Source organism: Ambystoma mexicanum, chromosome 9 (assembly GCF_040938575.1).
Source record: "Ambystoma mexicanum isolate Mex_15411 chromosome 9, UKY_AmexF1_1, whole genome shotgun sequence".
NCBI classification, from domain to species: Eukaryota; Metazoa; Chordata; class Amphibia; order Caudata; family Ambystomatidae; genus Ambystoma; species Ambystoma mexicanum.
The window spans coordinates 709,276,881-709,348,969 of NC_090931.1; the positions used below are offsets into that span (position 1 = coordinate 709,276,881).

The 72,089-nt window shown below is 45.7% G+C and overlaps 2 protein-coding genes across 3 annotated transcripts; one reads left to right on the forward strand and one right to left on the reverse strand.

The window, feature by feature from the left end:
• Nucleotides 1-16,964: 16,964 nt before the first annotated feature.
• On the reverse strand, nt 16,965-26,015 carry LOC138489729 (gamma-crystallin-3-like). 2 transcript variants are annotated; one of them, XM_069617374.1, is made up of 3 exons: nt 26,007-26,015; nt 20,233-20,475; nt 16,965-17,240 (listed from the first exon to the last, which is right to left on the reverse strand). In XM_069617374.1, the coding sequence occupies exons 1-3, from the start codon at nt 26,013-26,015 to the stop codon at nt 16,965-16,967; spliced, it is 528 nt and encodes a 175-aa protein (XP_069473475.1). The 2 variants fall into 2 exon arrangements, with proteins under 2 accessions (XP_069473475.1, XP_069473474.1); XM_069617373.1 differs by lacking the exon at nt 26,007-26,015 and adding an exon at nt 23,400-23,408.
• Nucleotides 26,016-35,675: 9,660 nt separating this feature from the next.
• LOC138489730 (gamma-crystallin M2-like) lies at nt 35,676-41,754 on the forward strand. The gene is made up of 3 exons (XM_069617375.1): nt 35,676-35,727; nt 40,485-40,727; nt 41,312-41,754. The coding sequence occupies exons 1-3, from the start codon at nt 35,719-35,721 to the stop codon at nt 41,585-41,587; spliced, it is 528 nt and encodes a 175-aa protein (XP_069473476.1). The 5' UTR covers nt 35,676-35,718; the 3' UTR covers nt 41,588-41,754.
• Nucleotides 41,755-72,089: the final 30,335 nt, after the last annotated feature.

Sequence of the window (72,089 nt, forward strand, 5' to 3'; positions counted from 1 at the left end):
TCAACCCAATGAGCAAATCCCACAAATGGAACTAAAATATGAAAATGTATTATGTACATAAATAAATGAAATGAAAGCATACCAAAATATCAAACATGAAATGAAAAGCATGTGAAAAAGATGAAAGAATGAAAATGATAAGCAATGCAAACGAATTTGAAAGAAAAACAGTCCAAACTCTCGCTCCACCAACGCAAATCCAAAGAAAGGTAAAAAGAAGATATCCATTGTTTCATGTTCATAATGATAAATAAAAATGCGAAATCAATCCATAGTCCAACTATTTAGAATACATTGTCCTGAAAAAAAAACCCATTACTCCATGTCCATAATGAAAAAAAAAAATCCAAATGAATCCATGATGCAACTATATACAATCCATTGTCCAAAATATAAATCCATTAATCCATGTGCAAAAATCCCAAAAATAAATCAATCCATTTTCCAACGATGTAAAGGGTCCATGAGCCCAACTAAACAAATTAAACCTACCTAAGAAACTACCTAAAAATATAACTATATAAAAATGTGTGTGGCATTGTCCATTGACCACAAATAAAAGGAAAACGAAAAGGAAACCTAACTCTAAAAACTATTTACAATGGCAGCGGGCTAGTCCGACGGCTGACTTTTGGATATCCCGGGCCAGGGCATCATCAAACTCCTGCTTGGAGGCGGTCCTCTTCCATGGCCCAGAGGGTTCGCAGGGACGATGACATGTTCTGCTCCAACTCCCTGCGAATTGCCACGAGGCACTCGGCCCGCCTCAGGGCCCTCTGCATGGAGTTCTCCGCCCTGACCATCGTGAGCCGTGCCTTTTCTGCCCACTGCCGCTCCGCATCTATAGCATGGCCTAACCGCTGCCACACGGAAGACACTTCCAGTCCTAGGTCTTCCTGCCCTCTGGCCGATGCCCGCCCCTCCGATGACAAAGGCCCTGAGCCATCATGGCTCCCACCTTGTTGCTGCTGCTGCTGTGCCTCTGCCTGTGCCCTGGCTCTTGCTGCCTGCACATCGTCCTCCGGCTGGGGTGCATTTGTTGATGTGGCCACCCCTGCTGGACGTCCGACTCCCAACTGTGGCAGGAGAGGTAACTTTCGCATCTGGCGGAGACCTTTTTTTTCCGTTACGTGACCTGCATCGGAGCAGTCTGCTGCGGATTCAACTTAAGTGCGACACACAAGGGCACCCGGACGAGGGGCGAGCATGCTCGTAAAAACGTGATTCCCAACCCGATGCGGTGCGGGACATTTTGCTGGTTAAAACACGAGACAGAAAGCTCATTGCTAATCTAAAGGAATTCTTTTCCTACTCAATTATTCGAAACGTGTGATTGAGTTGATGCTCCATTTGAGTAAAACATGCTCCCGTATTTTTAACTGAGCACATGCCGAAGTTGGACGCAGACAGTTGGAGGCAACCATTCAAAAGATGTACTTTGGTCCACAATGGAATGTTAATCTCCCTGAGTCTTTTTAGAAACACAGACCTGTCGCTCTGGATAAGAGTCTGTTTGAAGTCCTCGCCTTGGATTTTCTATGGAACAATACAAATTTGAAAATCCACAATACGAAGTATTTAAACTTTGATGGGAATACCATTAATTGTGGCAACACAAGACTTCAGTCACTGCTATGATGCAATGATTCCACTTTTTCTGCCCCTGATGAATTTCTGTGGAATTACCCGTTAAAAGGAAAGAAACATGTTTGGCTTGCTTTTATGATTGTTGAAATGTATTGTTTGTGTATGAATGAATAATGATTCATGAATGAGTATGTATGGTACGAATTATGATGAGTGGGAGAGTAAGTAAATTAATTTTATCATGCATTATCACTGCGTATAAGCCACTTAACCATCTAGGTCCCCACTTTTGGGACTTAATTGTGGAAATGTGTTGCAACGGTAGTGTACTTTAATGTTATGTGTTTTATCGACAATTGCTGATTTATATCATGATATTGAATGACTATAGTTTATGAGAAATTATCTACATCAATTTTTGTATTTATCACATCTATTGTATCTGTATGAATACTAATTAAAATATGCAATTTTTATATGTCTTGACCGTCTTTGTCTTCCATCAGTGATGACAATGGTGTCTATTGAGGACATGCACTAATATTCTCTGTTTATACAAGAAAGTGGTTAGTTTTGAGCCACAAGCTCTTTTGTTGTTCTCAAGGGTTCTACCCTTAATGTGAGGGTGCACTTGTGAATCTAAGTTTCTCCCTTAACCTCCTAGTGTTTTGTTGAGGAATGTGTCCCCCACCAGCCTGGCCGCAGGGTCAGAGGCAGCTCCACAGGGTACCCAGGTGATACATGGGTGGGAAGATGGCACGGAGTACGACTGGCGCATATGGGGTTCAGTTGAGGAGGGGGTCAGAACAAGGTCCAGCAAACGGAGGAATCCGGCCCTGGTGAGCTGTCCCAGTAGGTCAACGCGGTCAATGAGCCATTCGAGATGACGTGCAGTCTCATGAAAAGACTGCAGGTCACCTTGCATGGCCTGTTGATGCAACGCCACCCCACCCAGGACAGGCTCAACCCGGTTCCGGATAGCCATGTCCGCAGGGAGAAGAAGGCCAGTTGTTGTAAGCGGATCCCCTCCCTGAAAACGGGTCTGGACGTAGGCATCCCTGCTGGTGCGGGATGATGCAGTCACAGGATCGGGGACAGGACTACACACAGGCACCTCCGCGGTGGCCTGTGCTGCCTCCTGTCCCTGCCCCGGCACTGCACCACTAGCACCAGTGGAATCCCCACCTCCAGACCCCGTGTCTGTCCCTTGCACGGCCTCCGTCTCCACCAAACCCCCTGCCAACCTGGATGACTCCGTGTCATCTTCCTTCGTCGGACCCTGTGGGGTCTCAGCTGCCCCTTCTGCTGCCGAGGAGTCCAACTCCGACCTCTGCCTCTTGGACCTTCCCTCGGCAGCTGCAGCCTGGGATGCGGCACCGGACTCCTCACTCCCGGCAAGATGACAACCTGGGAGGGGAGCCAGGCCTTGTGTCTCCGGCTGGCGGGATGATCCCTGCCGCTGTGCTCCACAGCACTCTCTCTGCCCTCTTCTTCAGTTGACGCTGCAGACAGGGAGAGATAAAACAGAGGCATCAGGGCACTGTACAATGGACTGATACACACATGACTGTTGCACATGAGTGACATTGTTTAACTACAGACACGGCATCACACTCCATGACACACATGTCATTTTAACTCACACACATGAACATTTCAACAGCAATATTGCACCAGGCAGCACCATCCATACACATACAACAGCATGAACAGCCAAAGGTGAGCCTGATATCACATGGAACACAAGGAGTGCACTAGACATGCACACACGGCACCACACTTACATGCATGTCTACATCTCCTCCAACTGTTGCAGTGATGAGATCGACATACATGTCACATCTGCCATTCATCTTTCTACATATCAGTGTCACGTGCATCCATGTTGCATCACAGTTGCACACTTGTCAGATACACATACATGCACATGTACACAGTGCAGATACATCCATTATGAACCACCATCCATGCCACAACCATGTCAATGTACATTCACAGAAATTCAAACATGTTTGCTCCCACACCTGCATTTGCCCAGCATGCTTACCAACACATACACCATCAATGTGTCTCACAACTGAGAGGACTCACATGTGGCAGCCTCACGCCCATGTTCATACACATCCCTACATGGCCCTACATAAACACATGTGCAACCTGCACACTACTGGCACACCACGACACGCACAGCGTACTATCAACATGCATGTACACTTACCGCTCGACTCCAGGCGGGTCTGCCTCTCAAGGATCTGGATGTAGAACACTGGGCATATGCATTCCAGGACCCTCATTTGATGGTTCGACAGCTGGCCCCGGCGCCCCTTGGCATCCGCTGCCTTAGCGAGGCGCCGGGCCTTGTTGAGGGTCCTGGACCTGAAGTCCTCCGAGCGCTTCTTGACATGATGTAAGTCGCGGACTGCCACCCCCTCCGCATTGATGGCAGTCACGATGCGCATCCAGATCCTGGTCCGTCCTTCATTGTCGGCGTGCGAACTTCCAAAGAGGGCATCATACTGCCTCAGGACTTGCTCCACCAGGACACCAACTTCGGTGGCAGTGAAGCTGGTGGCCCTCTGCTTCTCTGGCTGGGGGTTTCCAGTGCTGCCAGATGGTGTTGTGTTGGACATGGCAACCCCAGAGGCAGGAGTGGGTGGGCAACTGGGTCCTGGGGCTGGGCTGTGGAGCGATGGAACCCCAGTCGGGAGTCTTCGGTTCCAGCAGGGGTGGTCACAGCAACTACACCCCTGGCTGACGTGCAGGCAGCAAATGGCAGGGCACGTGGGCAGCAGGCAGTCAGGCAGCAGCAGACGGCAGGTGGGAGTGTGCTCGGGGCTCTGGGGAGCAGTAATTCGGCCTTCTGGGCAGGAGCGTGGTCTTCTGTGTGTTTTCGCGTGGCCAGCTTGATACAGAGTGATTTGGCACGTGAAAAAATTGCACGTCAGCGTGTAATTCGAGGAAAGGGCCTTAGCGTGTAAGCGTGTCAGCACACGCATGCAATTTCATTGGACCAAAGGTCCTTGGCGTGTAAACGCGTAAGTTACATTACGCGCGTGGGCATTTCCCTCATAGCACATGATGACAGAACACACGTGGAAAAACTGCACATCCGAGTGTCATCACATGTAATTGGAGCAAAGGGCCTGCGTACACGCTTATCTGACATGTACGTGTGGGCCGGTTTAAAAGCTACGTGTAGGACGCCATTTCCTTGTACGTGCTTTTCGTGGAGAGCGAGTGGGTGAAATCTGTACTTCTTGTCGGTTCACACGCGATTACTTCACAGCGTTTCTAGTTCGTACTCCCTGTTACCTCTGACAGCTCTTTTCTGATTTTTTGTTGGGCCTGTTTCTTCAGAGTTCACTTCTCCTTTTGTCCTGTCTCCTCAAACAGCATACAATTCTTCTTTTGGTGGGGTTGTTGCCAACCCGCACATGTGCGTATTTTTCACGTTCTTTTTTCAGGCAGACGGTGAGTTCCACACGTACTGAGCAACTGTGCTTGCCCCGTGTGTCGCGTTCCCCTTCAGAGGTCATTGTAGGCTGCGTGTATTATGCAAGAGCTTATTTTTGTTTTTCTGGGTGCCACAGCGTAGTGCGGGTTAATTTTTTCATGCACGTGGTCTACGAGGGGTTGCGTGCACGTTTATTTTTGCTTTTGAGCTGCCTGTGCATTGCGTGACCCGTCATCTTCCCCCAGGGGTCACAGACAGCCTTGTTAAAGCACTAGGGTACGAATTCCATCTAGTATCCTACCCCTTTGACCCCCAATTGCCCAGGACAATAGTTTACTGCAACTCCCATACGCACAACAACATCAGTGCCATGGTTTGGAGGCGATCAAGCGGTAAGGGAGGCAACGGTGGCCGACCTTCAAAAGCTGGGCGTGGTGGGCGTGTTAGGGGACGTGGCCGGGATTTGCAGGGTGCCCCTATACCCCCATGTGTGGAGGAACAATCAGGGACACCCGTGGCCCTCCCCCCCATGGTTGAGGGAAACGTGGCTGACACCATCCCAGCTCAGCCCCTGTTGGACCAGCCCATTGTGGCACCTGACCTGGCACAGGATGACTCCCAGGATGACTACCAGGCTGACTTCCAGGTCAGCAAGTCTAGGCCACATGTGGCGGTGCAAGTTGTTGTCACCAAGCCACGTGGATCTGGGGCAGCTATGTCATCTGCTGCCCCAAGTATGCAGGGTGGGGAGGCTGCAGGGGCAGCTGCAGCTCCATCCGCCCCAGCTCTGACTCTCCCAGCCAGGACAGTGTCAGTCCAGGTTCATCAAACTGACGTTCCCCCTGCCAACAATTCCCTGCAACCAATGCCTGCATCAAGACCTATGGTCATTGTGCATTCCCACAATCCTACTACCCAGTCCACCAGTGATTCTGCCCCTACTGATCAGAGCAGCGTAAGCCACTCTGGCTCTGCTCCACTTGATGCTGTTGAGGTTGAGGAGATTGTGCAGACCCAGGAGCAATCTCAGGCACGACCGGGCACCAGTGGGGGACGTGGTGTGGTGGTAGGTGAGAACCCAATCTTGCTGCAGACCATTCTGTCCAGGGGTGTCTCTGGGTGCACGTTCCCAGACCTCTATTCAGGTGCTGATTCGGATGACGAGACCTATGTGCCGTCGCAGGTAAGTGTTTCTGGCAGGGATTCTGTTCTGTCCAACCCACCTGCACCAGGGGTAGAACCCTCTATGGGGATGTCAGTGTTGGTAAATCCGCCTTTTGACGACTACGGATGCAGGGTCACACTCCACAACATCTGATCCTGTTCCTGGGCCAGCAGATCAGAGGGGGAATGCGGTCCTGCAGCCTCAGGCAGTGCCGGCACAGCAAGGTGCAGATCGCCTTGCCCAAAACAGGTGTGGTGCCCGCCGACGCGGTTGCTGTACGCCACCAGGCAATACCGTATGGGAACAATCCATGTACGGTATGGCAAGCCAACAGGCAGCATCAGTTGAGATGATGGCTCAAGCAATGGAGAGGGTGGCCACTTCGATTGTCCCCCCTGAAAGGCAGATGGAGCAACTACAGCAGACAGTCTCCATTTGCCAATCACACAGGGATGACATGTTGGCGTCCAACAGGGACAGACGGGCAGCACTGGAGACTACGCCAATCGATATCAATAGAGTCCCAGGGCCACAGGGAAGCCCTGAGAGTAGAACTCCATCACCTCAGGGAGACTCTTGTTGACCTTGAGGCTTCCACTAACTTGAGGACAGAACAGCAGCTGGAGCGGCTCACACGTTCGCTCTCAGCTGAGATGCAGGCAACTCGGGAGGAGATCCGGGCATCACGTCAGGTGCTGCATGGGGATCTCCGCACTATAATCCTCCAGAACGAGACCTTCTACACCCACATGCTTGCTGCCATGGAGGACCATACCAGGGCTTTGCGTGGGCTGCCTCCCATAGCACCACCACCTCCTGTGGCAGCAGCAGAGGGTGATGAGAGCGACAGCAGCAGTTCTCCCACATTGGCATAGCCGTGCAGGCCATGAGCCCATGGAGGTGTTTTTTTTCCCAACATCCACACAGGTGGCTGTTGGTACGCACCCTGTCCTCGGACCCCCTGGGTGCCCTCCCCCCCCCCGTCCCCACATGTCCATTTTTTATTTTTGATTTTTGATTTTTGATTTTTTTTTACAGTGTGTTGCCTTGTGTGGCTCCCGTGGGCATCCACTGTATTCCGGCTGGGCACATGCAGGCTTGTCCTGAGTTTGGGTTAGATGCTTGGGTTCATGAGACACACACCCCTCCTGCTTCCTGTTTCCATGGGCTTGCAAAGGGTGTGCCCAAGTGACAGTGACTTGCACAGTGACGTTGGACTCCCATGAGCTGTGTGGGCAGTCTGTAGTCAATACTATGTATACATTCCTAGTGGATATTGTTGTTGTATTGTACACTGCATGGTGTATTGATATGTGCTTGTGCATCCATGTCTTCCTCCTAATTTGCAGGTTCATTCCTCATGTCTTCACAAGGCCATCTACTTTGGAGATGGAGTTCATGTTGTAAGCAGTGCACTTACACATATGCGTGGCAGCAACACTGTACAGTTGGAAGGGGTCGATGTGCTGGCATAATCAGGTTGTAAGACTACCACTACTTTAACTTACTACTGTCATGTTTTTGCTATGTTTGAGGTTGTGTAGCTGCATTGTATTGTTGGTATTTGGTCATGTGAGTTGTTAGTTCTACATTATTGGGAGCATATTGTGTGTGGCCAGTTTCCATTAGGGCACTGTATTTTGTGACACTTGTGTCAGGTTTTGGGGATTGCTTTGTTTGCTCTCACATAGCATGACATGCCATTGTGTGTTGGGTGGCGGTGCTGGGGAGGGGTTGGGTGACATGGCACTGTTGTCATGTTGTATTTTGCAAGGGGGTTAATGAATTTAGCAGCATGCAAGTGTGTCTTTTGATGACACTTCATTCGTGGTGTTTGTGTAGGTAGGGATGAACACAATGTAACACTACCAGGTGACCAATCTCAGGCTGGTATGGTTGTGACAGTTGACTGTCCCTTATGTCATCATCATTGATTGTCAGATGGTATGTGCCAGTGCTGTGTGCACTCCACAGGGGTGTGATTTTAGCTGAAGTAATTAGCCACCAGCTGCGTACGGGCTGCCTCACCCCGTGCCCTTTCCCCTCCCATGCGCAGCGGGCGTGCATGTGGTTGGGGATGTGGCTGCACCACCATGTCCACGGGCAGGCCCCGGCGTGTTGCAACATTGTGCAGGACACATGCTGCCACTATGATCCTGCACACTACTGGGGGAGCATATAACAGCTGCCCGCCAGAACGGTCAAGGTAGCAAAAGCGTGACTTGAGTACTCTGAATGTGCGCTCCACTGTGCCCCGGGTTGCAATGTGGGCTGTGCTGTATCTTACCTCGGGTGGCATGGTGGGGTTCCGAATTGGCATCATCATGTGGGTGCTCAGAGGGTAGGCACTGTCCCCTGGGGGGGTGGTGATGGGTATCATTAGTGGGGTTGTGACATTACTCAGTATCTGACATACATGCATGTGCTGTGGCATTTATACTCACCGAGCAGCCATGTATTGCCATGCCGCCCATCTTCTAGGTCCCGGTTTAGGATTGACATTCTGTAAATGAAACTGTCTTGGGTGGACCCTGGATAGTTGGCATATACTGAGGTGATGATTCCCTTGGCATCACATACTACCTGGATGTTGATGGAATGCCAGTGCTTGCGGTTTCTATAGATGTGCTCTGATGCCCTGGGGGCACGTAGAGCCACATGGGTGCAATCAATGGCACCTAGGACTTTGGGGAATTGTGCCACCCCGTAGAAATCCTGGACGGCAGCCTGCCTTTCTGCAGGTGTTCTGGGCAGGTATATGTGCCAGCGGACTGATGGGCGTGCAGTCATGATGGCCAAGACCTGGTGTAGGCAGCGTGACTGCGTGGCCTGTGACACCCCCCCACTATAGCACTTGTCTGCTGAAATGATCCAGTGGCCAAGAAGTGCAGTACATTGAGGACCTTCTCCAGGGGGCTGAGTGCTTGGGAGCACAGGGTGGGTGATGTGAGGTCATCCTCCCACTCACTCACCAGGTCGAGTATTATGTGAGGTGGAAACCTGTATCTCCCATACACCTGGTCATCAGGCATCCCAAAAAGGATGGTTCTGGGTGTGAAAATTCTGGGCCTGACTATCCTCCTCCTCCTCCTGCGGTATCCCACGGCCACTGCTGCTAGGAACGGTATATTCATCCTGGCGTCTGAGCTTGTTTGTTGTTTGCGCGCACTTTCATACTGCGCGGGTCCATGTACGCCTGCTTTCTGCTGGCGTACGTGTTTCCAGATTAGCACGTCTTTTTTGGTGCACGCGTTAGCCCCGTTCGAATCCATGAATACGTGTTTTGAACGTGCGTGTGGGTGTTCCGCGCATTTGCCTCCTGTACTTCCCTCGTGACGCCCACATTTCCATGCGTTGTTCCCCATTCCGCGTGTCACACCTTCTGTTCCTCCTAATTTTGTTGTGTGCGCCGCGCTATGTGCGATTTCGCTGTGCGCGTAGCGCACGCTGTTTGGAGACGTGTGCGTCAGCGTGTGCCATGCAGAATTTTGGCACACATCCTGGGATTTACACGCGCACGGACTTCCATGAATCGCTGTGCATGGGTTTCACTGCGATTTTCGCACTGGCACTGCGATTCGCATGCTTTTGCACGCTTTTGCACGCTTGCGCTGAAAATTTCAGCGCACATTAATTCCATGAATCAGCCTAAATATGTTTGTTTATTCTGAGGTTTCTAATTACTTGCCAGCTTTTTGAAGTCCTTCCTACATTGCAAATCCTAATTATCCATTCTGCTTCTTTTTTATAGTAAATCTGTCTATACTGTGCTTTTCCCTTACCGGGATAGGTTGTTAGTGTTTAAATGGTTGCTGTGTGCAGTAGAGAGTGCTATTTTCATATACAGTCTTGCATGGACATTCCTTTTAGTTAGTACTTACTGTACTGTGATTGTTTGGCTGCTTCCTCAGCTGGCCCACATCTGGAGAGTACAGCCTGACCTTGGCCGTTTCCCTGTGATGCGAGGAAGGAGTATTATCAGCTTTTTTCTATTTACCATCTATGATTGGAACATCTCTGAGCCAGGTTGTGGTGCATGTTTGGGCATCATACATTGAATAGTTTGCCCCCTTCCCTCCTTGAACCGCTGGACATCACAAATGTCATCACCATGGTCTAATTGTCAAATGTGTCTTGCAATCTGTTAAAAGAAAGAGACAAATTATCTCGGCAAAATTGTAAACCCTGAAAGTAGTGATTTTGTGCAGCCCAAAAGAAAAGGTTGAAACTTTTGTAGGAACACATTTCAGAAGTGACCACTCCAATGATATTCTGTACTCACGAGGTAATGAAGTGGGATGAACTGCCACTTTGTTCTGTGGCCATTGCATCTTCTATTGGGGTGTGTCAAGATCGTCTTTCATCAATCAGCTACACTTGATCTGAAATAGATTTAACTACTGAGAGTGTTTGCTCTCACCAAGATGATTTGAAGAATCTGAGCAATCCTAAGGTCTGGCAGAGACCAACACAGGCGTTGATTAATCTCTGTCAATAGCTCCATCTGGGTGTTGTTGTGGTTCGGGTGAAGAACATTATTCTTCTACCAGAAATACAGCTTCCTCATGGATTGTGTGTGCCACCTGCAGGAAATGGCTTTCTGGCCAACAATATACCTGCATATTTATCGACCCTCTGTCCAGTGCTAGTGCACGAAGGGGAGTGAAGCATGTGCTTTTGTCAATAGTAGAAGGTGGCAATTAATTACCTGTATTTTCCATAGAGTGGTGGATGGGAGTTATCACCTGGTTTTTATGATGTGTACTAGTGGAAACTATTTTGCATTGTGAGTGTAGAATCCTAATGGAATGCTAATTTGTTTTTATAATCTTGAGTGCACCCTTAAAAGTAATAGTGTGTTGTTCATTTTTGCAATGCTGTCACAAGATTTAGGTTCTCATGGCCCACAAATTGATGACAAGAGGAATGTAGGGCGCCTCTTTTTCATTGAGATTCTCATTGATTGTTTTAGGGTGGATTTCTATTTTCTGAGATCTGCTTATTTTCCTCTAGTCATGCTGATTGAAAGAAGTTTCCAGAGCAGGACTCCCTCCACCCCGACTCGAGCTCTAGGACAACGTGCACCTTCTGCAATCGTGTTCATGTTGCACAAGTGCTTGAGCCCAGGTCTTTGGAATGTCTGAAGTGCAGTGTTTGGAATCTGTTGGGCACAGCCCCTCCAGTCAAAACAAAATAAATTATTTGCAAGCAGAATTGAGGGGTATAAGCACAGGGGGTCATACCTCCTATAGCCATTCCCACTAAGCCATGTGCCGGAAAAAAAAAACAAAGGGAGGTGACAGCTAAACCCAATCACTTTGGAGGTAGGATAAGTACTGTGCAGGGCTTGGTCATTTGACAGCTTTATACTAAGAAAACCAAGGCCCAAACGTGAAATGAACTGTATCAACAAGAGCAACTTGTTAACTTGAACCAAGGTATGGCTTCAATGCATAACAGCTGCAGCCACTCTGCCCAGAAAGATTTTGAGCACCGATAAAAGAACTGACCGTTGAAACCTGCAGCATTTGTAAGGCAGATCTGAACTGTGAGAATTTTTAGCATTTTACAAGGTTGTCCTCAATGGTCATCATTTGCAGCTCAGTGTGTAAAATGAAAATTGAATGTCCTCAGCCTGACTCATCAATGAGTCTTGTTAGGTTATCATGTTCCGTCTTAGTCTCAGGAGTGAACGTGGCTGACCACTGGAAAACCTTGCATAAAGGTCACAACCTCTCCCCACATCAAGGTTTTTGAAAATGGTATCTTCTATCAGAACTTGCGTTGCTGCCGGAGCACACCTAGTTTGGCACAGAAGTTGCCCCTTGTCAACCTTTGTCACACCTCCAGAACATCAAGGAGTAGCAGGGCAAGTCCTCCAGATCAGAAACATGGAACAATGGTGCCATCTTGAGTCCTTTATACACAGGTTAATATTGACCGAGTAGTAGCCTGCCCTTTCTCCCTAAGTGATAAACATTGTTGGGGTAAGCATATCAACTGTGTGGGGAACTAGGTCCAAGCTGCCCAGTCAACACAGAGAGGAGAGTAGCTGATGCAGTCTTGCAATCTTCTAGCATTAGCAACTATTATTTGCAAGCTTTTGCTGACAGAGTGCAGTCAAGATCCAAAGAAAACAGATTTTATGCAACCCATCATCTGTTGCCCACTAGATTATTAAATAAAATAGAATGGGCGGAAATGTAATAAGTAATGTGAAACATGAAAAAAAGGTTCTGTCTAGAACTCTCCACCCTGGTATTAAAAAAAGAAAATCAGGATATAATGTGCTAATGATGTATACATTGTATTTATTTTATTTACTTGCATTTATAAAGCGCACAAACAGCCCGCAGGCATCAGGGAACTGTTCCATGGAATCAGCTTAATTACAGGTAGGTGTACATACTTGGGTACACAAGGTGTTCCATGGGTAGCGATATAGTTACACATGGAGTTCCATAGTGTAGAGAATATCGCGGCATAGCATCTTACATATAGCTGTTATTGCACGTGTGCACATCAAGACATGGAATGGGGATACTACAGGTATAGCTGGAGAAATTAGGAGAGTAGCCATGTTTTGATAGCTTTGCAGAACATGAGGTGTCAATGTTCGGATCTAAGGGCGAGCAGGAGGGAGTTCCATTGCCTGGCAGCAATGAAGGGGAAGCTTACACCATCCCCTCTGGCACGTTTGACTATGGGTACAGACACGTTCACGGTTGGTCAGCCAGTGGACTTGTCGTCTGGCTGAGGAGATGTGTTCCCTTTTAGGGATGCCTATGGTGGCGCGAAGGGCGTTTGAAGTTTGTCAAGGTTTCCTGCTGAAGTGTCCATGAAGAGGACGTTACAGTAATCGAATCTAGAACCGATTATGGCTCTAGCAATAGTTAGGCAATTAAGCGGTGGTGAGGTGAGGAATGGCCTGGCTGCATTTAGAAGTTTGGTGTGGTAGTCTGCAGAGGAAGAAATGGCGCTGACTTGTCTACACATAGATAGGTTGACGTCTAGGTAGACCACAAGAGGTTTTATATACTGGGATACTAAGATAGTAGAGTTGTCGATGTTGGATGATGAGTATCGAGTGTCAAGTTTTTCAGAGTATCAGTGGGTCCTAGTTGTAGTAGTTCTGTCTTTTCACTGTTGAGGCATAGCCGTTTTCAGCCATCCAGGTGTGGATGGTGACGTAGGTAGCATTGAGGGTCTTGACATCAGACTCATAGTCGCCGGACAGAGGGAGGAGGGCTTGAGTAACATCGGCACATTTAGTGTACAAGCTGCCAAGTGAGTCAAATATGTTAAAAAGTGGTCTGGTGAATACATTGTAGAGTGTAGGGGATATGCAAGAACCCGGTGGTACTCCACATTTGATGATGGCTGGTTTTGCAGATGCTTTGTCAGAGAATACTTGCATGGCTCTGTCTTGGAGGAATGAGAAAATCAAGGCGATGACGTTAGCAGAGAAGTGTGCTGAGGAGGGGGGTGTTGACAGAGATACTTGTGGTTGACCAGGTCAAATACGGCCACGATGTCTAAGAGGAGGAGTAGAGCAGGTTTGCCTGTGTTTCTTATGTCATCCATCTGTTTTTTTAGGTCAAACAGGGCAGATTCAGTTCTGTGGCCAAGGGGGACACTTGTCGGGTGCCAAGGATGTTGTTTGATTCCAGGAAGTTTTGGACTTGTAGGTAGGCTGCTTTGTCCAGGATTGCTAATAGGAAGGCGACTTTGGTTATGGGTTTGTAGTTGTTGGGGGTGTTATGGTCGAGTGATTTTCTTTTTAGGAGTCGGCATACCCACGCTTCCTTAAGGCTAGATGGGATGGAACCTGAGGCAAAGGAGACATTAATGAGCATAGTGAGGAATGGTGTGAACGTGTCTGCACACTCTTTAATGACGGGGGCGGGACAGATATTCCCTTTGCACATGGAAGGTTTAATGTTCTTCATGAGGGTGATGACTTCTGTTTTGTTGACATCCCTAAATGAGAATAGTGGAGTGTCAGAGGCCCTGTGCTTGGAGACGGGCGTGTATGAGTGTGTAGGGGGATTAGGTGGGTGTTGGTTGGCTAGTATTCTGCTGTGGAGAGAATCCAACTTGTTAAGCATGGCTGATTGTATGTTTGAAAACTAGGCTTCATCTCTGGTTATGGCCTGGGGAGGGAGGGGTGGGAGTTTCCAGTTCCCCGAAGATGGCGAAAATGTCTTTGGAGTCAGAATTGGCATTGGCTTGAAGGAAGTGGCTTTGGCATGGATGATAGCTTTTTATATTCCTTTGAGAGTCTATTAAACTGAAGTTTGCTGAGTCCAGGTGATTGGATTGCCAGGTAGACAGAGCTGTGCATTTCTCAGAGCCTAGATCTAGAAGCTCAGTGGGAGAACCAAGCGTTGGAGTGTTTAGTAGGTTTGTCTTTCCGTGTTGCTAGTGGGGCAATGGCTTTGACTGCATCAGTTAAGGTGGTTATGAAATTCTGAGCCAATGTGTTTGGGTCATTAGGGAATGGGGCCTCAGGGATGGGACTAGTAGATGTGGTACCAGTCGCTCTTTGGTGAGTAGGCATGAGCTTCTGGCAGCGGATGGGGGAAGGGGCACAGCAGGCGGTTTCTGGTGTTTGGGGGGGAGAGAGTGAACTGGATAAAGTGGTGGTCAGTCCAAGGGAGGGGAGTGTTAGCACAGATGGCTGGTGGGCAGTTGTGGTGTGCTAGCCAGTTTAAGGAACGATCTTTGATGTGTGTGGGATCCGAAATGGAATGTTTGAAGCCTAAGGTTTCCAGAGCTTTTGCAAGGGATTTAGCTTCAGTGTCTTTAGGATTGTTAAGCCCTAAATGCAGTTCACCTGCCAGGATGACCTTAGTGGAAGTCTTCAGGTTGTCAGAGAGGAGGTGTGTGAGGGTTGCATGGAAGACAGCTAGGGGACCAGGTGGTGGTACACAATGTGGAGTATGATAGTGCAGTTATGGGAAGTGTTACATTTGAGGACTAGGTAGTCGCAGTTATTTAAGACTGACTTTTCAATATTTCTGATGGAGATGGACTCCTTGGCTATGAGGGTGATCCTGACATCTTTAGATTGCAGGTGGTCTTGTCAGAAGATAGTGTAGCCGGTGGGCAGTGAAATTGCTATGGCTGGTCCAGAAGCTTCATGGAGCCATGTCTCTGTGATAGCAAGGAGGTCGAGGGGGTGGGCTGTGATCAGGTCAAGTATGTCTAACGAGTGAGCTGAGAGGGAACATGCGTTGATGAAGGCACAGCTAAGTGTGGTGTGCTGGGGGTGGGAAGGATTTTTGAGGTGAGTGAGTACCTATAGGATGGGTTAAGGAGGGGTGGTGCAATGGAATGTGTATGTGCTGTTGAGGTTGGGCAAATAGTGTGTGGAAGCCAGTGTGGCATGAGGCGTGGAGGTTTAAGGCATGGGCAGAGTAACAGTGTTAGGCGACATGGAGGCTTTGGGGCCAGCAACTTTGGTTACAAGATTGCAGGAAGACATAGCAACTGTGGTAGCACGGTCAGACATAGGCATGGTGGCAGAGACACAGATTGCATTACTTCCTGTCATAGATTATTTCCAGCTGGCCAATGGAGGACACGTCATTGTTAGAGTTAATTGTGGATGAGATCATTATGATGGCTCGTCCTCCTTGTTTTGGTTCTCTTGAAGGGTATCAGGACTACTTCTGATTTACACATAGGGGCCAGATCTGAGCAATCACTAATCTATGGACAGACATGAAAGGGGTTGTATTTCCAATGATCTGGATTATGCATTTCCTCATCCTTTTGTATTAGATGTATGCTGCTAATTAACACTGCATGGTGAGTACAATTACAAAAAGGGAAAAGATCAATGCTGTTTTTTTTGGGTTAAAAGTCATGTTTTCCTGCCTGCATGCCCATTTGGTCGGAAATGTGTACCTCTATACAAAATGCTACAGAAAAAAAGATTGAGCCCTACAGTTTCCAATTCAGACAGCATTTGGTAATTGTAGAAATATTTGTCTTGGCCCGGCTTACTGTGATAAAACTAATGTAGACATTTGCAGCGGTCAAACATTTAAGGAGGTGGTGAATTAGGGATAGTAGTAAATTAGAGGGCAGCTCATGCAAAAGAAAGGTGATAATCTTTGAACTTTGGAGACGTTCGAGACGGAAACTCGGGTCTATGTGAAATACCTAGCGGAATAAGAAGGGGATATTTCAAAAATAACAATTCACGTAATGTACGCCCACAGCAAAGGAAAGATAGACATGTATCTGGTAAAAAGCATGCGTCTTCTACTGCCTGATGTAAGAAGGAATTACACAGGAGGATTTACTGGAGAAAGAAAGAGTATCATAAGTGATGCATCAAATGTCTGCAGTAAGTGATAACACCTGCACAGCATCAGGACTTAGGGTCAAGCTGCTCATTCGATTACAGCAGGAAGGGCGCTGGTGCGGTCTTCCAATATACCAGTATTGACAACCATTATTTGCAAGCTCTTGTTTTAGCAAACACTCAAGGTCCAAAGGTAACTGAGTTTATATACTCCATCATCATTTGTTGGCAAATATAGTTTTAAACAAATATAGAATGGATGGCAATGTGAAAATTTAAAAAAAACACAGTTATCAGTAAAGGATAAAATGAATGCACCAGCAATTATCATTTCAGTTTACAAACGTAGGGCATTCTGGTATTAATGAGCAGGAAAAACAACCAATTTTTTTTATTCATTTATTATGCTGCAGATATATGTTAGACTCCACAGGATGGATAATTTAATAGTGATCCCTGACTCTTCGGAAGGAACCAACCCTTGCACTGGAGGCACCCCAGTCGCTGTACCTCCTGTACTCGCCGGGTCTCAAGTAATACTGACGTCCCCTGTAGTTCGGCTCTTCATAGAAAACCCAGTGTCCATCCTGCACGTTGCAGGAGTAGATGTCATTGTATCGGAACTGTTCGTGAACATTTGGGCAATCTTCAGAGAAGTCCATCATCTGGCCACCAAAGTTCTCCCGCTCATAAACCCTTATTCTGTAGGATCCACCGTGCTATGACGATAAAGGGGACAAGAAGAGGAGGCAAGCTGGCATTAGGACGCTTCTTGAACAAAAACAAGTTACAGGACAAAGCACACTTAAGCCTTTGCCTAGCACTACCTTTATTAGTGCGATGTCCATAGCAACCTCTGCTTGTCAAAAGTGATCTGCAGGCCTAATTATGAAATATTTGCACTGAAGAAGAGGGTCAGGAGCATTTGCACCTGCTACCTTATACCTGATTCTCACGGATGAAACATATTAGCAAGCCTGAAGTTGCCTGGATCCTCTCTGAGATGCCCTTGAGTTAATTGTCTGAATAGCATTTGCCTGTGAGCATCTCAAAGATGTTCCATGCACATCCAGATGTGTTCCACTTGTAGTAATTGAGAATCGGATAGCAGGTGCAAATCATAAAATCATAGCTCGATGATCAGTGCCGGCTCCTCCATGGCGCCGGATGCTAGCTCAGGGACAATGCGCTTTCCTTGGAAGCAAGACGGTGTAGACCAACACAGGTTCGATCCCTGGGTCCGCACTGAGGAACTTCTGGGTATTAAGTGTGTTATAAATAACCAATTATTATAAATTACAATCTTCTAATTTTCCCGACTGCAAACCTTTACAAAGTCTCTTGTTATTAGGGTTCAACAATATGCAACCTAATTACCCATTAACATGTAAAATAATGTTATGCCTTATGATGGTGTTTCAATAGATTATTCAAGCATGAACATGTTTCACCCAAAACCCCATAACAATACCAAGTAAATGTTCCCAAGAAACCTTCAATGCTGGGACACTGGCATCACGTGTTGGCCGTGCCAATTGTAGTATTACAAATCAAGCAGATTGGTTGATATCCTTGGACTACCGCTTATTATTGCATTAGCAATTTTTCTAGCAATGCATCATTATAGATGCCTCATTATAGACGCAAACACAATACCAGCAACATTTGCTACACTCTATCCCTTCATCGCATAGATAATGCAGTGTTTAATAGAATCAGATGCATGAATTAAGATCCGGCCCTGGAGAAGCAATAGAATACTCATAATTACAATCGACAGACTAGTGAGAACTATTGTACTTTATTGTTTATTCCCCTAACAGTGAAATGCGATACAATCGAATGTGAAACAATGTAGTCTGTGTCGCAAATGTTTATTTTACATGGTTCCTATTTGGGCATTTAGAACAAGACATTCCACTTGTGAACATTTAAAGCAGTAGGTCTGATTTATAAAGCATTTTCCGATGGGATTGCACCATTGTAAAACGCTTTTGAAAATCAGGTCCAATGTGACATAAATTGTGCCAGTGCCATATCATTTTTCTCCAGTGCATGGCAATTGTACACCTGGTTTTCACCAACCAGCAAGTGCTAAATAATGTTTTGACAATGGTCGGTTGGTGCAAAAGTCCATTCAAAATTGCATTGCTCCGTGCAGATAGTCAAAAACAATGGCCTTCCATTTAAACCTATGTCTTCGTTACATTTTGCTTTGGTGGACCTACTCTTTTGAGTCATATAACCCTTCTGATAATTTAGATTGATTGAGATAATAGTGATCTACTGTGCCATTTTGGTTAAATCTGACCCTTACTTTTGTTGGACCCAGATGCGGAACCATGTCATTTTCATGAAATTGACCAAAAATGTCAAATAACTCTCTCATAGGCAAGCAATCAAGGTAATCTCTGTTTGCTTTCCTTCCAAATTACATAAGGCAAATGAAAATGAAAAGAGAGGTTATTCATGGAGGCTGGACTGAAATCCTGACCACAGCACTACAATGAAGTTACTGAACAATACTTGGGTAGGAGAGTCATTGCATTCCCTTTCTAGGCCTTTGGAAGTAGGACTTGATTTTAGGCAATGTTCAGCCGACACCGGTCTTGCATGTAAAGGCTCCTAGTTTCTGCAGACTATTTGCACTAGAGCTTTCCTCCCTCACTGACCTGAATGGGAGAACCCCCCTCTGCTGAGTAACTGACCATCACCAACTTGAGTGCACGCATCTGGTTGTTCACCTCTGAAACACCAAAGAAATATGGCAACATCTGATCACATAATAATGAGGAATAATCAATAATAGGTTTAAACTTGACCTCTTCTGCCTGGGAGACACATGCTTGGGTGTGCCCACCAGGTGGCTTGTACTTTTCAAAACATCAAAGGAAAAGGAACTTGACTTTCAACAGGTCTAAGATTTTCCTAGGTGCATACCAAAATTATTCACCAGCCACAGAAATTGATATGCACTGAGCCTTCAACTTTGCCTTTAGTCTATGGCCCACATAATTTGAATCTATCTAGTCAATAAGTAACTTAGGTTATGGTTTTAGATTGTGTTTCAACTGAGCCTCTGAATATGTATCCCAAGGATTGATAAGATTTTAGATAACATCCACATATCTGTACTGGTTTAACCATATTCCCCCTTGCACGCAATACACCCTCTATAACATGTTATGGCATCTGATGTAAATAATGTGGTATAGTCTTCATAATAAATATACAATATTCTTGTAAGCGTGCATGCCTGTTGCACATTTGCACATCTCAAACGCTTGTAATCTGAGATCATTTGGATGGCCTTTTAGAAGTTTGCAAAATTGTGCTACATTCCATTGTACAGCTACTTTCCCAAAAGCAAGGTAGGTGGAGTCAAAGAGGAATGTTTTGGCCGTGCATTCGGCCACCAGTCAGAATTTAATTTCAGCTTGGCTTTAGTTAAGCTCGCTAGCCATACTGATCTAGAAAAAGTCAGGCTATGCAAGAGCATAGGGATTTTCTACACTGAGATAGAAGCAATGCATGGTGTGACCAATTTCCATTTTTCCCAAGTTTCCTGTTATAGGTCTGAGTTAATACTAGTGGCAGGCAATGTGACCATTCATGTTTGATAATAACCTAATTCTCAGAATCCCTCTCACTCTTATTTTTATCCGTCCATTTGTCATCCTTGGAAACCAAATGAAATGGGGCAAAACTTACCTGTGGGGTCAAGCGACATGACCTAATTGAGTCATTGTAACCCATCCACTGCTGGAAGTCAGGGTACTCTCCCCTTCGCAGGAAGTACTGATGACCCCTGAAATTGTCGTGTTCATAGAGAATCCAGTTACCACTTTCCACCCGGATGGAGTTGCAGCGGCTGAAGGAAGAACTCAGATTGGGGCACTCAGAGTTGCACTCGTAAGAGCGCCCCTGGAAGTTCCTGTCCTCGTAGAAGATGATCTGTTAGAAGTAAATAGTCCACATTACATTTGTGATATGGTTTCTGAATTTGGTTGTCAATATAGGAGATGCTGGTGACCTTGGTTCAATGCAAATCTGGGAGTTGTCAAACTGCTGTGAAGCATGCCCCATACTACTGATGTTGTCCTGTTTCTCAGCTGAAGACGACAATTATCTATTGGACTAGAAGGTAAAATACCCTATCATCCATAAAGCTTAATAACAACAGACCTCTGGAAAATGAAGCCCCACATTTTCCAAAGACAGGAGCAGTACATTTAAAACCAGAGCACTGTGTCTTGCACCATTCTATTAAGGCCGAACTAGATTGTGTTCTTGACTGTTGTTGTGCTATACAATTTCACTTCAAATGCCCACACTTATCAACAAAGAAATCTACAGATTTTTTTATTTTATTTAAGGATGCTTGTATTTCAAACATAGCCCCTCTTTCCTCACCGCTACCCCACCACAAAGTAAGGGTGAGGGCATAGTAATGACTGAAGAGTCCTGGATGAACTTGAAAATTGTCAATCATCCCCCACGTTAGTCGTTACCAAGAAATATTCAATAAGCTCCCTCTTGAATTTCTGAACCTCACAGCGCAAGGCTGATCTCCAGGAAATCTACCATTTGTAGATCTGATTCCCATTACCATCAATCATTGCCAAAATGTTAGCCCTTCACTACACATCCTTGGATCTGACATATCAGGAAGCGGTAGGTCCAGAACAAGGTCTTCATCTGGATCAAATAGACCCTCTGCTGGACCAGTACCCAGTTTGATATTTAGGACCCCACCAGCAACAATCCATCCTTGTCCATAGACCGGTTGACAAGATCTTATATTTCCTGCTTTATTGCAGCAATACAATCCACCTATCTATTTGTATTGGGACTGTTAAAAAATATAAACACATATATAGGATTCCCAAATGTCGGCATTGCCCTAAGTGCTTGCATTGGGACTTCAAAATTGCTTCCTACGTCGATTGCCTTACAGCCAAGGGAGCATTTGAACAAGGTGTCTAGAGCTCCATAATATATTCCACGTTTCCTTTTTTAGCTTTGACTTGAAAAACTGTGTAACCATCAAGTACGATATCCCCTTCCTCCCAGGTTTCTTGCAGGAGGATAATCCCATATTCAAAGAGTACCAACATCGCCTGATGATCAGATAACTTATCTTTTACGCCCGCAATTATCCAAGTAAGGAACAAGATAGTACCCTAACACCACTGGGGTCATCAACAGGGGTTTTATTAGGATCCAAAGGAACACCAAGAGTGACCCCTCTTCTTCCATCACTCAGGTGATCTCGTGGACACTTAGGCAATTTGAAGTCCTTATGATGGGATCAGTCAATTTTTTCTAATGAAGTTAACAGGTCAAAACGGTTCTTCAAAATCAATGAACTTTCACTTGACAGCTTATTAGATTCATTCAATACCACTTTTCCCTCAGTTGCCAATACATTTTTAGAATTTATGGGGTAGTTACTGCCTGGAAGTTTTTTTGCTCGAGGTTTGCTCAATTGTTCCTCCCCTTATCTCACATACACTCCATGTATAAAAAAGGGATAAAGAAACCAATTTAGTCAAAGCATGTTGATGAGGGTATCTTAAAGTGGAACCAAGTACATAAACTGCCACATGACAGGATGCAAACGACAAAACTAGACAATCTCCTTTTTCCATTGTTTTAGTAACTCACACCCGCTCTACTCTACTGGCCATAGCGTTGGAGTTAAGATTAAGGCAGTGCCCATTCAAATTAGTATTTATCCAATGGGATGCTTTGTTAATTAAAGAAACCGTAGATTCAAAAGAACCTTTGGGTAGAGGGTGTACTCTGACTATAATCCCTACCAATGGGGCAGCTGGTGTTGGAAGGCTCAAGGTGATTGTAACCTCTGCTAATGGGGCCATAATTATGCCTGGTTTACACACCGATTCAGTGGTGTTATGTGGGCCCTCATATGACCCTGTAATTGGTTTAAAAATTGGAAAAATAGGTTTGGGGTTCCCCCGAATACAATGGTCAGAAACAGTTATATTCTGATCTATACCAGGTTGTGCATGAGGTAGGTTGTCTTTGAGATTGTCACTGCCCAATGGTTCAACTGACAGTTTAGTAATTCTACTAGTCATGCTACTTTTTACACAGCTGGCTTCATTTTTAGTTTATCTGACCACATCGTCCATGCCATTTAAAAATGTGAAAAGTATTGTTTTACTTTCTTTTAGAAAATCCCAAATTGGTTGCAATGACTCTTTTACAATGTTTCCAATACTTTCCTTAAAATGCTCCATTAATGATTGTACAAATTCTAGGTCAGTTTCCTTACCTAAATTGTTCCCAACAGATTCATCCAATTCCTCCCCGACCCTCCCATCACCACTATTTAAGTTTGGAATCAGTACAAGTTCCCTTAGCCGGTGTTTTACCTACACCTCCTATGCCATATGCTTCAACACAAAGATGTTTGGCACAACAAATGGCATCGTCAGACAATTGGGGCTGTCCCTGGTAATTGAGTCAGTGCCAAGCCCAATTGCCTCTGCCCGGACTGCCCCAATGCTGTCATTCCCATCATTCCCATCATGCCCATCAATAAATCGCTGTGGCAGAACCAGTGGGATTGCCTCCAGGTCGTCATGGACAGCAAGGCATTGTCTGGTAACCAACAGTTCCTTTTCTAAGTACATAATTGTTGCCTCCAATTTGCCTGATATCTCGGGCAAATAGGATTCCAATAAAGATAATGGGCCTCATTACGACTTTGGAGGCAGCCATGGCGCTATTGGCGCCATGGCTGCCTCCAAAATCGGTTCTGGGTCCGGGTTCCCTGATTGGGAAATTACCAGGCCATTCCGAGTTCGGAGGGCCCGGTAATTCCTCCTGCAGGGAACCCAGGCCCGGACCTTCCCCATTCCCATTGAGCCCCCATAGGGCTCAATGGGAATGGGTGCAGGAGCTAACAACGGGCTGATTACGACCGGCCTGTTGTTAGCTCCCTGGTCCCTTCACGGGACCCGCTATGGACATCTGGTGACACCAGACGTCCAGATCGGGTCCTGCAAGGGGGACTCGTAATATTGCGGAATGGGTTTAACGGCGCTGCCACCATTAGCGGCGCCCGTTAACCCATTCCGCAATAGTTATAATGAGGCACAACGTCTGCTAATGTTGGCTCCCTTTCAACAGTACTATATTCCTTTTGGCCTTTTTGTCTCTGGCCTCCTCCAGTTTAGACTTAGCCTTTCTTTTTTCCATCTTGACCTCCAAATATACTGGCTAAGTAGACTAATGCAGCACAGTACACAACTTAGGGGCATACAAAGCACAACAGGAATAAAACTGGAGTATTATAACAGATGGATTATACCATTATGTTGCTTTCAAACCCAGAAAACTGGCATTGCCTTTGGCACTTAGAGATACCATAATAATAATGAGAAATACAATAATAATAATCAGGTTCAAACAAGTTTATTCGGATGTATAAAAACAACCATTAAACAACAAATAAACACATTATTGCACAAATCCAAATTACAAATTCATAAAATTACATTTCCATAAAAATAGAATTGATAAACATTTCCAAAAGCAGCATACAAATACAATTAGCTGTCAAATGGTTACCTCATCAAAGGCTACATTAAAAATAGTAGAGTGAGGGATCATACAAAAAGCAGTACACAAACCTTTGTCCCATTACGGATGCTATTATGCTTTATTACAGACCTTCACCACCTTGCAGTTTCAGAATACTATTTCTGAAATACATCGCTCTTTTCAAGAACGTCAAAAGAGCCCATGCTGTATAAACTGTTTCAGCACTCATAAGGAACACAAGAGCAGCACTATGTGTGCAGATCGCCGTCTTCTTAAGGGCAGGAATCAGGGTCGATTTACGTATACCAACATACCCTGTACAGAGGAACAGCAAGTAAGAGAGATCCTATCTACAGTGTCCACAAACCGGGCAGCCCGCTGTGTCAGGAAAACCCTTCCACTTATGAGTGTTACCTTGCAGCCGAAGGCAATCAAACCGTGCCCTCGTGATCAACCACCTGTCCTTTTTCGACATACCCCAAAGCATGTAAGGTTGAATTCCAGTTATGCAGTTAATGCTGGTGTGAAATTCGCCATTTCTATGGCCATACTCTAGCAAAAATCTTTTTCTTACTTTGATTTCACCCAACATAGCTTTGTAAACGGTCCCCTCTCTCTTAGATATGAGTGTATCAGGTGAGGAAAGGGAACCTAAGTTGGCTTCATCCAGAGTTGAAGAGACATACGCTAGCCAGGGGATTTTTTCCAGCCACATTTGCCCAGCACAGTGCGTATAATGGTATGACACAGGGAAGCATGCTCATTAGCCCACAGCCTGACCCAGAATAAAAGAGGGGCCAGCGCCCACTGATCTTCCCGAAACTCCACACCCAACTCCCTGTGGACGGCTATTCCAGATGCACTGGGCGGGAGCCCGAACAGATTTTTAAAAAATGTGCTCTCCTTACTCTGGATTTCCACCACATTCTGGAAGCCCCATATAGCTGCACCGTACAGAGTGGAAGCCACAGTTTGGGTGCCATAAATCTTAAGAATCACATCCAGAGGCTGGCCCCTACACTTCGACATAAACCGAAAGATACCACCTATCTGTTGACTCATCTTGACAGATTGTTTGGCCACATGGTCTTTGCCATTTAAGGCCTCCGAAAAACGAATTCCAAGATAGTCAAAGGTCTTATCTCTGGGGATGATTTCTCCTGCACAAAGCATGGATTTCATGGGCACAGGACGTTTTCTACCAACGCACGCCATTACTGCAGATTTCTTAGTATTTATTTTTAGGCCCAAATTGTCCATAAATAATAATAATAATAAAGTTAGTCGATCTATCAAGTGAAAGAAAACTAGGTAATCTTACAGAGTAAATATGTGGAGTTTAAAAGTAAAGAAAAGGAAGGAAACATATGCAGATACGCACAAAGCACTTGTGGGATGCCTTAGTCCGTCCGTCCCCCACTACGTGCAATAAAATGCCATGGCAAAATAACTAAAAAGCACTCTACATGGTCTTCACAAACATAGAATGACTGACTCTATATTTGGCAGGATCACCTCTCATTGATGTTTACAATAGCATCTTTATCTTCTCTACACAACACTGCTGACACCCTGTGTTTCAGCCCTCCTCTCTGAGCAGAAGGCATGCAACTGCTCCAACACACCGACACCAACAACCTCCATCAGTCCTACCAATTTAGCTTCAGATGCAGCACCGCAATGGCTAACATCACAGTGATTGACAGTGAACTCAGCATCCTCGCTGAGGGCCATCTTTACCTCCTGGTTCCCTTCTCCTTCTCAGCAGCACTAGATACAGTAGACCACCAGACGATCGCAGACATTCTACATCACTGCATGGGGATCAACAAGACTGTCCTCAGCTGGTTCAAATCGAACCTTTCTAACCACCTCCATTTCATCCAAATGCATACCTCCAGAACACCAACCCTACCCATCACCTGTGGAGTCATCCAACCTCTCTCCCTTGATCTTCAAACTGTACATGGAACTGCTCGCACCCATCTTGGCTCCACACAACATCCGTAGCCACAAAATGCAGACGACACACAGCTCTACCTCAATATATGCTCCATCGAAAACATCCACAGGCTCAAGGCCTGCCTAACATTGAGCAAGTCCTGGATGCCCAGTGCTTACCTGAGGCTCAGCATCTCCAAAACTGTAATCATACTGTTGACCAACAAGACCAAACACCCTGAAATCCAGATCTGGCTCTCTGCATTGAACCTTGAGGGGTTCACACATAAACTCCTCCAGCAATAAGTTCTTTGAGTTCTACACTGACAGACACCTCTCCTTCAAGGAGAACATAGTAAGTAAGACACAAACAACTTGGTACCAGCTTTCTCCCCTGTGGAAAAGTAAGCCCTTCATCCCAGCAAACAACTTCATATCTGCTGTCCAAGCTTTGGCACTCTGCCACCTGGATAGTAGCAATGCCTTTCTGGAAGGACTTCTGATGACCGCACTGGCACCCCTGGGATGTGTTCTACATGCTGCAGCATGACTCATCAAAGGACTCTGCAAATTCGACCAAATCAACCACCCTCGTGGAACTGCATTGGCTCCCACTGCAAGCACATATCACCTTCAAATCTCGCTGCATTATCTAAAAGACTATTACTGTCAAGTCCCTGCGATAACTTGCTAACTACCTCATCTCTGGAGGCCAACAATCTTCCAGACCTAAGGACATGTGTAGACTTGAACTACACTGATGTAAGGAAGAAGGAAAGAACCTGAACACATGCCTTCTCTGTCTACGACCCCAGAATCTGGAACCTCCTCCCCGTTAAAATGAGACTTGCCCCTTTGCTTCAGTTCAGAGTGGAGCTCAAGACCCTTCTTTCCAAGGAATGGCTCCTCCCTAACAACTAGTTCCAGGTTCACTGCCCACCTAACCTGAGGCTTGGTGAGCTGCTCCCCTCGGTTTTCTCTCTTAGTTGCTTGTAGATCCATTGAGGACTAACTGCACACCTGCCCCCTCCTCTGTTGTTATCCCCCTTCCCTTGTATGTCTGCTTCTCTCCCTGTTCTCTTCCCCCTATGACTTGTAAAGCACTCTGGTGTATCCCCAAGCTAGGCCCACTCTCAATAAATACCTGAGTAATAATAATCATCATAATAATAGTAATAATAAAAGGCTCTTGGTTGGCATGGACAAATGACAAACCAAGCTTTGCCGTCAGAACTTTAAACCTCAAGGTTTCTTCTTATACACCAGAGTTAAAAAACAGAATAATCTATAAATGAGAGGTTTTATGGAAAATATAATCTACTTGTATACATGGATTTGTGTATGTCTGATTCTCAGTCGTCATTTCTGGTGATGCCTGAACAAATAAAACAGCACTGGTGGGAAAGAGAAATGAATTTCGGGGGAGCTCTGTGTGTGCAGTGCCACTCTGGGGGGTTTTCTCATTTCAAAATCTTGTGTGTGTGTATGTCAACATGTATTCAGATAACCTAGCTGAGAAGAAATGGAGGGCTGCACAAAAAGGGGCTGCACTACAGTAATAGGATAAAATAAAGAGGAGAGAAATAGAGAGAGAGAATTGCATAGGGTTACAAGCAGGAGATACAGGCGGAAGGCAGCCCCACCCTGCTATGCTTCAGGTAGCTTCTGGAACCTGAAGTCAAAGCCTGGACAGAACACTCATATCTCCACACGGGCTGCTCTATTCTTCATAGTCACTGGATGGGGGCTTTTCTAAAACCGAACCCGCCCCGGCATCTCTCACTTACCTTCCCCATGCTTGCTGCTTAGTGGGCGCGAAACCTCGGTGTGCTGCGTGGGACTCCAGCGTCGTATATATACATCCTCTGAGCCTGTTGTGTGCGAGCGAACAATACCGTGCGAATGCGCACAGATTTTTCTGCTCACTAAGGTAAAACAGTCGTTGTTTTGCCTATGAGCAGTAACAAAAGAGCGCCATTTCAAACGTGTTACACTAACAGCAGTATTTGGTACTTTGTCTGTGTTTTTCTTCGTGCTGACTAAAAAGCTGGCAGGCGAAAAAATGGTTTGAAAACTGAAATGAAAAGTGTCTCAAGGGCTGCTAGTCACGAAAGTTATTTAGTGATAAAGGTATATACATTGTGTAGAAAATGTTATGCAATTAAATATACAAAGGATATGAGCAAGCTTGATGTTGCATTGGTCTAGTATTATTAGCATTTCAAAACAGAAAATGTAGGTGCCTATGTTTTTTAAAAAAAATAATGATAATATCACAAACTGCTTCGTGCCACATTCCTTGCTCTTCAAAGCAGTGTGATGATAGGCGTTATTATTACCCAATTTAGTGGCACACAAATTGAGCACTGATGACAGAAGTAGTGTTGCCCAATAGGAAAACGCCAGTAGACTGTACATTCTTAAACCCCTATATGGATGGAATACACATGCCAGTACCAAGATGCAGAATCATTCCGAGACTCCACAACTAGAAATATTTTAAATGTGTTGCAATTAGTGGCTTCGAAGCTTCTAATTCTTGACATTCTCAAACATGTTATTGACTTCAAAACGTCCTGAGGTTTAAAATCACTGGAGGAAGTCAGTACCTTGCACCGGAATAGGTGCGCAGAAAACATCTTCCCTCTAGATTAAATGTTTTCTCAGACTCCAGCACAGTCAAAAAGCATAAATTGCACACAGGGAAGTGTGACTGGCCAATCAGGTGGCTCGAACCGCGGGCAAGAATACACATTCTCTGCCTGCTGTTCCAGCCACTCCCTGTTACCTAACCCCCCTCTCCCAAACTAACCCAACCTCTTCCCTACCCCCTCCCTCCTTACTTGCCTATTGGACCGGAGCATTGAGCTCCGGTCCGGCGCTCCTCCCACTCCCAGGTGCCAGCATAGAAATGGAAAAGGGACTAACTCCCTTTTCCCTAAGGCGGTGCCCATCTTATTTTTTGCACCCTCTGGAAATTTGCCTCGCTTGTGCAGCCAATCGCTTGTGGAAAAAAAAAATATATTTGCACCCTGGATAAACCCTGGTGTACGAATGGCTTTTATAGACCTTGCTTCGCTCGGGCCTACCTATGGCCTCGGGTGGGCGGGCCATTACCGGCCATGCCCCTCAGTAGTGAAAGCCATAATGAAGCAAATGCTGTTCCTGGATCTTAATGCGATTGGTATGCAGTAGAGCACCCACTAGATTGATTCAGAGAGATTTGGCCTAATTCACGAATATTTTCTGAGTCAGGCCCAATCCTTAGTAGAGGAGTGGCCAGAAGAAGTTGAATCAAAATGTTCATCCCACAGAACTTCTTCACTTGTACAGAAATGCTGTTTCACATAATGTATATTTTATGCTTGTTCATGGTGTCTATTTTCTCTTCTCCAATGTAATCAATTCTGCAACAACGAACTCCTTTACAGTAATTTCTGTTTTAATTAATAAAAACATGTCCTCATGCCCTTCTTATTTTATGCAATATAAAATATGTATCAACAACATCACATATGGGAAATAAGTGTGTTCATAATATCATTTGACGAAACATGGTCGGATTGGCCCTTTGGCCAGGCCGAAATCGTCCCTGGAGAGTGGGGGCCAGTTTCTGGCCATGCCTGGGCCGGTTTGGAAGGAAAAGAAATTGAAAAAAAATATTATTTTTTTCACATTCTTTTTCTCCAAAAAGCCTTTCATCCTTCTTAGGTCTATAAATGAGTACCAACACAGGTTGGGTGATATTCTATGCATATTTGTCCTATAAAAAAGAGCTGAAGCGTAAGTGCTATACAATAACATATTATTATTTGGACTTGGACGTCTGCTTGTATTCACAGGAATTTTGTGTACTTAGGAACAATGCTATTTCATGCCACTTCCTGTTTTGTCAAGGGGTGAAAGGTATTTTTTTAATCGCTTCCCGGAATGTCACTTTGGGGTGGGTCAAATGACATCACTTCCGGTGATGTCATCAGAGCTCAAGGGTCGTGAGGTTGGGCCACTTTTTTTTGGGTGACCAGGCCTATTTCTTGTCTCAGTCCGACCCTGTTACGAAACTTAATTGCAGAAAATCAACTAACAGACTTTTCTGCATTGCTTATTGGATTGTACAATTCGAGTCCACATGATTAAACTCCGATTACATTTACCTTTTGTACATGAAATCGTTTCTCATTTGTACTACATTTGAAACCATCTATCCCCAGCTAAATTTTGTCATCCATCTGTTTGTCCAGAGTTGTATTTCACTTTCCTGCACAAGGTTATTTTCTTAGTACTGATCAATGTCACAATGTTCAGCTGATTTCAATTCAGTGAGATCAATTTATATTAAAGCATTGCAAAGCAAAGATTTGTTAGCTAGCTTTCTCCTGACCACCTTTGAGAACGTTAGGTTACTCTGTATTCCATCTGCCATGCCGTGTTCGTTACCTTTATCCAAACAGAACGAGTCAGGGATTTTGTGTTTAGCAGATTTATAGATTCTGAAATTGAAACCTTTGTTAGAATGGGGGAACCGTAACTCCGCCCTTCACTTTGAAATGTTATTGCATTCTTGAAGTGTGACTTTGTTTTTTCTTTAACTGAGAGAGTGTGAAGTTAACTGAGTGTTGTGATTAGCACGTACTTCTACTACATTTCAGCATCCTGCACTCTTGTTCAGCCTGTGGGCAGGAAAAACTCTGACACTCAGCGGCCCCAGTGCTCTATTGGTCCTGCTACCAGGCGCACTAGGGACAAGCCGGTCTTTGCCGGTCATCGCCCGGTGACGCACGCGTCGCAGCGGTACTGAAAAATTCACATAAGTGGGAAAGTTGGAATTCTAACGATACCTCCGTTTGTATACATCCTTTACAAATGAAGCCAGATCAGGTGTGGGCTAATCACCAGACCTCCCCCTGATAAATGCCGCACAAAAAGCAGCATGGCTTGCAAGCGTTGACCGTTATTTGGCTGTGAAATTAAATACTGCTTCCACCTAATCAACCAGTCAGGACGTAGGTGGAGAATGAGAAAGCCCGCACTTCACCCGTAACCCCGACCATTCCGAGAAGTCATGCCATGTCTGGCTGCCCCCGGTGTTGACTGACGGCAGCAAAATCAAATTGGCTCTGCTTAATACGAGATCTCTAAATAAGCATGCTTTGGATGTTCATGATCTAGTGCATACCCTAGACCTTGACATCCTCTGCTTAACGGAGACATGGTTATCTGAGGCCAAGGGCCCAACCATCGCGGTGGCAGGGATACTCCATCAAGTGTCATAATCAACCAGCAGGCATGGGTGGGGGTGTAGCGCTCATTGCAAAAGAACGAGTTCAGTTTTTTTAGGCGAGAAGCACGTGCAAAGATTGTGAGCCTTTCTTGGATTCTCTTTCGTCATTAGCTATTTTCCAACTGTGCCACAATGAAACCCTTTCCATTCATGGGGTTCAAGCTTTGCTAAAGTGCATCGCAGAACATCCAGGTTCTATACATTCCTATGTATATACATTGGGGCATCGTCACAATCTATTCACTACGTAGCTAGCCTCAAGATTACTTTGTCTACTTGCGTTACTGCATTTGTACAAGTGTTAAATTACTTTTGCATTTTCTTCAGAGTTGCTTTGCATGAGCATCTCCATTTGGAGCCTGAAATGATGCTCTCTTTGATACCTCATCTTCAGATCTTATAGAATGTCTGTGTTGTTTTGTCGTTTGACTTTTCTGGGTGTGTCAGTGCTGCTTTTCATGACGTCACCAGTCCTCTTTCTCCATCCATTTTCACACTTCTTCTGGGACTCTGTCCAGAAGACCATCATATCTTCGTGAATGCATATAGGGTTTTCTCATTGGATACCTTGTTTCAAGAATTCTTTGTGGGACAGGCATCCTCACTGGTACTGCATGTCTCGCAATTTCTGGTTCCCAACATAAAGGCAACATGGGGCAGAGCTTCTGGTATGGGTTTTTGGTTCTTCCTCTACAATCTCATGGGATGGTATCTCATCGCAGTCTGCCCCATCTGGTGCGTAGTTTGTCAGGGAGCACGGATCTCGCCTACCTTGTTAAATCTTTACATCAGACCTCTCTGCGATCTGCTTGAATCATACAGGGTTAGGTTTGCCAACTACGCTGATGACACCCAACTCATACTAGAGATCAGCTGAGACCATGTGAAGGAAACTGAGAACCTGACCATGATCTTCGATGCAATAGAGAGTTGGATGACAGAGCATTGTCTCTGCCTCAATGAATCGGAAACTGAACTACTATTGTTTGGGAGCCCAGGGGCCAGAGCAAAACTGGGTCAGGAATACCATCATTGGTGTATCAAAGACGCCGTTATCACCTTTGCAGAGAAAGTCAAGATCTTAGGGGTATTTTTCAACGCTGACATCAATACTGAAGTACAGACTACCTCTACGGTAAAAAAATGCAATTACCATCTGAAACTAATGAGGAATATTCAACATTTTATCTCAAAAGAAAGCAGTGCCTCAATCGGTAGAGGCATTATTCTATCTTGAATTGACTACTGCAACTCCCTGCTGATTGGGGCAAGAAAAAAGTGCATCCAACGGCTGCAAACACTCCAAAATGATGCAGTCAGGATCATTAAGAGCATCCCTAGATGGAACATATCTCAGCAGGGAGAGAATCCCTCCATTGGTTGCCCATTGCTGCTTGTATCCACTTCACATCTGCCAACATTGTCCATAAATGTCTCTATGGCCATGCCCCAAAGTACCTAAAGAGGCAGACGTTTTCCTAGGTTCCCAACTGGGCTCGAAGTTCAGCTAACCTGGGATAGATTAACACACTCAGATTCAGAAAGGCAGAAGAACTTGGTAGAGCCTTCCCGACGATGGCCGCTCAGATGTGGAACGTGCTCCCAAGCAAACTTTGACTGGAACAAAATCTCAGTAGTTTTCGTGCCCAATCGAATACACTACTGTTTAAAATGGGTTAACACATACTCACTAGGAAACTCTGATATCCCCCTTGCATGTTCTGTCCCGTTTATTGAAAGTCTCTGTGTCATTGTGTGCCCTGATGCCCGTGGGTTCCTGGCGCTATATAAGTAAATAAATAAATAAATACACAAGTGAGTAAATCCATGACTTCAAGACTCTCTGGGACTTAGTGGCAAAGGTCATGAGTGGTTTCGCCCCAGAATTCAAACTAATGTCCACACAGCAAAATGGGAGCAGCAATTTATCAGTCCTTATGAGGAACCCCACAGGGATGACTGCCCAGATATCACCTGGACCACCATATTGAGGGCCAATAGGAATACCCCACACAAACTAGTAAGACAGTAGAGGTGCAGTGCTTACATATCTGGGCGTAAAACACGTCCCAGTGGATCCTTTCAAATCCAACTATTACTTTTGGGGCCTGGTGAGAGTTTGTCGCTGTTACTAGCGGCGAAGAGATTTCAGGGAAATGGGAAATATGTCCCATCATCCAGATATATGAAAAGGGAGATCAGTGAATCTGAAATGTATTATTTATTACCGAATGTCCTCTTTCCATCAATTTGTAAAGAGCTTAGGAAGGAATTACTTTTTAGATAACACGACTGGGTAGATGATAATGAAATCCAATTCGTAGGAGAGGGTTGAGTATGATGCAGCAGTACTATATAACCTTGCCGTTCACAACTAAATATGGCCCTCTAAAAAGGGAGCATTTTTTCAGTTTTTTATTTAGTAATTTTACCTGAAACCTGTGTTTGATTCTATGTGTAGGGAAAAGCTGTGGAAGGCGCTGAGAAAAAATTAAGTAGATGGACCACTGTTTGAAATGATAAGCAGATTACATAAGAATTTCCTTTGGCCATAGAGGGTAAGTTGTGGAGGACATTGAGGTCTTCAAAGATGCTCAGCAAGCTTCATCCATGCTCCACTGTTGTTTATATTTTTAAATAAATACTTTTTAAAATTATTATTATATCAGTTAGGGTATTTATTGAGTGCAGATTTAGCTTCAGGAAACAACAGAGCAGTTCGAAAGTCATAGAGGGAAGTACCCAGTGAGGGAAGTAGATTTCAAAGCGATCATTACAACGGAGTGGGGAGCTACCAATGGTGGAGGGGGAAGGTGGGCAATTGGCAGCAAAGGGATCTGCAAGCAACCAGGGGAGGAAACAAAGGGGAGCATGCGCCCCGAAGAGCAGTGGAGGTAGGCACACCACAAATGGAAGACTCATAAGTTGCAGTTCTCATATTTAAAGAATGTTCACATTTTTTAGATAGGACAGAAAGGTTTATGAACTGAAATGTTGACTTCTTATCAGTCTCTTTTCAGTTGATTCAGGGGACATGATATGGAAATTGAAGCCATAAAGTCAGACACCTATTTGTTATGGAAGGGAACAGAAAACAGGAAGAAGGAACATAAAGTAGGAATGATAATTGCATCAGCTGGGTAGTCGTTTGAGACGGAGGAACCAACCCAGGTACTCGGAGCTCTAAAGTGACCCGCATTGGAGGTTCAAACATTGCACGGACCTTGCTCTGCAAAAATACACTTTGCACAGTTCCATGAATCAGGGTTTGTATCGGCAGTGCAAAATCACTTTTAGCAGTGCAAAATCACTTTGAACCAAGAAAATTTTCCATGAATTGGGCCCTAAGGGTCTAATCAGAGATCGGCGCATTCACAGATTTGGTTTATGCAGAATTCTTGAGCGGCATTTTTTATTTTATGCAATCTATGCACTCAGGCTTTTATATCCCACAGGAAGAATGTGTGTCCACTTAGTGCATCTGCAATCCTTAGACATTACAAACTACTACTCCCGTCATCCCAACCCATCATGGTCAATGGTGAATGATCATAGGATTTGTAGTCCAAAACACCTGAAGAGTCTACAGAGACAGAAATTCCTCTGTAATTAAGGCAGACTTGTTTTGTTGTAGGAATATATTTTTACATTAAACAGCTTTTGCAAAGTTTTGTTTTGTAGCTAGTCCTTTCCAAGTTGGTGGCCTCTGCTTCGGTGCACCTAACGTTTTGGGTCTCTCTCCCGTAAACACACAAATATCTAGTTGTGGGGCCATTAGATTTCTCTGAGGGGTGCCCCCATCATGGTATAAAAGTTACCATTTGCAGGCAAAAAGAAGGTCCTCAACCCTTTGGCGTCCCACAAAGGCAGTGAGTAGAAACGTCTCCTTCTGCACCACACTGACCCAAAAGCCAAGAATCCCCACCAGATTACATTAGCTGGCAGCCACCTTCTGAATAAACCCGCCAGACCCCAGGCGCCATGTTTGTTTTTAGTCTCATAATACACAAGCCATGAATACGATTTCCAAAAATACAATCTCTTTTCTGTGAGAAATGTAAGTTGACTTAGAACGACATATGATAGGGTACGATGTTTTTTAAATTATTTTTCTTGTATAATGGTCAGCAGCACGTGATTGAACAAACCCACAACTAACAATGGCAGTATAGAAAGCGAACGCTCTCGGCTGCTCAGTACTGCAAGCTAACAACTACTGTATAGATTCCCCTGAGTTGACAGAAAGTTCCTGATTCCCTAGTGGACTGTACAGACTGTATGCAGAGGCAGCACTCTGGGCCACGGTATAAAAGTCCCTGTGCTCTGATCATCCCATACCACAGTCCCTGTGCTCTGTTCATCCCAAAACACCGGGGTCTCGCATCTATCCTACAGCCGAAATGGGCAAGGTAAGAGATCGCCATATTTGTCTTTTCACTCTTAAACACAGGTACACCTGTTACATTTGTTGACGGCCAGATCCGATAGTTGTCTTCTCGTTTTCTGACGCCCTTGATGGGGATTAGGAGGGGGAAACCAATCCACGTCCAGTTAAAACTGTCGAGTTTCAGTTTTGATGGTAACCCTTGGCAAAGATCCATTGCATTAGCCGTTTCTTTCTTAGAAACATAGAGCTTGATTCCGAAAAATCTGCATCTGGAATAAGCGCACAGTAGACGCCATTTTGCATACTCTGTTAGGAGCCCAGTCAGATCCCCCTTTGTAAATGTCTGTGGGCCTCAAAGTGAGTTTGCCGGTAAATGGAATTACTGCCAACCCCATTGATATTTCCACCACTCGGCTCCGTGGATTTACCACAGGATTACCAGGAATGGGAAGGTGGTGTTAGTCCCCATTTTTGGAGTCCCGATTCAGTGGTCTGAGTCAACATGTGGTAATTCTGTGACCGCCAAAAAAGGTACAGTTGCAGAAATACTGCCAAAAATGTACTGCACCGCTAAACTTGCAATGAGAGCCTGGGCCTGATTCACAAAACGTGTTTCAACAGGAGCATCCGAATAAAACACTGTGAATCAGACCGCCTGCATCTTTTATGCCTGCACTGGTACGTTTCTTCATTTGTGTTAAGAAATGGTTTGCGATTACAACAAATAGATACGTATGTCAGCCACCATTCACTGGAATTTAGGTAAATGTTTTTTGTGGCAGTAGTGATGAAGCAGCGCCACCACTCATCATACCACAAAATGTGCATGACTCGCAGAGAACTAAAACATCACGTGGCATTTACGTTCATTTTCTTGAATTCCTCTAGAGCGATGATGTCAGCAGCAGCCAGACAGCTCGCTCTGTTTTCAGTATCAGAATACCCTGCTTATTTTTAAATTATTTAGATGGTCATATCCCTACTGGGTTTCTAGATGAACATTGACATGTCTTAATTAATACTTTAATTAAATAACACATGGGGGCTCATTACGAGTGTGCCGGTCTGGAAACAAAGGGGCCGGTAAGCCTACCAGCATCTTTGTTACTGGACTGGCACACTCCGAGTCTGCGAGCGGCTGCCGTCCCGCTCTTCAGGTCTGACCTTGCAGACGGGATAGCACCTGCTCACAGACTTTCACGAAGCACCGGCACTGCTATTAACGGTGCTGGTGCTACCGTCATCCCCATTCCCATTGAGTCCTAAGGGAGTCCTAAGGGACTTAATGGGAATGGGGATTCATGATTTTCCAGCGCCTGACTTCCAGGAACACTGGGGTCGTAATCCCCTGGAGTTTCCGTGAAGCTAGGCACCACAAAAATTCATAAGTCTGGCAGCAGCCTGCCGGATTTACCGGCACGGTTACTGTCAGACTTGTAATGAGGCCAACAGACCAGTTAAGGTTCCCAATCCTGGTACTAAGGAAATGCTACATCGCAATGAATTATTCACCACTGCTGTACATTATCCTAGTAATCAGGTACAGTGTGGGCCTGATTCATGGAATATTTTGCACGGTGCAAAGTACTTTTCAGTGGTGCAAAGTGACTTTGCACAGCAAAAAGACACTTTGCACTGTTACATAAATCAGAGTGTCTGTTGGCAGTGCAAAGTCACTTTGCCCTGCAAAAATACACTTTGCACTGCTTCACCCTGATTCATGCAACAGTGCAAAGTGTTTTTTGCAGTGTAAAGTGACTTTGCACCAGTGAAAAGTACTTTGCACCATGCAAAATCATCCATGAATCAGGCCCTAATTGGGATTGTATTACACACTGTTTTGGCTCACAACAAATCTAGTTTGGGAAAGAGGTTCCAGAATAAACAATTAAGACAACATTTTGGGATTGAAAAGAAGAGCCACCAATCTAGAGGAAATCAGCAGTGATTGACGTATTCCTCTGAACCATCCATGACAATATTTTTCTGACCCCATGTTGGATTCATGTTTTCATACTCAGAGAGGGAGCAGTTTGAGCAAGGAACAGCCCAGATTTCTTCTGGCGTCTTGCGGAGTCTAGCTTTCATGTCCATTGCTCATTAACCCAGGCTATTATGCAAGTCTATGCAAAAACGGACGAGCATACTCGTCCTTGGCACTTAAGGGGTTAATGCTCATTTTGTAACTTGATAGCGTTTCACTGGACACACGTTTTTGCTTATTGGCATGCAAAGCAATTGTTGTAAGCAATGATGAGGAGTGTGAATAGGAAACGACAAAGCCCACCCAATCCTAAGGACTTATAGGGATCCTTGGGCACCCAGCCTACCATGTGTCCCTGTCCTAGATGAGTGGAGCCTTATGCAGAATCCATATCCGAGGTATAAAGCAGAGACAGGCTGCTTAACTGTCATTGATAAACAGTTATATATGTTCCTTTATGGGAACAACTTGCATGAAGCATCTGCACATGAGGTACAAGTGGGAGAGGGGAACCTTTACGTCGCAGGCGCGTCTCTAATCCATTGAATAAGTGTGTTTTGTTTGAGGGTTTTCATAAATTATACCACGTTGCATTGCGGCTGGTTCTCAGAGCACTTTGAGGAAGAGAGGGTAGCTTGCCAAATCCTAAAACAGAATTATGTAACCTGTACCTTTCCAGATGTTTCAGGTTACCACTGACAAGAATCGTCATGATTGACTTGATAGGAGATGTAGTCCAAAACATCTGGAAAGTAAAAGGTTGCAGACACCTGAAAGCAACAGACAGTTCAGCCATCCGGCAACTTATCGAGCAGTGGTTTGTGCGGCAGTGCTTTCATGCTGTGCCTTGAAAGTTAAATAAACTATATCCGGTAGGGTATTTAATCAACATTGGTACATTCTTACCCAAAGTGATTTTCGTTTACCGGCATATATTCTGCCAACTCTTTTTTTAATTTTTATTACCACCTGTAGTAGTTGTCCCTGGGGTGTTTAGTACAGATTATAGTAGCATGCGGCCAGCAGCTGTCCATCATAGAAATATTGCCAAGATTAGCACCTGCCAGAGCAGTCATGTAATGCTCGTGGTATTTCATACGTAAGGTGGGCAAGTGTCATGTGGTGTTGGCATTGTTCCTGCAGAGGTTTCCCTGGTGATTGGAGGAGATGCACATCATGTAAAGCCACTTAAAGCCAGTTTTAGTAGCAGCTGATTGCATTTCCGGACGCAAGTAAAGTATCCCGGAAGTTGGTTTTGCTTCAGCCATAAACAGTAAACAGCTCACTAGTAACCAGGCCATGCCCAGAGAGAGAAACATCACTGTTTGTTGGATGATTGCCTGGGATCAAAGTCTTACCAGGATCTCTTTATGGGTGATGGAGTGCTCCATGTGAAATGGTGTGGTGGCGGTGCGGGAGGTGATTACAGTCATAGAACACTCCCTTTGCTAGTCACACCATGTGCCGGTCTGTGATGAATTAGGGAGGGTCTTGCAGATTACCTGCTACAGCATCAGGTTTTAACCTGCCATGCAGCAGGTAACATGTGTGGTCACAAAACATTCAGGAGTAGAGCTCTATCAAAATTCTTAATTTGTCCCAATAAGTGTGGGGTATTCAATATCTTCATATATTGTTTTAATATTTAGTATCACCATCCATTCTATTCCAAATGTTTTACTTCATTCTTTTTTTACAAAACTATATCCTTTCATAATCCAATTACGAGCTCACGTTAATGTCACATATGAGCTAAGTGACAGACAAGTCGAGAGATGTGAAGTTGGTGCCCACAAGATCACCACTTGTGTGTAAGACCTTTCCCTTGGGAAAACATGGAATCATGTATCTACATAACATATCTGACTACACCTCAGTGTCATTGGATATGAAAGACAATGGGCCTGATCACGAATTTGGCGGTAACCCTTATATCCGGCGGCAGCGCTGTTACCGCTGGATTTAAGGGTCCGCCAAATCAGGGCTTCGGCGGATTTCCCCCCAGCTCTTAGCTGGGGGGAAATCTGCCAAAATTTCGCACTCATACTGCCGGCGGGAAATCCATCGCGGTAAGAGCGCAACATTTTCCCATTGAGCCCAATGGGGCATTCCCGAATGGGCTCAATGGGGAATGGGGATTTCCCGTTGTGCCAAACTCGTGCTCCGACGCTAATAGCGCCGGTGGGTTTGGCGGTAGGGCAGATAACGCTGGCGCTATTAGCCCAACTCGTGATGAGGCCCAATGAGCCTCACTAGGAGTCCAGCGATAGCCGTGCTTGAAAAACCGGCAGGCTGCCGCCGGACTCGAATTACTATTCCGCCTCTATGATTGCCGGAATCACCGGGGCATTACAATCCCGGTGACCCAGTCTCATAGGACTCCATCGGGATGGGGACAATGGAAACACTGGTTCCATCTATGAAGGAGCCGGTGTTTCCATTTCCGCCTGCAGGCGGGGGGGGGGCGTTACTCCTGCCAGGTCAGACCCGGCGGGAGTGACACCTCCTGCCTGCAGAACTCGGAATCAGCCGGTCCGGAAACAATGGTGGCGGCGGATTTACCGCCACCGTTGTTTCCGGACCAGCAGGGTCGTAATGAGGCCCAATGTTTTTACTAAAGAAAATGTGACTGAGTCCTCAGGTTTACCGTCGGAATTCTACCCTCTAGCAATCCCATGCTGAATATGCAGTTCAATACATTAACATTAGCAATCATCAGATCACTTGTTTATGTGGCTACTTTGAATTAATTATGAAAGTCGATCAACAATTTGTTTTTGATCATATCCCTACAGATCATCTTCTACGAGGACAGGAACTTCCAGGGCCGCTCCTATGAGTGCAGCTCTGACTGCCCAGAGCTGAACTCCTACTTCAGCCGCTGCAACTCCATCCGGGTGGAAAGTGGCAACTGGATGCTCTATGAGCACCCCAACTACAGGGGGCACCAGTACTTCCTCAAGAGGGGTGAATACCCTGACTTCCAGCAGTGGATGGGCTACAATGACTCCATTAGGTCCTGCCGCTTGACCCCACAGGTACGTTTTGCTTCGTTTGTCCATGACCTTTTCCGGAGGTCACTGGCCCCAGGATTCTCAGGATGGAGAGTGATTTTTGCGAGGCTCTTCCTAAAGCGATCTCCCTGATGCCCCTACTGAAAGAAACATGACTATTTCTCATGACAAGAGCTGAATTTGGTTTCCTCTGGGTAAAACTAAAACTTTTCTTTGACAATTGTGCCCTTTACTGTGCTAGTGAGATAATATTGCTCTAAATTAAAATATTTTAAACATTCTTTTTGATAAGCATTGATATGTGTTCATGAAAGATGTTTGTGCAATGGCACTATATTATATTAGATAGTGGGAGGCTGAGCTGTCTGGGTGATGGTGACAGAAAGTAGAGATAAATCAAGAAGCCGTTAACTGTTACTGATGATATATAGCATCAGTATCATGGATATGACGTGAGAATGACATTGTAGCAGGACCAGTTGATAGACACAACCAAAACGAATTGCAGGGAGAAAAAAAATTGTTGAGATAAAAAAAAAAGACATTTAGAATTTTTGAATTTATGTTACCTAGCTGTCAAATTTTCTTTTACCTTGTTCCTATCACAGCATCGTGGCTCCTACAGAATCAGGCTCTACGAGCGAGAGAACTTTGGAGGCCAGATGATGGAGTTCTCAGACGACTGTCCACACGTCTATGAGCAATTCCGCTACAATGACATCCACTCCTGCAATGTGCAGGACGGGCACTGGATCTTCTATGAGGAGCCCAACTACAGAGGCCGTCAGTACTACCTGAGACCCGGCGAGTACAGGAGATACACCGACTGGGGTGCCATCAGTCCCAGAGTCAGCTCTATCAGGCGTGTCAGGGACAGCTACTAAATTAGCTCAAAAAGCACAACAGAAAATTGTAAATACAACAAGTGAAATCATGGAAAAAAGTGATTGTGAAATTCTGAAAAACTGCCTAATGTTTATTTGATACGTTAACTAAAATGGATCCGTCAATCTGGATTTAAATTGCATTGCCTAATGAAAAACTACAATAAACAAAATATTGCTTATATTAAGATATTTTGAATTCATTACATTTCTATTAAAATGGATATATTTTCTAAGGGTGATTTTAAGAAATATTTAGTTTAATTTACTATTGTCACCTACCTTTGATGGAGCTCGGCCACATGGAAAGCATTAACATTAAGCTATCCTTTAAGTTTGTGAAGTGTATACATAGAAAATCGATGCTAGAGTCCATAGGTAGGGAGGAAGCCTTGTTCCAAGACTTTACATTCAGAGTACACAAATCAAGAAAGAAACATGTACTTCCTTGCCAGCCAAAATACTATTTGGAATTTATGAATCACAGGGAGGCATGTAGCCAGAAGTAAATTCAATTGTGTGAGGAGTCATTCAATATGAATTACGTGCAAAACCGATTAAGGATGTTCAAACAGATTTCACTGAGCCTGATTTACAAAAGCGCTTTTCATTGGGAAGATCCCATTGGAAAACGCTTTGTAAATCCGGATCACAATGTGCAAAAGTGCCTCGACTTCCAAATCTCAAAGTTTGCATTCTGCTGCAAAAAATCAGAATCGTCTGCAGTGCAAAGTGAAAGTATTACAAACAGGAAATCACAAAATAAGACTTCAAAACCTCGGAATCTGCAAATCCGTGGCAACATGATTGAAATAGTCAAGACTTACCTCACCTCGCTCTTAGCAGTAATAAGACGCAAAGGACACAAGGGGACCCAAAAAGCACCCCAGACACTCACACTCGTCTTAATTGTGTGTCATTGATAATCTGGGCCTATTTCCCAAACAGATTGTGTAGTACCTTTGGAAATTTAATTGGGCTTCTAGACTTTTTCCCGCATATCTTCCACTGCTGTGGTGTTTTTTATCTCTCTGTCTGACATGTTATCAAAATGCTGCATTTCTAGCTGATTTTGCCATTGTGTAAAATGGCCTAAGCTGAAATATTGACTTGCCTTTCCTAATCAGGTTGAAGATATAGGGATCAATTGACAGAGAAATAGATAGGATTTACTCTGATTTACCCTTGATTTCAATCTGTAGAAGGAGGTCAGGCGTCCGTTGCTCAAAGTAAATGGGCCTCATTCCGAGTATGGTGGTAGTCATGGCGCTATTTGCACCATGACTACCTCCCATACCGGTACCAACTCCGACCTGGTTCAATGGGGACTTACCGGTGTAGTCCGACCTTTGCTGGACCGGTAAGTCCCCATTGAAAAAGGCAATCCCCATTCCCATTGAGCCCCTATGGGGCCCCTATGGGGCCCCTATGGGGCTCAATGGGAATGGGGAGGGAGCTAATAACGGTACCGCAATTTGCAATTTGCGGTACCGTTATTTGCTCCCTGGTCCCTTTGCGGCTCCCGCTAAGGGCGCCTGGTAAAACCAGGCGCCCATAGCAGGACCCGCTAAGGGACCTATGAATAGTACGCAAAGGGTTTACCGGCACCGGTGTCCTTACCGGTGCCGGTAATCCCTTTGCGGCCAACTCAGGATTAGGACCAATGCCTTTGTGAATCACATCTCCCACTCCAGATTGAAGCCAAGGGGAAGGCTGGCAGGCGTCTACTGCTGACCTGCCCGAAAAACTAACGCAAAAGGCTGTTCAGCATTTGAATGTGCCCTTAATATGAAAACATTTTGATATTTAGCCTATATAAATTTGGTAAGCATGTGTAATTTGTTGTTGTTGAAAGGCCTTTTGTTGCAGAGACATTCAAATGTCATAGAATCAGGTAGTGCAGACATTCAGCTGACAGCATGATGGTGGTTATATATCGCGGGACGCGTGAGCTACCCAAAGAAATGAAAGATTGTGAGCAGCCCTCTGGTCGGCCCTTCTCTGAGTCAACCCATCCAGGAAGGTCAAGATTGTTTGACTTCCAGTGGCATGCCTAGTTGGGCGTGTTTTAATTCCCCACTTATCGAATGAAAGCTTATGGCAGTGCCTACATGCCAGCTAGGGTGAACCCTTGCCAGGGGATCCTTCTGCTCTCTGTAGTGTTCTCCAAAGTTCCTACTTCCCATAGTGTTCCTGCCAAGTGGTATCATTTGAAAATAGAATATTATTTTTCATTGGTTGGGTCCATTGAAAATTAATGTTTGAATTTGTTTTAAAAATGTTGCATTCTGGTCAACCTTTCAATCACTCAGGGCTTCTGTTATAACTCCCCCTCCATAACCCATACTCTGCCAGTTCTTTTAACTGGCTCGCCAACATCTGGGTGAGTTCACTTCCCCCCCAGATAAGGGTGAGCTTTTGTTTGCTCTTTCTCATTTGTCACAGAGGATAAAATCTATGGATATACTATACGGAGGGGACACCCTTTATGAACCATGTTTTATTTATCCTTTTGGGATCTAGGCGATGACTCTGGCCCTCTGCCTGCTCACCCATTCCCTGCTTCTTTCATGATCCCAAACATTGGCTGATGTAACATGACCATGATAACTTTCTCAGTTTTATGTTGATCAAATCCCAATATATTATTTGCTGTTTGGGGATCATTCCATCATTTCCCTGACCTGTATTGTGGCTGTTACATTCTTCTGGACATCCAACCTTTTCACTTTCTTTCAAACCATGAATTAGATAACCCTTCTTCTGTTTCTACACCTGTTTTTATAAATTAAATCGTCTATCAGGTTTGCTATGACAGCACTCTTTAAACATCCTCTCCAAATTCTTCTACCACCACTAATCTCCCATAAAATGACTACCCTAGAAGCATAACCACCTTTATTTTGCCCTGAGCCCACCGACCCCAAAATCCACTTTTTTTGCTTTCTCCTTTCATTCTCTTTTCATTTTTGGCTGAAAGATGGCAACACTGTTATTAATCATGTAATGTTGGTTTCTTCTTCATGCAAGAATATAGAAGTAGTTAGTCTTGCTGTTTACTTCCTGTTGAACATTCACCCAATCAACCTTTTGACTAATCCTGAAATGGCACCATCATGGATACATTGATTTGATGATTACTGAACACGTCCAAGCCTTCATCAAATTAATGTTTCCCTGTCCCTAACATGACAGTGTCAAGCACATCTTGATTGTATAGCGGTTTCTAGTGGTGGTTTGTTAGTGCTTGCTCCCTCAACTGCCCATTCCGCTTCCCTAGCCAAGCACACAAAACGACACATTGAAGCCAGGGTTGTCATCTCCTTCTGGATGCAGGTGAGAGGGGTACAGTGCTCGTTCCAATGGGCTTCTCACTACCGCATCCTCACATTATGGAACTGATCCACCACCTCCAATCTGTCTTCCCCCTCATGCCCAGAGATTCAGCACCCACAAGTCTGCTTTTCCCTCACAGAGCCAGTCCGGACACAGAAGCAGATGTCTCTATCTCTGTTACAGCTCATCCAGGGGTTCTTGTGCAACTCAACATCTGATCCTCATTAAAACATGGTGTTATGTTTTGTATGATTGCATGACTCTACCAGTCACACTTACTGCAGCACGCATGTTCCTTGCTGATGGAAGGTCTTCTTGCACTTCTTTATTTGCTTTTAGCTGCTTTCTAGAAAGCGATTTTAAGCTGAGTGGGTGTCTGCATCCATTAACCGTGCTCTGGTCTTCAATTCATGTCCAGCCTAAACAGCTCAACTGATGTAGAGCTGTAACCTCCTCTGGCTACTGCATTTTATTTTATATGCAATTCTCAATGGCCTTTCAGCTGTGTCCTTCTGCAAAGACACAGCTGTTCACAAGCCCTGAGTATAACACAATTTCCAAATTTCCCCTAAATATTTCCATATTTTAAAACTCGAAATATCCCGTCGCAGAAAAACATTTAAACATTGTCAAGTCACTTTCCAAAGCATCATCCTCCTCTAACCCCCAATGCAACCCTCCCCCCTGATCTACCTCAGTATGCAATTCCCTCAATGGGTAGGAATACTTCAACTCTAACATGTACAATTTTAGACAAACCGCAGCCTCACTCTCCCGCTTCCACCCCCAACGTTCTAACCTCCCAAACCCGGGACACCCTCAACACCCTCACAGTCAAAACATTAACAGAACACTTCCTGGATGATGCATGCACATCTGAAGCTGCATAAAACAGCAACATCACTCTGGCTCTGTACTGAGTCAGCATCATCACTCTGGCTCTGTACTGAGTCAGCATCATCAGCGCATGTGTCTCATGTAGTACAATTCCCTCAAATCGGCACAAATGCTCCCTCCATTAAAAGAACATTCCTCGACCAGATGCTCCCAGAAAACTACATTCCCATCACTATCCTGCCATATTCTTCATAATCATGGAATAATTCATCACAAGGCAAATCCAATAGAACATCACCACAAGTGACCTTCTCAACTCCTTCCAATCAGGCTTCAGGCCCAACTACAGCGCCGAAACGGCAATCCTTCAAATCTTGGATGATGTCCTCAACATCATTGACAAAGGACCCACAGCCCCGATAATACTCCAAAAACAATCTGCAGCTTAAACACCATTGACCACTCCATTCTCCTAAACATCCTATCCCACAGGGCGAAACTCTGATGTACTGTTCTTGACTGGTTCCCCTCTTTCTTCACTAGCAGGGCACACTTTGTCTCCATATCCCCTTTTCGATCTGACCCCACTCATCCCGATCAAGTACCAAGTTCCGCAAGGACCCTTCCTAACTCCCCTCCTCATCAACCTATATGTTAAATACTTTGGACAGACCCTTATCAACAATGACATCCATTTTCACCAATACGCAACTGACACCCATACACACATCCATATCTCATGCCACTTACAATTCCACAGTTTAAAATGCTCCACCATCACCACCTGGATGGCCACTCAATTCCTCAACCCATGCAAAGTGGAATACCTCCTAATCGTCCCCGAGCCCAGGCAAAAACCAGTCACAGAAGCAAGTCTCATCCTGTTCCTACCCAAGCATTCACACATCACCACAGCTCTCACACAGCTCCACTGATTACCCATATACCAGTGAATTTCTCTCAAAGGTCGGTGCATCAAATCAATAATGCAAAGCCGTCCAGCTCAAAACCCATCTTATTTTCACAACAACTGAAATCCATCCCCCACACAAACACCAGAAAAGCCAACCAAAATCTCCCACTGATTCAACTCTGCAAACTAATGAGCACACAAAACAAGTGGTTACACCGAGCCTGGAACTCCCTACAACTCCACATCCACAGTGCACCCTCCATCATTTGAAAAGACTCAAAACATATCTCTTTAACCACACCTAATCTAGTCAGACAACCTCCCTTGTAATCATCTGCCTATCCTGATCTCAGGACAGGTATCTCTTTATCCACATCCAAACTAGTCAGACCACCTCCCTTGTAATCCTCTGCCTATCCTGATCTCAGGACAGGTATCTCTTTATCCACACCTAATCTAATCAGACCACCTCCCTTGTAATCCTCTGCCTATCCTGATCTCAGGACAGGTATCTCTTTATCCACACCCAATCTAGTCAGACCACCTCCCTTGTAATCCTCTGCCTATCCTGATCTCAGGACAGGTATCTCTTTATCCACACCCAATCTAATCAGACCACCTCCCTTGTAATCCTCTGCCTATCCTGATCTCAGGACAGTCATCTCTTTATCCACACCTAATCTAATCAGACCACCTCCCTTGTAATCCTCTGCCTATCCTGATCTCAGGACAGTCATCTCTTTATCCACACCCAATCTAGTCTGACCACCTCCCTTGTAATCCTCTGCCTATCCTGATCTCAGGACAGGTATCTCTTTATCCACACCCAATCTAGTCAGACCACCTCCCTTGTAATCCTCTGCCTATCCTGATCTCAGGACAGGTATCTCTTTATCCACACCCAATCTAATCAGACCACCTCCCTTGTAATCCTCTGCCTATCCTGATCTCAGGACAGTCATCTCTTTATCCACACCCAATCTAGTCAGACCACCTCCCTTGTAATCCTCTGCCTATCCTGATCTCAGGACAGGTATCTCTTTATCCACACCCAATCTAATCAGACCACCTCCCTTGTAATCCTCTGCCTATCCTGATCTCAGGACAGGTATCTCTTTATCCACACCTAATCTAATCAGACCACCTCCCTTGTAATCCTCTGCCTATCCTGATTTCAGGACAGTCATCTCTTTATCCACACCCAATCTAGTCAGACCACCTCCCTTGTAATCCTCTGCCTATCCTGATCTCAAGACAGGTATCTCTTTATCCACACCCAATGTAATCAGACCACCTCCCTTGTAATCCTCTGCCTATCCTGATCTAAGGACAGTCATCTCTTTATCCACACCTAATCTAGTCAGACCACCTCCCTTGTAATCCTCTGCCTATACTGATCCTACCCTGTCCTGAAAATGTTGTAACTTCTTTTTAATCTGCTCCCTTCTGATCTTTGTAAGACACCCCGAAATTCTGTGGGGGTAAGGCCATGGCTAGGTACAATTTAAAATAAAATAAATAAATAATGCCTGCTTGCCCTCACAGTGTTCCAGAAACACTGTGCCACGTTGCAGGAAGTATGAACTATTATCATCCCAAATCTCCCCGAAGCTGACACAACTGAAAATGTGAATCACCTCGTCCCCCTAAAAATAATAATAACAGATGTTTTTGAAAATAGGTTATATGTATGCCTGAAAAGGGGGCCGTTCAATGATCTGGTTGTAAATATCGAAGCATGAGAATTGCACTCAGCGGTGAAGTAAACCCTGGAATGGACTCTAGCATTTATCTATCAGTGTCTTCTGCAAAACAGTTAAGAACTTAGACACGATAGCATATGGCACTGCTGTGCTAACTGGGCTTAATGCTATCTGCCATTTCCATAGCATTTAAAACCGTGTGACCGTGTAGCACAGTTGGCCTGTCCAAATATTTGGAGGTCGGGTGCCTGGATGGAATGTGCATAGCTGCCAAGATTCCCAGTTCCATGCAGAATCTTTGAGACAGTCCTGTTTTGTTTTCCCCAGTGCGTGTTGGGGCTTGTAGTCCCAATCATGCAATGGGAAAAAAGAAACTACAAGTTCCAGAATGGAATTGAAAGCAAAAAGCACGACTGACTCGAGGTGTTAGGCATGTAACTGGGAAACTGGGCATGGAGGAAGGGGTCTTGTGTGGATCATGTCTGTGTCATAGTGAGGGATGGGCATGTGATCATGCTGCTGAGCTTTTCCTGCTGCATCTTATATGTACACAGTTATATGTGGAAGTCGTTAGTTGCATGCTAGACATGCTGCATCAATACAGCTGGACAGATCCTGCAGAGGAAGTCCTCCTGAATGTCGCGATGTAGATGTGTGTTCTATGCAGCATTAGCAGATGACGTGAATAATAGGCAGGGATGTGCTCCGGCTTTAGTGTTCTGAGAGTGTTACTGAAGGCTGCCAATACAGGAAAATACAGGATGGAGTGTGGATATCTCTCTTGCAAATGCCAACATTATTCATACTCATCAGTAACTGTGTAAATATTGTAGCTGGTGTATATTGCCACCACATGCAAGTCGTTAACTGGGTAGTCAAAGAATGAGATTGACAGGAACGAATGCAGGCTATTATCACATAGCTGAGCAGACAGATCTATGAAGCTGGGAAAACCTGTTTGGCCAATGGTAGCAAAATGGTGTCCAGGCATTAGGTGGATTGATGTTGACCTGACATTGCAAATTAAGGGAACACTCAGGTTTTAGGGCTCTTCCTGGAATTAGGTGATCCACAATCATGTATATCCAGATTAAGAGTTAAATCCAGATTTTGACAGTTTGGACTGACAAAAATGAATGATGGGAACTGTATTTACCCTGCTAATTGGTAATAATGGAAACCAGTGTGTTGTGTTAATTGAGCATAGGGAATCTGGCAATGTTATACGAAATGGCCTTTATATATTCTGGCCTAACTGCACTAATATCTCATAATGAAATACACCCTGGAATATTAACTGGGCAGAATGGAATCTGACATTACTGTGATAACTGTGTGTGGTAGTATCTATGAATGCTGTGCAACTGTGTGTGGTAGTATCTATGAATGCTGTGCGACTGTGTGTGGTAGTATCTATGAATGCTGTGCAAACATGCCATACAAGAACCACATGTTATGACTTTGACAGGCGAGCAATATGGATTCTAGCCCTTCTGTGCTAGCTGGCCATGATCCTATCTGGCCTTTGCTTGCTTACTAGGCATAATGTTATTAAACACTGCTGAGTTGATTGAGTATAATTTAATGTGTTCATGTAACAGTGTGAACAACAGGTTTTTCCTAACAAAACACACACCATTGACAACACCTGTTAATGGTGTGCGTGGAACTCATCCTTATTGTGATACTCATAGATGATTGGTATGCCTATTTATGACAGCAATATCTGTCATATTTGATGATTATGTGAGCATAATCTGATAATACCTGACAATGTTAGACCATGGGCAGTTCATGCCAATTGTTGGCAAACCGTGTGAGTGTTACTTGCCAAATAATCATGCAATGCCTTTACATCAACCACGACTAATGCCTTTGTCAATGCGGGACTATTCTTGTAGTAATGGACCTTCATCATTGCCTGATGAAACCTTCACTGTGCCCCTTGCTTTGCCCACTGGATTACCTTCAAATCCTCATCCTTGTCTCACAACGTTTTATTGGGCCACCATCTAACAGAAACCTTTACCAATAATGTTACATATGTTTTTAAACAGGAATCTCCCCATTTGACCTCCTGTGATGGTATAAGGCTTGTCACCTACCATAATCCTACCACATCTTTTCCTGTCTAAATCGGCCAGGGACTAGAAGGCCGCTAGGCATTCCTTTGTTACTCAAATCAAATTCCTCAAACAACCAGCAAAGAGCCTCTACCCAGGCAGGCATTTGGAGTAGTGGTAGTCAGATAGAACTTTATTTATGTAATCAACTGCTCTCTCTCTCTCACCGTTGCTAAACTTGTGCTCTGGAAGCAGGTGAAACACTCTACGAGGCACTGGAAGGATTGAGGAACAGGTTTACGTGATCATTGGGGTCTGGGAATTCTTTATGGGTGCCAAATCCCCAGGCTGCACACAAACTAAGGACGAGAGCAGTGTTGGTGCAAGATTCCTTCTTTAGTTTCCCTGTTCCCTGCCCCTTCCAGGCTTGAGCATTTCACACAGGCAATCCAGGATGGCTGAAATAGAGAGGGATGTCCCTGCCTCTGGGATTCAGAGGACTCTCGCAATGGATTTATCAGAGACACAGGTAAGAATGTAAGTAGCACCTGATTTGAGATTTCTGCAGCTGCCATTTCATTTTAACCCTATTCCTGCTCCTCACAGGGTCCTAGGAAAAGCATGCACAATCATGCATCAACCTTACGTTCACCCTTTGCTTGAAATCCGCAGGAGGAGTCCTGCCATTTGGGACTCTGAGGCCTGCTCGAGAAGGCGGCTAATTCTGTACCGCAAGTAGACAGGGTCCAGCAGCTACTAGGGTAATTTAATCAGAAAAGCTCAGCATGCATAAGAGGGTGCAGACTCCTTTCACCTAACCACCACATAAGGCACTTCTTTATCTGTCTGCAGCCAGAGCTTGACACTTTGTGGCAGCACACACTTCAACACGGCAGCTATGTCATCAGGCAAGTTCTCCCCCAAGAGGAAGCACTAACTTGAAATGTCATCTTCCTCATGTCTCCCTAGGAGGAAGAGGACTGTAAAGGTTCACACATATTCTTCCCTATCAGAAGTCAGGGTTCATAGGTTACACAAGGAGACACTGACAGAAGTATGAAGTACTGAAAGTAAGAAAAAGGGATCCAGAGGACCAGATTCTTGTACATCGTCCTTCATCGTCCTTCAAAATAGCCAGACTCTTCCCCTCCAATCAGGAGTGGGTGGAATGCCAGGGAACAATTATATATACACGTAGGACCTAGCAAAAGTTCAATATCATGTGTCATCCAAGACGGCATTGAAGAAACCAGCCTATCCAGGCCCTTGTGAGGAACCAAAGAATCAGTAGTTTGAAAAGTCGGGCATCCAAGGTTTCCCCACTAATCTCTCCAGTCAAGAACAAATTATTGGTAAGAAAATACCACCAGAGAGGAGCTCCATCCCTCATTTCTTGGCCTAGATGTATCTATTGACTGGAGCAGTGAGCAGAAAAGTCCATGCCAATTTCAACGTAGTGGATTCCCCGCTTTCCAGCTTTGCTTGTAACTCACCATGTATTCTGATGATGATTTCATAAAGGACTCATGGAAAACAATTGTGGACTAGTGCTCAAACAAGTCAAAAACATGGGTGTCACAAAGACACAGGATGGAGGTTAGTGGGTTGACCCTGGGGGCCGAGGACCACCAGCTGTTCTCTGATGTAGGCCCTCGAGATGCTATATTACGAATAACACGGGTACCCCACTATATCCCAAGCCTTTTTATCTGTAACCCTTCCTTCCCATTGGACAACTCTTTTGTCAGCTCTTAAACATATAAGTACTGCAGAACTTCCAAACCATTGTAGGTAAAGATTAGTCCCTCACAGACCCAACACTACCAGAGTCTGTGTTCGTGAGAACCAAAAGTGAGGAAATCCACTGACTCCACTCAGTCTTTTGTGGGGTCCCTTGACCCTCAGCACAAGGACAGGAGGAGTGATTTGCACAAACGCAGGTCTCACGCTAAGTGCTGCAGGAGCGTAAACTGTACAGAAAGTGATTCCAAGATGGCAGACAGACTGTGTGTCCTCCACTGCTTTTTAACAGTGTGTCTGCTGGCCAACTCAAGACAGGTTAAAATGCAGTTATTGTAGGCCAAAGTCAATCAACAAACATGTACAGCTGTCCCAATCTGCTTACCAGCCCTCTAGCGCGTCTTACCACTATGGTCCTCGCTGGGTTGCTTACCACTGGTGAGATTAGTGGCTGCACCATCACAAACAAGGCATTGAACTACAACTCCCATTAGGAGTACAATATTTGGAATGATGTCATTAACACAGGGCTTCTTACTCTCGCCACTGCTGGAGGTTGATGCTCCCCAATGCTGCTTCCTATTTACTGTGGACAATCATGTTGTGGACAATCGTGTTGTGCTTGCTCATGCACGTCAGTGTTTTCCTCCATGATGCCGGCTTTGTATTTGTTTACTCAGACTTCCTTTGAAATGCCCCTGTGTAGTTTCATCAGCCAGTTCTCAACCTATTTGCGTAACTTTGTTTTACTTTTGGATTGACTGTAAGATTTGGATGTTCTTTGTCTGAGCCTTTGCTTCCTGACATCAAATTCAGCGTGCAACTGAGTATGGTCAGGGGAACATAGCGAGGGAGGAGTGTGGGACTTTGAACGTAAAGTGCAGCTCTGGAGAGTAGTGCATGGCATTACAGACATGAGGAGGGGAGGAGAGCGAGAAGAAAGTAAGTAAAGTGGAGGAAGAGAGAGATGAGTGGAGGAGGTTGAAAGGGGAGAGAGAAGAGTTAAGGGGGTTTGAAGGAGAGAGAAAGGAGCAGAGAAAGGGAGAGAGACAGAAGAGTGCAGCTGAGAGATTATGATTTTAAAGGAGAGAGCGGGGCAGTGAGGGCAGAGAGAAGAGAGAGCAAGAGCGAGAAAGAGAAAAAGAGAGAGTGAGAGAGAGAGATTAAGTGAGGCAAGGACATGCAGAACAGGGGAGCGAGTAGTGGGGAGCATGAGGCTGTACCCATAAACCCAATTTTGAGGAGAGACATAAAGTGGTGGGAAGGTTTGACCTTATACCTTTGTCCGAGAAAGACAACTAGTTGAGTTTACCTGCCACTGTCAAAGAGGGGGAAGCCTTGCAAACCCCAGAGTCCAATAATCCTGAAAGAGTCAGATGCCTGACCCCTGTTGAGACAAGCCAAGGCACCATGGGTGAGGTTTCCAAGTGAACTTCAAGTACAGGAGGACCAAAATGACATTCAGACCTGAACCAGCCAAGGAAGACTCAACACAATGTCAAGAAAAAATTGTGAAACACTATAAATCACAGAGACTCTGAGATACTATTTGCGGCCAAGTATGCAGACCACTTTAGGGGGAGAGTGAAGGACTGAGACAACGCTCCTTAAGCATGACTGATACATTCTTCTATGTATAAGTATATATACATATATGTAAACACAACGTTCTGAAAAAAACGGTATTCAGCCTCTAAAAGTGGGTTCCTCCTGTGTGGCTTCAGACCTAGCCACTGTATACCAACACAACCGTACCGCTATCCACTTGTCACCTGTAAATTCAACAGAACAAGCAAATCATGGAACAAAAGCCAGGACACTCGACCAGCGCTGTTAAAATATTCTCAAAATTCAGTTTAAATCTAAAATAACATTGGTAGAGACAGGGACTTACTGAGAAACTGAGTCTATAAGTCCTAAGGTCACCACGCGTTCCACCGCTCCTTCAGGACTTCTTCAGGTGTGGTTATACTGTCTACGTTTCGAGACTCCATTTTATAAATTCTTCCTCGGTCACACCCCTATCACCTGACTCATTAGTTTCAGCGATCATGTGATCACAGTTTAGAGATGGCGCTCCAGTTACTCCTAATCCGGGCCCCATCTTGGAGTTACTTGCACTCCCTATTTGTTCGTTATGGAAATTTCTCATTAGATTTACAGTTCCTATTCAGGTGTATTTGGAGGTTAAATACCCAATTTAGACAATGACGCTGTGTTGGAGAATAATTAAACATATCAGTTGTTGTAAATGCTTGAATAAATGGTTTATCATTAAGGGAGACTATACATCCCTCAAATATTAATATATATCACTAGTGCATGTATAGGTGCAGGTGACTCTCTCCATGACTCTTTAAAGGCAAACAAAACTGCTTGTGGCCACTGCCCATCATGCTTTCAACCCACTAGTGTCCAAATCCCCAGTGAGCTGACACCTTACTTTCACATTCAAACCAAACTCTCAACCTAGTGGGTTGAGTATTCACATGTTACCATCAGTCATTCCAATTTTGCCACAAGCAGTTTACATGTTTATATTCACACAGAATATTCCACATATATTTTCAAACGTTGCTTCTAATAACACTAAGTAAGCATTATTTAACCCCTTTGGCAATCTATCTTGGTCTATGACTATAGAGTCATTACAAACAGGCCAATCTACTTCTGTATGCCCCCTCATGAAAAATAATTGCACACATTTTAAAGGTTTTCTTACTAACAGAAACTTGACTATTTACAAAATTCATGATTGGAGTGTTAATTGTCTACCATCTCCATTGTATCTTTGAAACATAATCAATACATACTTATTAAAAACAAGATTTTGCAGTGTTGATCGTAAATTACACTCACGGTCACTGCATTGCATGTCATGGAATTCTTTAGTTACAATGTCAGAACATTTTATACTTTTCTGATCAGGCACATGCAGATACACAAATCTTTCACAAAGATATAGAGTAGAACACCCTTTCTTACATTTTGGACACATATGCTTGCACTCGTAACTAATTCTAACATACTCATCTACATCAACAGTTTCTGTCACTAATATCTCAGACATTCATTAAAAATTCTTGACTATCCTCCTGTGTATTTTGAGAAAATTGTTCATTTCCATTTGCAACAGCTACTACATTTCTGATTGACATTGCCAAATGTAAACTGTGTGGATTTTCATCTGCAGACATTTTAAGAAATGAAAGTTCATCACATAGCTGCTTCTCTGCTGTTAAAGCTATTTCTTGCATCAATAGAGTCATTTGAAACAACATACACAAATATGCATTACAATAGCATTCATCTCCTATTTCATTACTAACGCTGCAATGACAGCAAACCAACTCCATTACATTCTGGTGTTTTTTAGTCTTACCACGACTGATTTCATTTGAATGTGCTTTCACTAACTCCTTCCATTTCATGGATGACTGCTTCACAGGTATAAGGTTCAGTGAGGAGCATAAAGTACACGCAGCCTATTATATTCTTCATTGCAAGAAATGTCAGCTGTCACTTTGATTTCATCAAAGTTTATTAAAAATACACCTTCTACATTTTTCACACGTGACAAAGCTTCATATGGCATTCCTTCTTTAAATATTGTATGACCAGTGTCAATAAGTACTGCTTCTAAAGTCAACACTTGTGATCTATGAATAGTTATTCCATTAGCAGAGAACAATGGAAACTATGCTCTTTTAACAAAGGTAAAGCATGAAACGTGCAGAGCTCTGAGAAATCAAGTGAGTTCCTTCTCCACGATCAAACTTAACTTCAACATGTTCAATACTTGTACTGTGAGGAAAAGTGTGAAATGCAATCACACTTCCCATCGCTCCATTGACTAGGCCAATTTCTACATTCAAATTCCTCTTCAAGAATACTTGTGCATTGATGTACAGTTTAAGAACTCCTTCAGTTTTAGAAATTGCTTTCTCTAGTTGACCTAATTGAGCTTTTGCTCTCTTATCCAACTCTAAAGGCATAACATGACCATCTTAAACATCACATGATTTTATCCCTACAATATTTTGCTTCTCTGACAGTAGCATTGAAGAGTTACGTTTGTTGCACTCTGCAAGTGTGCACATCAAAGCAACACAATAAATGTTTCTTTCCTTAAGAATCAACATGACATCACACAGACTGCAATCTACATGAAACATGTTAGAAATCAGTGTTCCCTTTAAGACTGCTTTCACATTTCCCTCAATAACACCTATACGAATATCATTAAGCATTTCTGCATATCGTAAGTATCCAGATTGCCTCATATTAATGGCAAGTTCCTGGAATTCAAAACAATTCCAAAGGTTAAAATGACCAATACATTCTATACTTTTTTGAGCATCCTTAGATTGCAGCATTCTAAAAACCGATTGACCTTTCAGAGGAGTTCATTGTAACAAGTCTCCAAAAACAAGTACATTGTTGTAGTCAGTCTTCAAAACCTCTTGCATTCGCACATGAATTAAAGCTAGCATCAAGTTAGACACCATACTTACTTCATCTACAATCAAGGTATTTAATTTTCTAAGAACTTTTCCTACTTCTTGTGCTGCACTTGATACAAGTTTCTGATATTCTAGTGTGTTGTCATGCTCCACTGGTAACATTAACAGGTGATGTAAAGTAACACCTCATACATTAAGGGGCCGATTCATGGAACAAACGTGTGCGTGTTTTCCTTGGGATGTGCGCCAAACCCAAGCGTGGTGCACACGGGCGCACACGTCATTGCAACAGCTCAAACGCCATGCGCGATGTGCACAGGGAAAGCACACAACGTCCGCGCACACACCAAAAAGGGGGTGGGACACGGGGCGTAACACACGGAATGGGGAACAATGCGTGAAAAAGAAGGCGTAACTGGGGAAGTACTGCTGGGAAGTACACGGAACGCCCACACGCATGCGAACCACACGTATTCATGGAATCGAACAGGGCAAACCCGCGCACGGGCAAAGACATGCACAGGCCTAAACACGTCCGCCACACGAAGGCAGGCGGTAGCGTCCCTGCGCATTACAAAAGTGTGCGCAAACAAAAAGCACGTATATACAGCTATGATGAATGTCCCATACTGTGGCCTCCTAGGATAAATGACGTGCACGCAACACACAGGCACCCCATAAAAAGAAGAAAAAGAGACAAGCGCCCCTCAGTAGCCCACGTGCATGCAAAAATGACACACGTAGTACGGTGTTGCAGCCAGGAGCCCAATAGAAACGTACGCAATCAGCAGGCAGGCCAGTATGGCCGTTAAAAAAAAGGGGTACCCGACAAACACGGACAACCGCTGTGTGAAAAATAGCGTGTGCGTGTATTTTGGGGGTGCACGGGAAGTTTCACATGCAATAGGCCCTGTGTGAGTGGGGTATGTGTATTACTAGGGTTCACGGGAAGTTTTACACACAAAAGGGCCCTGTGCGAGTGGTGTACGTGTAATACTGGGGTGCGCAGGAAGTTTTACATACGAAAGGGCCCTGTGCGAATGGGGTTTAAATGTAATCCTGGGGTTCGTGGGAAGTTTCACATGCAATTGGCCCTGTGCGAGTGGGGTACGTGTATTACTGCGGTGCGCAGGAAGTTTCACACGCGATTGGTCCTGTGCGAGTGGGGTACGTGAATTACTGGGGTGCGCGGGAAGTTTTACACGCGAAAGGGCCATGTGCGAGTGGGATACGTGTATTCCTGGGGTTCACGGGAAGTTTCACACGCGATTGGCCCTGTGCGACTGGGGTACGTGTATTCCTGGGGTTCGCGGGAAGTTTCACACGCGATTGGCCCTGTGCGAGTGGGATACGTGTATTCCTGGGGTTCGCGGGAAGTTTCACACGCGATTGGCCCTGTGCGACTGGGGTACGTGTATTACTGGGGTGAGTGGGAAGTTTTACACGCGAAAGGGCACTGTGCGAGTGGGGTACGTGTATTCCTGGGGTTCGCGGGAAGTTTTACACGTGATTGGCCCTGGGCGAGTGGGGTACGTGTATTAATAGGGTGCGCGAGAAGTTTCACACGCGATTGGCCCTGTGCGAGTGGGGTACGTGTATTACTGGGGTACACGGGAAGTTTTACACATGAAAGGGCCCTGTGCGAGTGGGGTACGTGTATTCCTGGGGTTTGCGGGAAGTTTCACACGCGATTGGCCCTGTGCGAGTGGGGTACATGTATTACTGGGGTTCCGGGTAGTTTCACACGCGATTGGCCCTGGGCAAGCGGGATACCACTCACCGTCTGCCTTGTGTGTAGAAGAACGCGTAGCCAACACCCACCCGCTGTGAAGTAATAGCATATGAACCCCAACGGCTGGAAAACACATGCCCACACCCCACGAAAAGCATGTACAGAGCAATGGAAAGCCAAGTGGGATCTTCAACCCGTGCCAGGGCAACGCCCGCGTGCGATACATCACAGATGCCCTTACGCGCGAAGGGCCTTTGGTCCAATGAAATTGCGTACGTGTGCTGACGCGCTTACGCGCTAAGGGCCTTTCCTCGGTTTTCGCACTGACGTGCACTTTTTTCACGTGCCAATTCACTCCATATCAAGCTGGCCACGCGTGCACACACGGAAGACCACGCTCCTGCCCTGAAGGCCATTTTCCTGCCCCCCTTACCCCTGAGCACGCTCCCACCTGCCATCTGCTGCTGCCTGACTGCCTGCTGCACACGTGCCCTGCTATTTGGTGCCTGCACATCAGCCAGGGTTCCAGTTGCTGTGTCCACCCCTGCTGGAACAGAAAACTCCGACTGGGATACCATCGCTCCACAGCCCAGCCCCAGGACCCAGTTGCCCACCCACACCTGCCTCGGGGGTCGCCATGTCGGGGCAAACACCATCTGAGACCACTGGCGACCCCCAGCCAGAGAGGCAGAGGGCCACCAGCTTCAGTGTGAAGGAAGTTGGTGTCCTGGTGGAGCATGTCCTGGGGCATTATGATGCCCTCTTCCGAACATCACGCGCCAAGAAGGAAGGATGGGAGAGGATCTGGGACGACGTAGTGGTTGCCATCAATGCGGAGGGGGTGGCAACCCACGACATCAAGCACGTCAAGAAGCGCTGGGAGGACTTCAGGTCCAGGACCCTCCACAAGGCCCGGCGCCTCACGGAGGGGGGCCGGGTCAGCATGAGTGACATCCAGATGAGGGTCCTGGAATATGTATGCCCAGCGCTCCACGCCCAGATCCTTCAGAGGAAGACCCGTCTGGAGTTGAGCAGTAAGTGGCCAAGCATTGGTGTGCGAGACAGGGCATGTTGCAGTGTGCTGGTAGTCTGATACTTGCCTGTATGTGTGACATGGGCCATGTATGGATGTGTGTGTGCAGGGACATCATGGTCATGCATGTGAGACCAGTAATGTGCGAACCACATGGTTGGTGGATGAGTTCCAATGCTACATGGGGAGCTGCATGGCAAATGCACACATGAAAGCATGCCAGTGTCTGTTCTTGCACATGGTGGGGGTGTGAGGGATGGGTGCTGCTGTCATGTACATGTATGGTGCACATGTGTGTGTGTCTGAGAAGTGTGTCTGTGACTTCGATACGCCATGGATTCAGAACACATGTCTGTGATGATGTGTAGATTCACTCATGCAGTGCGGTCACCGTTGTATGCACTGTGTCGATCCACTGTGTCTGTGGTGTACAAGGCATTATGCATGACCCTCCGGTGATGTGTGTGCATGGGATCAGTGTGAGCCAGGATGGATGTGAGTTTGAAGGCAACATTTTTATTAATATAGGCCCTTGTACATGGATGCTGATGTTGATTGCAGGCGCCATGCCTGTTTATGCATGTGTGTTGCGTGCATTCACCCATGTGTTGTGGAGGGACAGGATGGAAGTGACGTTAGACACTGCCACTCATGTGTTATTGCTTCCTGTCTAGGGGAATATTGTAGTGTACCCTGATGCTTGTGTTCGATGTCTCCCTCTATGCAGCGTCAAGTGAAGAAGAGGGCGCAGACGGCGCTGTGGAGCCAAGCGGCGGGGATGCCTTCACTGGGCGGCGACGCAAGGCCCAGCCACCCTCCCAGGACTTGCCATCATCCGGGGGCAAGGGGGCTGGTGCTGCGTCTGCCACTACGGCTGTGGCGGAAGGCCGGGTGAGGCCCCACAGGGGCTTGCAATGGCGGAAGACGGTACAGAGACATCCAGGTTGGTGGTCTCCACAGAGGAGGAGGAGCCCACTACTGAGCCGCACATGGGGCCTGGTGGGGGTAGTACCACCGGTCCAAGTGGTGCAATCCAGGGCCAGAGTCAGGAGGCAGCACAGGTCACCACAGAGGGGCCTGTGCATGTCCCTGTCCTTGACCCTGTGACTGCCCCAACATCCACCAGCAGGGAGGCCCCGTCCCAGGCCCGTCCGCAGGTAGGGGAGAGTGCCATGTCATCTGCCTCTCCACTACCTGAGGACGAGGGGTCCCATGAATGTATGGGCTCCGTCCTGATTGGTGTTGCGTTGCGCACGCATGACATTCGTGATGACGTGCGTTCTTCCTGGGCAGAGAACGCACGACATCACGAAGAGCAGCATTGCGACGTGGCACTGTTGGGAGGGGCCCTGGTTGGTGGGTTCCTACATGTGACGCGCACTATGGCGGACCTCTCCTCCTCTGTGGAGACTATGCACCAGTCGTTCTCCCTGCCGTCTTTCGGCCCAGATTCCACCAGGGCCCCATGTGGGCCTGGCCTGACCAACACAGCCAGCTTGGTGGAGATCCCATCCCTGCCAGAGTCGGGAGTCGGCGATCCAGCAGGGGTGGACACCACAACTGGAGACAAGCTGATGGAGGATGTGCAGGCATCATCGGACAGGGCACATGGACAGCAGCAGCAGGAGCAGGCTCTAGGTGGGAGCAATGATGGCTCAGGGCCATCAACATCAGGGGGGCAGGCATCGGCCAGAGGGCAGGAGGACCCTGGAATGGATGTGTCTTCCGTGTGGCTACGGTTGGGCCAGCGTATAGGTGCGGAGGGGCGGCGGGCGGAAGAGGCGCAGCTCACCATGGTCAGGGCGGAGTTCTCCATGCGTTGGGCATTGAGGCGGGCAGAGTGCCTCGAGGCAACTCGCAGGGAGTTGGAACAGGCCATGAGTGCCTCCCTGCGAGACCTCGGGGCCAGGGCAGAGGCCCGCCTCTGGGATATCGACATGGAGTTCGATGATGCCCTGGCCCGGGACACCACAGAGTGAGCCGCAGGACTTTCCCGCCGTCATTGTATATAGTTAGATAGTGTTAGGTTTCCTTTCCTTTTTTTTTATTTTGGTTGCGCTTGGACAATGCACCACGTTTTTGTATATAGTTTTTTATTAGGTAGTATTTTTGGTAGGCTTCATTTCATCAGTTGGGCTCATGGACCCTGGATTGTTCATTTGTACATAGTTCACCATTGGATTATTCTCATTTTTTTTATTTTCACCATGGAGCAATGGATTTCACTTTCTTTTTTCCCTTGGATTTGCTTTGTTGGACTGTGACTTTGCACACCATTTCTTTTTTTAAATTCTTTTACGGACATGCAGCATTTCTTTAATTATTCCCATTGTTGTGTGTTTTGTTTTAATTACATTCATGTTGTGTTTAATACATTTTTTTCTTCATACTTCGATGTGTGGTATTATCTCATTGGTTTCATGCATGTCATGATATGGGTTTTCACATTCACTTGCACCCATTGTGTGTGTGTGAGACGGACATGTGTTCATTTACATACTTTCCTTTGGGGTTGTATCATGTAATTGGCTTTTCTATGTGGGTGGATGCAATACTTGGTTGGGTCTTTGGGCTGGGGAGGCTGGCCAGAAGGGCCATGATTGAGGATCGTCATGACGTGGGGGCAGGGGGACATGAGTGGGACATGAGTGGGGGGCTGCTGGCAGGTGCCCTGCACTGCTGGGGGGTGCGGGTGCAGGGGGACATGAGTGGGACATGAGTGGGGGCTTGCTGGCAGGTGCCCTGCACTGCTGGAGGTGGGGGTGCAGGGGGACAGGAGTGGGGGCCTGCTGGCAGGTGCCCTGCAATGCTGGGGGGTGGGGGTGCAGGGGGACATGAGTGGGACATGAATGGGGGCCTGCTGGCAGGTGCCCCGCACTGCTGGGGGGTTGGGGTGCAGGGGACATGAGTGGGGGCCTGCTGGCAGGTGCCCCGCACTGCTGGGGTGTGGGGGTGCAGGGGGACATGAGTTGGTGATCAGTAGTGCAAGCTGACATGTAGCTTTGCTGGGGGGGCATGCCCATGGTGAATGGGCTGCCTGCGGGACATTACCAGGGGTGCAGGGTAGTCCACTGTTGTGTGGGCTGCCTGCAGGGGCCGTGGAGGGTGTAGAGGGAACACCTGGGAGGACCCACACTGCCAATTCACGTGTAGGACTCCCCGCGCACCCCAGAAATACACGTACCATGCTCAAATCGCGTGTGAGACTTCATGTGAACCCCAGTTATACACGTACCCCACTGTACCCCACTCGCACAGGGCCATTCGCGTGTGAAACTTCCCGCGCACCCCGAAATACACGTACCATGCTCAAATCGCGTATGAGACTTCCCGTGAACCCCAGTAATACACGTACCCCACTCGCACAGGGCCCTTTTGTGTGTAAAACTTCCCGCGAACTCCAGTAATGCACGTACCCCACTCGCACAGGGCCAATCGTGTGTGAAACTTCCCGCGAACCCCAGTAATACACGTACCCCACTCGCACAGGGCCAATCGCGTATGAAACTTCCTGCGAACCCCAGTAATACACGTACCCCACTCGCACAAGGCCAATCGCGTGTGAAACTTCCCGCGAACCCCAGTAATACACGTACCCCACTCGCACAGGGCCAATCGCGTGTGAAACTTCCCGCGAACCTCAGTGATACATGTACCCCACTCGCATAGGGCCAATCGCGTGTGAAACTTCCCGCGAACCACAGTAATACACATACCCCACTCGCACAGGGCCCTTCGCGTGTAAAACTTCCTGCGAACCCCAGTAATACACGTACCCCACTCGCACAGGGCCAATCGCATTTCAAACTTCCCGCGAACCCCAGTAATACACGTACCCCACTCGCACGGGGCCAATTGCGTGTGAAACTTCCTGCGCACCCCAGTAATACACGTACCCCACTCGCACAGGGCCAATCGCGTGTGAAACTTCTTGCGCACCCCAGTAATACACGTACCCTACTCGCACAGGGCCAATCGCGTGTGAAACTTCCTGCGAACCCCAGTAATACACTTACCCCACTGCACAGGGCCAATTGCGTGTGAAACTTCCTGCGCACCCCAGTAATACGCGTTCCCCGCTTGCCGTGTGCTGTGTGGCGGCCATGTATACTGGTACAGGGTTAGCGCAGCCCCTTGCGCTGGATTGGGGATTTTGATGGCTTTTCCCTGCGCTAGGTGCGTTCTTGGGGACGTAACTGGCGCTGCTGCAGGGTCGCTGCGCCACTGTGCGCCACGGCTGGTTTTGGTAGCTAAAATCCATGAATACGCTGTGTGCGGAAATGGATTTTAGCGCACGCGGCTGGCACAGACAATCACACGCGCACACTGTGCGCCAGCTGCGTGCGCCACTTGTGCACTAAATTCTATGAATTACCCCCCAAATGCTGCTAACCTGTTGGAGCAGTTACAATACATGACAAAGAGGAATCTGTTACATTTTGTATCATAGCTCTTAATGCATTAATTAAAAAAGATTTACCAGATCCTGCTTGGCCACTAACATTCAACAAAACGGGTTTGTTTGCACAAAAGAGCATTGATGCTTGTCATGCAGTAAACCATGTGAGAACCTATCTTTAATTTTATTATAAACTTCTTTTTGCTCTATATTAAGTTTACTAAAAATGTAATTACAATTCACATCTGCAACTTTACTTCGTTCCACTGCAATTTCTACTTCCCCCATAGCAAGCTCAACATCACTTTGAATAATTTGTTCACCAAGAACATTTTGACTTCCTGCTGCAGATTCTTGATTGCCCATAGGACTCTCTTTTGCCAATTCGGCTGCCAAAAGGTTTTCTTGCCGTAGTTCTTTCTCCAGTAAGTCCAAATACTGCTCACATTTTAGATATGCAATTAAGCATTTTGTTGCAAAAAATGATTTTTCAAAAGTTTCAGAACTTCCAAGTAAATCACTCTCTGCACGCCATGGGAAGAACAACTGCAAAATACAAAAATAAAATCATTCCTTTTTCTCTGCACTTTGGCAAGACAGTTTCATGTAGTTCATGAGACTTGCCTTTTCATATCTCACTTGACACCCACTACATCAATGTACTTTAAATCGTTCTCTGTCACTGTTTGCTTCAATATTTCGATAGGAGTAGCATTGTGCTATTTCATATAAACAAAGATCCTCCACCAATTCAGATCGATTTGGATAATATGTTTGTTTGTTTGTTTGTTTGTTTTATTGATTCATAAAGCCCACCACACAACTGGGGTATCTGGGCACACTACAAGACAGCTTAGGATAAAGGTAGTTTCATACATACATAATAGCAATGACAGTTGTTACATGCACAATATTAATGGCAGAGCACAAGGGAGTGAATAGAGTATAAGAGATATCATCTTACAAGGCAAATGACATTAGGCCAAAGCAAGTGGATAAGGGCAAATCGACAGTCATAATAAGGCAGATTCAGTGCAGGATTTAAGCGTATGGGGCATAACTGCAATTTCAAGAGAGAAAAGGGTTGGACGGGTTCAGGTGCTGTGGGGGGTGTACTTCATGGATAGCCATTTTTTGGTATTGGACCTAAAGCTGTGGAAGGTCTGGTTAATTTGCAGATATAGGGGGATGGCATTCCAGGCTAGGGCTACTTGCACTGGGAAGCTGTTACCGCCAGCTCTTTTCAGGTTAAACCGTGGAACTGAGATACAGAGGGAGTTGATTGATGTTATAGGTCTGGATGAAGTTTATCATTGATATTTTATCTTTCAGATACTGTGGTGCAGCATTGTTGAGGCATTCATAAGGAATACAAACTAGTTTGTAGTAGATCCTGTCCTTGATGGAGAGCCATTTGCAGATATTTATAGATTCAGAGATATGATCTCTCCTAGAGATGCTCAAGACTGTTCTGAGAGCATTATTTTGTAGAGTTTGGAGTTTATTCAAGGCTAGTTTATTTGGTCCTGCGTACAGTGAGTTACAATAATTCGTTTTGACAGAATTAATGCTCTCGCTAAAATGATGCAACTTTTAGTCGATAAGTATGGTTTGCAGGCATGCATAAGCTTACATGTGTAAGCAGTGGCCGAAGCCACCGCAGTGACTTGTTTTCTGAGGTTCAGTGTGACATCCAGGTAGAAGCCTAAAGTTTTAGACAACTCCATAGGCATCATCTTTTCATGTGTGCTACACAGCACCTTCAGTGCAGTGACATAGGGATGTCTTTTAGACTTCCCCAAGGTTTAAATACCTTCTCTGGGATGAACTACTGTTTCCCAAAGAATGTAAAGTGAAATTGACTTTACTAGTCTTTCCAAATTCCTAGACCCAGCAGACACCATCTTACAATGGAGCGCTGGAGGGGTTAAATAGTATCCCCTGAGTCTAAATACTCATGTAGCAGTCAAATGCTACCCTTTCCTATTGAAAAGGCTGGTGGCAGTGGTTTTACAATGAACTACCATGATTTTTCCCAATCGCGAACACTGGCAGCTAAAAATCACGGGAGCCATGTTTTTCAAGATGGCGCCTTAAGCCCCTTTGTTTAAACAGGACCCGGTCTTCTTTTTCACAGTTTTTTCTTTAAATGTCCTTCTAGCATTTGTCTCTGTGCACCAAATCAGATTTGGTCCCTTTGTTTGTGTGCCTTTGCCCGGCTTCAGGACTGAAGACTGCCTCAGGCGTCTGAGTGTCTGGGGTGGGCAGGAAGTGAATGAGGTGCCCGAAACACCCTGTGCTTAGTCTCATAGGAGACCCAAATGCACTCTGGTGTAATTGGCTGGCTGACTGTCCGGCAAGGACAGCCACCCTGCTGGGTGAGTGACAGCTAGACTGGAATGAAAGGGAGAGAATTGTTTAAAAGGTGAGTCTCTTGAACTGGAAACCAGAGTTGACCACTGGACCGAAAGACCCAAAGAAGAGCTGGAAGAGGATGGCTGCTGCAACTCCTGGAGTGTTGGTTTGCCCGGTAAACCCCTGCTGCAGGTTCGAATTGCCAAGTTCATCTCAAGAGAGAAGCCCCTTCTAGGACGACTTCTCCCTTTGAGTTGGTGGGACCAATCAACTCGTAATCCACCTGGATACCATTATCAAGGCTGGTTAGGATTAACCAGGGAGAGGGACACCAGGTTGTGTGCTTGAATTACAGCTACTGAAACTGAAGTGACTCCATCTTGTCAGCATTTTCTGATGATCCCGTGCAGTGTAGGAGTCCCCCGACGTCCTCCCTCTTGTCCCCACGACTGAGGCTCAGGAACAGTGAGATCTGCAGGATATGCAGAACCTGCCAGGAACCAACATCTTCAGCAGCATTTTGTTCTTCATATTAAGGTACTGTACCAATCCGATTGAGAGAACTCCACTCTCACGGTGAAAGTTTGTGTAACTTTCCCAACTTGCAGGCCTAATCAGCTTGTGACCCAACATATGATTCTTTTTCGTCTAAACTAATTCTGAGAACTTTTGCAAAGACTTTACTGTTTATTACAAGAACTGCTCTTTCCTATCCAAGACACTAGTCCATTGACTTTGCCCTATGCCTATTGAACCGAATTGAGTCCTCTTGTGAACTGAAACAATTTGCACTGCCTAAGAAAGCATTTATGATCTATTCTACTTAACTTGTGCCTTTTACTACCATTGAAAGAAACTGAAGTGCCATTTTGCTCCTACTTCAGGGGATCCTGACTTGTTCAGAAACATGTTGGTTCATTATTGAAGTGTGTTTGTGTATAATATTTTGTTGCTTCCTTCTAGTGAATGTTTTCTAAACGATTGTGTAATAAATTAATAAGTGTTTTACCAAGAAACCTTGAGTATAAGTGTCTACTTGAACCACTGTGATTGAAAGACCTCTGTGTAACCTCTTGCACTGCTCACATACACTCTTGAGATAAGCCTGGCTGCTCAGCTCGCTACCAAAAACTGTGTGGTACAGACTTATTCCAAAGGTTGGTTTGTCTTACACCTGTAGTCCTAATTGTATGTGGTGGTCCCAGAAGGTACTGCATGCAATTCTGCCTAACACCTAGAATTAGAATTTCCGTCTTCTCATCATTCAGGCAGAGGCTGTGGGTTGCCATCCATGCCTGAATGAGGAGGTATATTTTATTTAGTAGGGCCAGGTCCTGGTCGTAGTTTGCATACTGAGGAATGATTATATGGGTGTCATCTGCATAGTTTGTGTAGATGGCACCCAGTTGATCTAGTTTGTCAAATAGAGGCTTAGTGAATACATTGTACATGTTTGGGAAGACACATGAACCATGTGGCACTCCGCATGTAATGGGAACTGGGTCTGCAGTGGCAGATGGCGAGAAGACCATCATTGACCTATTGCTTAGAAACAATTTGATCCAATCTGTGGCCTCTTGAGAGAAGTTAGCCGCTGATGACAGGTGTTCACCGAGTATGTTGTGGTCTACCAGATCACAGGCGGCTGAAAGGTCTAACAGGAGGAGCAAGGCACATTGTCTGTTATCTTTCAATTGATCTATTTGCATTATCAAATCAATTAAAGCAGTTTCTTTACCGTGGAGAGGCCTAAAACCTGATTATCCGAGCCCTAAGAGATTATTAGCCTCTAGGTACTGCTGGATTTGGATGTATGCCGCTTTGTCGATTATTTTAAGTAAGAAGGGTACGGTTGTTATGGGCCTATAATTGGTTGGAATAGTAGGGTCAAGTGAGGCTTTCTTTAATAAGGCTAGCACCCAGGCGTTTTTAAAATTAGTAGGTACTAGGTGGGTCTACAGGAAACAATAAGTTTAGCATAAATGGGGCAAGGTCTCTGGCTGCTTCTTTAATTATTTGTGCTGGGCATATATCGCCTTGGCACCTCGAGGGCTTCAAGGAGGCGATAATTTTTTTGACCTCTGAAATGGAAACTTGGATGAATTTGCGTTCTTGGAGCATATTTAAAGCTGTTGTTTTGGGCTTCTGGGCTGTCCCTAAGGTACTGATGTTGAGCCATTTGGTTCCTATGTATCAATCAAGTTGGTTTTCAAAATCTCTGTACTGTCAGGTGCTGATTCAAGTAACTGCTCAATTTCAATCAAAGGCTTCAATAACTAAGTTCTAGTACTAGCTGGTCCAAGACTTAACCAAACTACATTAGCTCTATGTCCATAGAGAGGCAAACTAGTTAACCAATCTGCATCTTCATAGCTACCACACGCTCTATGTAAAAGCATCTTCAAACCAAAGTTTACAAGTTTCTGACTGATATTTTTATCTGACGATACATCTGCCCAAACTACAGATGCATTGTTCTTTTCTGGTTTTGTCATGTATGCTGTAACACAACAAGCAACATCTGTTGAATTATCAGCAATAAACTGTATATCAGTATTTGAATTCCATAGCTGAGCAATGACAGCATTGTAATCATTAATAGGTTGGCATTTCTTATTTCTTTTTAAATTATAGGTATTTCTCTGAGACTTACCAGTAACATGGTGTCGAACAGACGACATTAAACTATTGGAAAGCCAAATCTGCACTGCGTGTAGGAAGGGTAACAACAATGGAGACTGGCAAGCTAATACAAGAAGATGGAACATGAAAACATGATGGATCCCAATGTCAAAACAAAAAAGGCATGCTAACCATGCACTGGACAAACAATCATGAATCCCACTAGGGGTGTATACACAGGTAGGACTTGAGACTGCCAACAGATAAAATAGAACCTCAATGCCTCTGTGTAAATTACTTTCACATGCTGCACTCCTTGCAAGCCTATGGAAAGGGAAAGCTTGAGTCGCATATGTGTCTGGACCCTAAGGCACAAACAAGGAGTGTACCAACACGAGACAAGCCTGTTTGGGCCCAGCTGGAACCTACAGTGGATGCCCTCGGATGCCACACAAAGCAGCACACTGGGCCTCATTACGAGGAAGGCGGTAGAGGGTTATTGGCGCCGGTAGAGCTGCCGCCACTGTTAACCCTCTGCCGCCTCATTACAATGTCTGCTCGCGGGACCCGCTAAGGACGTCTGGTAAAACCAGGCATCCTTAGTTGGACCCGCTAGCAGACCAGTATGCTAACAGCGGGCCTGTCATTAATGGGCCGTAGTTAGCATCCTCCCCATTCCCATTGAGCCCTATGGGGCTCAAATGGGAGTGGGGATGTACCGGGTCCGGGTCATAGGAAAGGGAATTACTGGGCCCTACAAGGTCAGAATAGCCGGTAATTCCTCATTCCTGGAACGCGAACCCGGTACCCGGTATGGGGGTAGCCATGCCGCTAAAAGCAGCATGGCTACCTCCATACTCGTAATGAGGCCCACTGTCACATAAATGCACAATAAACAAAAAAGATAAAAAGAAATAAAAAATGCCCATGGTGGCCCACCCAGGAGGGTGAAGGAGCAGGGTGCACCTCAACACCCACATGTGTGGATGTTGAGAAAAAAAATTATAATCCCTCCATGGGTTTGTGGTCCGCACAGCTATCATGGATTGGGAGAGCTGTTGCTGCTGTCGCTGCCTTCTGCTGTAGCAATAGAAGGTGTCAGTGGTAAGGGAAGGACACCATGTATAGCCCTGGCCTGGTCCTCCATGGCAGCATCCATGCAGGACTGAGATGTTTGCATCTGCAACATGATAGCACGGATGTCTGCATGCAACACCTCACAGGATACACGTAGTTCCGCTTGCAACACATCACGGGATGCACGTAGTTCCACTTGCAATGCCTCACAGGTTGCACGCTGTTCCACCGAGATGTTGTTCATCAACTGTTGCATCTACTGTTCTGACTGTCTACTGTGGGCTGCCTCGATTGCACCCAGTATAACTCGGAGTGACCTATCCTCTTCCCTCAGGGCAGCCCTGTGGGCCCAACCCTCTGCAGCCATGGCTGCGCGCAGAGCCCTCGGTTCTGCCCGTCGGCACCTGTTGCTGGCCTCCATGTGGAGCCTGTGTGAGCAGCATGTGGACCGCAATGCCCGCTACTGGAGTTCCATCTGTCTTTCTGGGGGGATAATGGAATTGGACCCCCTATCCATGCCCTGAGCCAACATCTCATATGAAGCCCCCTGTTGTTATGCAACAGTATACATGGACTGCTCTCACACAGTATCGCCTGTTGGCAGATGGCCACCGCGTTGACGGGCCCCATGCCTGCTTGGCCCAAGAAAACCTTCCCTTGGTGTGCTGGCACTGTCTGTGGCTCCAGGACTGCATCCCTCCCTTGATCAGGTGTCCTAGGAACAGGAGCCAATACTGTGGAGCGTGGCCCTGCACCTGTAACCACCACAGATGGACGTTCCAACACTGGCTGGCCCTGTGAGGGGTCCCCCCTACAGATGATTGGGATAGGACAGCACCCACAGTTAATGCACTCACCTGCGACAGCACAGAAGAATCCAAAGCCATTTCACCATCAGAGCCCTAGGCTTCCTCAGTGGCGGACTCAGAGTGAGTCATGGCCAGGATGACCTGTAGCACCAGTGGATATTCATGGGCTACCACACCACATCCTGGTGCCTGGTTGTGGCCCACTCTCCTGTACCTCCTCTACCTCCTCCTCCTCTGCTTCCAGGGCCTCATCACCTGCACATGGATAGAAACATACATGAAGACACGTTTAAATAGCATAGCCCACGCACATAGGTATCACAATGTTGTCATGCAACACATCAAACTGCCATGTCAGTGATGTCACAAACCTTGGCACGTACGCAGTGTCAATGGAAGGGAAGGGTATCATGAAAGCAGACATGGATGTTTGTTAAAGGGCACAACACCACATGTAGTGAATGGTGCATAGCACCTGTTTCACACACAAGCACCGGAAAGGGCATAGTTTAGTCACTAGCATCACTAATGCAAATACACAGATGCCACTAGCATGGCCATGCCTGAACTGTCAAACAGCATGAGATGGAAGTTGATGGCTACTGTCCCAGAGCCAGGTAAAATGCTTGTGACATGACATTACATGGAAATCACAATGACCAAAAACACAAGTTTCACAAGGTGCAACGATGCTAGGATGGTAGAATAGAGTGAAGGCAGGCACACTGATTCCCTGAGTCCAGGTAACATTGACGTCACGCAAGTGAATTGGCATGTAGAAGGTGAGAACTGGGGTTGGAAGTGTGAGGGCGCAGTGCAGTACATGTGAACAGGCTCAACGTAGAATAACCCATGGCAGTCATGTCAATGTAGGCATAACTGCAAGACAATCATAACACTTCATCCAAGCAACATACACATGTCCTGGACGCACATGCATCGCCACTCACCGGACATTTCCTCATAAATTGACAGGTCTCCCGCGCCTTGGATCTGCTCCACATCAATCAGATCACTAATGATCACTACATATGGAGTGAGTGCATCATCCTCTCGCGGTGGCCCACGTCCAGTCACCAGAGTAGAGGTGTAGGCGGCACCCAGCTTATCATTGGCTAGGCATCAGAGGTCATTCCAATGCTTCACTACCTCAGGTGCTGTGCGCCTCCCATGGCCCAAGACGTTTATTCGATCTGTGGCATACTGCCAGTGGGCCATATGCTGAGCATGCGTATGTGTGCTCCCTGCCCGCACAAGCATGGCACGTTCGTGCTCCAACACGTAGTCCACGAGGATGTCGAGTGCCTCATTGCAGAAGCTCTTCTTCCTCAATGTGTGGGGCTTTTGTGCCGTGCCTTAGGTTTGTACCTGTCCCGCTATTGCATGCTTTTGCTTCTTGCAAGGTCGTGCAGACCCGGAG

Bases quoted from the DNA above. Each gene is read 5' to 3' on its own strand.
- LOC138489729 (XM_069617374.1), bottom strand. The intron at 17,241-20,232 runs GTAAGTTTTGCC...TTATCGTCATAG, and splicing joins CATGTCGCTTGACCCCACAG to CACGGTGGATCCTACAGAAT.
- LOC138489730 (XM_069617375.1), top strand. The intron at 40,728-41,311 runs GTACGTTTTGCT...TTCCTATCACAG, and splicing joins CCTGCCGCTTGACCCCACAG to CATCGTGGCTCCTACAGAAT.